Source organism: Cornus florida, unplaced genomic scaffold (assembly GCF_030987335.1).
Source record: "Cornus florida cultivar Cherokee Brave unplaced genomic scaffold, ASM3098733v1 CherokeeBrave_3.0.0_Hap2_Chr01, whole genome shotgun sequence".
Taxonomy (NCBI): domain Eukaryota; kingdom Viridiplantae; phylum Streptophyta; class Magnoliopsida; order Cornales; family Cornaceae; genus Cornus; species Cornus florida.
Genome location: NW_026775571.1, coordinates 98,916,104 through 98,988,192, shown reverse-complemented (window position 1 = coordinate 98,988,192; position 72,089 = coordinate 98,916,104). Strand labels below are relative to the sequence as shown.

General features: G+C 36.9%; 3 protein-coding genes across 5 annotated transcripts; 2 read left to right on the top strand and 1 right to left on the bottom strand.

Annotated features, from left to right (window-relative positions):
* Positions 1-24,101: 24,101 nt before the first annotated feature.
* LOC132308776 (uncharacterized) lies at positions 24,102-49,373 on the top strand. 2 transcript variants are annotated; one of them, XM_059807003.1, is made up of 9 exons: positions 24,102-24,979; positions 28,250-33,581; positions 33,847-33,992; positions 34,344-34,379; positions 34,960-35,150; positions 35,414-35,522; positions 47,447-47,479; positions 47,684-48,208; positions 48,473-49,373. In XM_059807003.1, the coding sequence occupies exons 3-8, from the start codon at positions 33,905-33,907 to the stop codon at positions 47,878-47,880; spliced, it is 654 nt and encodes a 217-aa protein (XP_059662986.1). In that variant the 5' UTR covers positions 24,102-24,979; positions 28,250-33,581; positions 33,847-33,904; the 3' UTR covers positions 47,881-48,208; positions 48,473-49,373. The 2 variants fall into 2 exon arrangements, with proteins under 2 accessions (XP_059662986.1, XP_059662978.1); XM_059806995.1 differs by lacking the exons at positions 24,102-24,979; positions 28,250-33,581 and having other exon boundaries at positions 33,884-33,992; positions 34,344-35,150.
* LOC132278624 (ankyrin repeat-containing protein ITN1-like) lies at positions 48,074-48,831 on the top strand. The gene is made up of 2 exons (XM_059780467.1): positions 48,074-48,208; positions 48,589-48,831. Exons 1-2 carry the CDS (start codon positions 48,074-48,076, stop codon positions 48,829-48,831), a joined length of 378 nt encoding a protein of 125 aa, XP_059636450.1.
* A 794-nt stretch (positions 49,374-50,167) lies between the features above and the next one.
* Positions 50,168-60,201, bottom strand: LOC132308763 (uncharacterized). 2 transcript variants are annotated; one of them, XM_059806983.1, is made up of 6 exons: positions 60,085-60,177; positions 58,392-58,477; positions 56,370-56,812; positions 56,112-56,255; positions 55,799-55,993; positions 50,168-50,525 (listed from the first exon to the last, which is right to left on the bottom strand). In XM_059806983.1, exons 3-5 carry the CDS (start codon positions 56,796-56,798, stop codon positions 55,808-55,810), a joined length of 759 nt encoding a protein of 252 aa, XP_059662966.1. In that variant the 5' UTR covers positions 56,799-56,812; positions 58,392-58,477; positions 60,085-60,177; the 3' UTR covers positions 50,168-50,525; positions 55,799-55,807. The 2 variants fall into 2 exon arrangements, with proteins under 2 accessions (XP_059662966.1, XP_059662958.1); XM_059806975.1 differs by lacking the exon at positions 58,392-58,477 and having other exon boundaries at positions 60,085-60,201.
* Between the last annotated feature and the right edge of the window lie 11,888 nt (positions 60,202-72,089).

Sequence of the window (72,089 nt, the reverse complement as noted above, 5' to 3'; positions counted from 1 at the left end):
CTTGGTGAGGATCCGGAGCAAAAGGAGACTGATTTGGAGCAAAAAGAAGCTGATGCTGAAAAGCTGCCAAGTGAGATCGATCGTGAGATCGATCGCAGAAAAAGTGAGATCGATCAAAGTTGGATCGATCGAAAAAGTTGGATCGATCGAACATGTGCTGGCAGTGAGCTGTCTTATTCCCGTGTGCGCCCAAAAGTCCACCTATCACATGGTATGAGATTAGATATTTTAGGGGCTATATTCTTGACTTAGTGACTAAGAAAAGGACCTTCTATATAAAGGGAAGTGACCCATTTGTAAAGGAACTTTTTCTCATTTTTTTACATTGTAATTTTTATTTCTCTCTCTAGAAAAGTTAGAGATTAGGGTTCGAAGAAAAGAGGAAAGTGGAGGCACATCTCAAGAACCCATTTCTAGACCCACTCTCTCTCCATCTCTAGATCTTCAAAGAAGAAAAAGAAGAAGAGGAAGAAGAAGATGGAGCAATGTTTGGAGCTTACCCTTGAGGATTTCATAACCACATCCACCTCCTCCATAATTGGCTAGATCTACACTTAGGGCTTGGATGAGCCCTAAGTCTTGTGTAATATAAACCCTTGTATTTTTATTTTTCGGGATTTATATATATTGTTGTGATTATTGTTCTAGCCTTGTGAATTTCATGAATCTTGGTATATTTCTATGATTTCTATAATTTAATTCTTCCTATTAATTCTCTAGTTTATTTACATGTCTATGTGTGATTAAATTAGGAATTATGTCTCACATGATTCATATGATTTAATTCTTCCTATTGATTCTCTATTTTAATTACATGTTGTCTTATGTGTGATTATTTGAGAATTGATCTCTACACTAGTTTTTCTATATTAATTGCATGTCTATGTGTGGTTGATTGAGAATCTAGTGATGGCTAGATATGGGTTTTTCATTGATTGGGGTTTTCAATTAATTTGATGGTTTATACTTATGTTTGATGGGTTGTTCTACAATTTAATTCATGTTTGTAGGTAGGTAGACAATCTATACTTGATTTGATATTCCATGGCTTATTATTGCAAATTCCATGATTCTCTAGATTGATGTGTGCTACAATTGTGACTAATTTAATGGGTCATGCTTAAAATTGATAGGTTGTGCTACACTTAGTTTAAGTAGACAATTCATTCTTTAATTTAATGGTCCATGCTTAATATTGCAATTGGTAGTCGCATTTTGTTCACAACAATGTATTTCCCATTAATGGAAAGCAAGTGGTTAATTACATGAGCTTAGTGGTGATTCCAACACCCTAAGTCCTCTCTTAATTAATTGTTTTCTAGATTAACCAACCCAACCAATCTTTCTTTGCAATCATTCGATACATTAGAGTCGAAGTTAAATTCCAACACGTATAATCCCTTCGGACAATCCCAACTCACTCTTGCTACGTTAGTGTGATACACCTCGATTCTAGAGCCACGGATGATCAAGTCCTGACACAGATCTGAGAGATACCAAGCAATCAATATTTAAACAAGTAAGAGTACAAAAAAAAATTAAAAGATAAAATAATACGCTAAAAGGAATTCTAAATGTAAAACCTCCAATGATAAACTTTAATAATATTTAAACTTCCCAATTCGTACAACTCGGGGAATCCAACTAGTGGACCCCTAATAATCCCAATTGATAAAACTTTATAGAACCAAAAACCAAAGCTAAAAACAGAAAAAAAATCCTATTTAGTCGGAAGAGTGAGTGACTGTATCTGCATCATCACGATCAAGCTCTAAGCCTGGTACTATTGAACACCCGAAAAATAAGGGTGGGTCAGGCCCGCATGCAAGTTCCATACTACTACAATCCATACATAAACCCGATACGCAGATACATTCTAGATAGCTCGGCAATAACAAAAATAGTCCATATGGATATATATACACATTATAGGATGATCACTAACCTATAGTCATCACACCTGAGTAGAAGGTAACATGCAAAACGCATGAAGCGTAGTCATGCACACCTAGCCTACCAGGGAACGTCATTAGGTCCAGTTATCCATCCAAGGCGATATACGCACCCTAACCGTGATCAGGAGACTCAAGCTCGTATCACCGCACCATAAGTATATATTTAAATCCTTCCTAATACAGAAAAGTAAAGCAACCATCCGTTATGTCATTCAACTGTTTTAGTTGACATGACATGCATCCATATATGAGTTAACTATTTTAGTTAATCCATTCCGTATGTATAAAGGAGTAGGACTTAGCTTTATGTTTCTAATCCATCCCAATATGCCACCGTCCCATACCGTTGCATATAATGCAAATGATCCACAAATGATGCACATTCATTAGAACATCAAATATATCCAGTGTCCGACATAATAGCAATCAAATATAGACAAGATTTTATTATGTATACAGTACATAATTAAAATCACGAAACATCTGTTTAAATTGCTAAAGTAATGATAAACAATTTAAACTATCCCTTTCTATATAATTGATAGAATTTAATATCATAACTCAGCAATTAAAAATCCAACATATAAATCCATGTAATTGACAGAACATAGTTTAATAGTTCAACAATTAAAAACCAAACAATAATCAAGGTAATTGCAGAACAGAGTTTAATAGTTCAACAATTAAAATCCAGAATATGCCCAGATCAAGTATGATAAATAAATGACCCTATTGAGTATCCAAAACAAGATTTATAATCATGCTATAATCCGTTAAATTGCCAAATTAAAATTAAGCAATTAATTTCTTTCCATCCGTTACCAGTATGCAAGGGTGTTTAAACTTCCCTACTGACACATCCGTTAGCATAAAGACTTTAATTATGCATATCAATTGGACCGATTTAATCTCCATAACAAAATTAAACTATTTGACCTCAAGTTTTTATTTAACTTAGAACAGTTTAATACACATCCATTGACTAACTTTTTAGTTAATTGAATCCCATACTTAGCATATCTAGGTATATTATGCAATCCAATAAGTTATTAGGCTAATTTATATACTCTGATATTAATAAAATAAACCCAAACGTGTTCTATAGGAACAACACAACATTGGACCAAAGAGTTCACAAAGTTCCTAAACCAGTTGATGTAAAGTTTCTAGGTGTCAACCGGTTTACCTAAACCGGTTGATGTATAGGTTCTAGGTGTCAACCGGTTTACCCAAACCGGTTGATGTATACTTTCCAAGTGTCAACCGGTTTACACAAACCGGTTGATGTATAATTTTCAAGTGTCGATTGGTTTACCTAAACCAGTCGATGTAAAATTCCAGATGTCAACCGGTTTCTCCAAACCGGTTGACATCTAGCCCATAGACGTCAACTTGAAGCCTCGTTGTCTGTCTCTTCTCTGACTCTGATGACTCTGTTCTCCTCCGTTAAGGTTACTAATGGTATAGTTTTACATCCCAATCAACCTTAAACATTATTTTGGTTCTTTATACATAATTTAAATAAGTTAAAATCATGAATCATGCAGTAAACTTTAAACAAAAATTAAACATATACACATATAATTAACATACTGCAATTCAAATTTTAGTATGTACACATGGTTGATTTTAATAACGTAAATTTCCTGGAGTTTCCCTAGGAATGCACAGAACACAAGTTTACAGGAAGAAGATAGAATGAAACTTTCCTTTAAGTTTCGGTTTGAAACTTTTCAACACCGTCTCTAATTCCTCTGATGAACTAACGACTACCGGCAACCCTCCTACTGTTCCAGTTCTATCTCACCATCAACCTCGTCCTTTCTCCGTGGTACACCTTCAATCCATAGCTGAAAGCCTAATTGGTTCTCCCAATTTTCCTCTGTGTTTTGCCTTACAAAACCATTCCATGTGCCTCTGTTTTTTCCCCTTAAGACTATTACGTGAATAGGGTTTTCAACCCTAGCAGACCATACTATTCTATATATATATAGGTTTTTACAAAAACCTAATTCTAATTCTAAGTCGGCTACAAACGTGAATATACGAAACCCTAACCTTAACTAAATATACGACCATATAAAAATAGATACCAAATAAGTCATATAAAAACACAAATTATCTAAGACACCGATTAATCACATAGGTAAATTAAATCACAATTACACATCTAAAAAACACAACCAATAAACAATTACGGTTAAATAATTATTTTAAAGAAATACCCCAATAGAATTAAACATTTAATTTAAATAAACAAAATTAATCAATTAAGGAACAAAACACATAAGTCACATTATTAAATAAAAATGCAACAAAAATCAAAATTAAAATTCCCATTTTATCCTTTTGAAAACTAGGGGTATTACATTCTTCCCCTCTAACAAAAGGAATTCCGTCCTCGAAATTCACGAAACTTTGAATTAATGTCTTTTTAAAATTCATTTCCGTTTTCGGGTGGCACAGCTCCTTTATGAGCTCCACCAAATTCCAACACATCCAATAATATACAAGGTTTCCATGTTTAAGAAATACCATAAATATACAACTCCTAGGTTGTATCTATCAATGATCCAATTTTACCCAATTTTTAGTGAAGGGTAACAATCCCTATTCCTCCAAGTTCCATAAAACTGAAGTATAAAATTTCTATGCATCCAGCGCTAACTATTTGGTAACGCTAAATAATAGGCTACTGCCTAAACCGATAAACAAAACCATGAGAAGTCAATTGTATATTGAGAACGAACCTTCCTCCAAAACCATTGTTTGCAACACGGACGGCATCCCAAACAACCATTTACAAAATCCGACTGCCGCCTTCCAACCACGTGCAAGCCTCTACAAAAGAGAGTACTTCTCTCCGATGTATCCTTAAATAAAGTCAAGGTCTTATTATAGAACCTCGCTTCCATGCCAGACTAACCAGTGAGAGATCTACACTACTTAGTATCCAAAATCCCAAACATTATCGCACCAACCTCCTTATGCCAACAATAGCACAGATAATAAATATAAAGCGAAATAACACTTTCTATTACCCATGCAAATCTAGGATATATATCCTAAGCATATCCTCCATAATCAAAGATAATGTCTCGATCAAACCTCCTGTCTAGAAATGCAAAGCAAAATTATGGCTCCCACATTTCAGAAAATTCCTTTAATATAACACTTTGTATCTACTATAATGATTAACCACATGCTATAACTCCATTATTAGTGCAATATAGAACTGATAAAAAACTCCCCAAGTAAAGACTGTTAGAAGTAATGTCCACTAGCGAACTTACGCTATCCACCACTTGTAATCCATAAGGAATTAAAATTCCAATCAATGTTGATAATTGCTACCAACCATCCCTTCTTGATTAGTCATACTTCCATTTTGATATAGGAAGTGGCTAAAACTGCCAATGATAACCTGTGATACATTTAGAGACCGTTATGTACATGTCCCTATCCGTATCTGCTCACCAAAGCTAACCTTGTAAGCCGTGATGCAACTCATAACCATTTGACTGTCCTATAAAATTTTACTAATTTTACATCTCAGTCACTCCGACTTTCCCGACCTTATTAAGATAAACCATTCGTCCTTCTTCAGTACCCTAAACTCAACTAAGTAAGATACTCCCTCCTACGGGGTCAGCTCAAATATTCTAAGTTGACCACCTCCATTCCCATGGTAATAGCAAGTGTTAATCATTTCCACATGCGAACCTAAGCAGGCCTTTACCCGTCATCCTAATGGTTTTCGAACCATCACTCTGATACCAATTTTGTAACGACCTATACCCGGAGGTCTGAACCGATAGCCGGGTCCTTACTCGAACCCGAGGTCATCTACGTCAAACTCGACATTTCCAGAGTCAAGACATCTCCTTAAGGACCATTATTAAACTTTCCCAAAGGTTTAAAACAAATCACAAGAATTGAGAGAAGAACAATAAGAAAGGAAGATCAAAACAACCAGAACCAGGTGCACTTCGGTCAACCGAAGTGGAGCTTCGGTCGGCCGAAGCATGCCTCCCAGAACTGGTCGACCGAATCCTTATTTCGGTCAACCGAAAAATGAGATCCCGAGAGCTTGAAGCCGGTTCGGTCAACCGAACCCCATTTCGGTTGACCAAAAGAGAGATCCTGAAAGAAGTGAGGTGAATCGGTCGACCGATGCACCATTTCGGTCGACCGAAATGACTATGCCGAGCCTGAAATATAATGCTGGGAGACTGTACTTTGGAAACGAAGGGGAAAAACTGAAATGGAGACCCTATCGTGATTCAAACTCGAAATAAACCACCAAAAATGAGTTACTTGACAAATATGAACTAGAGTATCAACACCTATTCACTTTATAATGTCATTTGAGTCATTTACATACAGTTATCCATAATGATTACATTAATTCCTCTTATACCAAAAGTAAGTTAAAACTCATACTTGAGTTACAAGGCCATGAATATTAACTTATTTACATTTCCAAAATAGAACTTTTACAAGGTAGGGCCTAATACAAAAGTAACCGAATGATCTTCTGGCAACTCTTAAGCTTGCGGGGGATTGTCATCCGCCAAATTCTTTCCAAGACCTGAAAAATGTTAAGTATATGGGGTGAGAAAATTACTCAGTAGGTGGTACCTAAGACACACCTCTTGTGTCCCGGTAAACCCAAACAAAGAATAGAATAATAAGGAATCGGGGTCATACTAAGTCGGGAAAGTACAACATCACATCCAAGCTCAACATGAACAATATAGTGCAATGGAATGTAATGCGTGTCAATGTCGCTCCCCATTTTCATAAACCATCCATCTTTCACCTTTCAAACTGTTAATGCAACCCCCTTTGGTACCCCCTCAGCGCCGAGAGAAGGATTGGCTACTGTCCCTGACCATTGGTACCTCCGCAGCGTCATTATGGGGCCCAGATAGTTCAATCACGCTAGGACAATCTCCCTAGTTCCCTCTAGGTTACATTAACATACCAGCCATTTGGTGATTCTGCGGCGACCGAGTTTTCTCAAAACTCCATTTATCAAAACTTGTTTCCCAAAATTCCCCTTTTTCATTTTCAAACATTTTTCCCCGTTTCATGCCCAATGACATGCATGATCAATACATACTTTCTCAATGCCATGATAAATGGATGATTTATATTCTACACAATCAACATATTTCCATTTAACAATTTCTAACACCATAGGTATGGAAGATTATCATGTAAACATGTTTTCCACATAGTAAGCTTCAACAAGTTAGCAACCACATAAGCATATAAAATCAACATTTAAGCATGAATTTCACACAAACCCATATATACACATAACCATGAATTCCATATACTAAACCAAAATCATTTTAGGAGTAATCAACATAATTAAGCATGTTAAGCATCAATTAACAAAGATTGTTTCACTAGGGAGCAAGAAACACATGGATTAGAAACCCCTACCTCTTAGTTGTGCAAAACCCTCAAAGTGTGTCAAGAATTTCAAAATCCCTAGGGAGACCCAAAGCTGAAATTGTTGGTACTCACGTGTAGAGCTCGTCGTGCTCTCCGTTTCGCCTCAAACGGCACTCAAAAACACCATGAATTGAAGATGGAATCAAAGCTTGAAGTTTGCTTCCAAAAGAAAAAAAAAAAATGAAAAGAAATGAGAGAGAGGAAGAAAATCAACTAGGAGAGAGAAAGTGAAGAAGAAAAGTGGTCTCTAGACCACTTAAACATTGGTGGTGGGTCCCACACCTTCCTTTGACTTTTTTTTTTTTTTCCTTTATTTGAAATTCTATACCACAATTAAATATACATTGCACCACCACACAATTACTACATATCTCACATAAATTATAATGCACAAAATATAATTGTACCCAACTAAAATCCCGTACGCAAAACGTGAAAAGACAAAAATGCCCCCGAGGCAACAAAATTTTTGAAAAAAAAAATGGTGAAAATTAAAAACATCCCAATCTACCCTCCTTAAATAGATTTCGTCCTCGAAATCTACCCCCTTTAAAGAAAAAGGCACAACCACACACCTTCCCCAGAAACACTTCACAAAACTCAGGGCAAAAGACTCAACAAATTTATTGCCTTTGACATCGGCGCCAACAGGCAATCACATTTTTGCCGCCAGAAAACCTAATGATCACCACCCTATGAGGGTACTCCTTACTCACAACCTTATATACAAAACCCGCCGAATTCAATACTCGACTTAAAACCAATACTGGTCCTCTCTATACGGCTATACAAGGCTCAAAAGAAAAATGGTCACAAGACCCCTGAACATGACAAACATCCTACCTCAACCCGTTCTTTTATAGGACAAACCAGAGCCCAACGAGGATCAGACTTAATCTCAGATCAACACATCTCTGTTAAACCAATACTTGTCACTCAACATATGGCTATACAACTACATAATCATTTAACGACCACCAATCACACCAACCGGTAATTATCATACGGATCAACCTCAAGATAACTAAACGATGAATCTCGCAACAATCATACAATCATGAGTCACCAAAACAATAAAATGTACTACCATGTATTCTGAACACAAATCCTCAAAACAAGATTCTCAAAAATCAATGATTATACCACTAACCCGTTATCAAACACCCAATACCACCTAACACCTTTCGTCACCCAAGATAAATCATGTAAGTCCACATTGTCACACCAACACAACGTACAGTACCATACTCTCACAATCACTAACAAGTTGGAATGATCATAGACCTTTGACCCGATATCGTGTTAAAGAAAGATTGATTCAGGAGAATTGGTTGGCCAAGCCATTCTCATCCGCAATCCAACCTCGACACAGACATCATTCATGTCCTCAGGTCCAAACCTCAAACACAGTCTCATACAGTCCACAAAACAACCATGAGATCCACTCTCTAACCAATCCATCACTCTACGTAATCTCGACCGCCATACAGTCACATACCAGCTCTAAAAATCCCAATCGCACTTTAATCACACAACCATTACCAAGCTGGAAACAAAACGACACCAAACGTCATAATCACCAACCAGTATAAAAGATCTCTAATCTCCTCATAACACCCATACCAGGTAAACGACTCCAAGTCATCATTCATTTTAATTCTTACCTCTCCAAAACGTTCGATACGACCATCTTATGCTTGAAACCTCAAAACTAAGGTCAATCACTCCCACAGTTCTTCAACGAAATCCCACAATCACACTTTAGCTGCAAAGCATTCAAACAATACCAACACTTGTCCTCAAGACATTACTAGAATCAATCACTTCTAAAAACATCCAAATACATGAGTCATATCATATCACCTAATTATCCTCAAACTACAATTCACGACACATTTCCTAGCCATCACCGCTAGTACCAATATCAGAAACACAATCCCCATTCAGCAACTCGTGCCTCATATCCTACTAGTCAAAACCATTCTCAAAACAAACACTACCAAAAACCAAAGACTCCATCTCCCTCCGTGGGAGTGAGTCGACTTCCTTCAATCAGGACCTTAATCGATGAACTCAAACAGCGTAACAGATTGTTTATAAACCCGTCTATCCCCGGACGCGTATAACTCCAAGACAGAGACAAGACTCACAACAAACGACGTCCTTGCCAGGACTAGAACAAATGGAAAGTGTAATAAACCCCGCTCTCATAAGAGACTGACAATTCACACCTTAACACACCCGACACCCAGTCACACGTTACTTATCAATTGTCCAACCGTGAACACCTAATCTTACCTGAGATGAAATAAACCTTTTACCCATAAGGAGAAGAACCAACTGGAAACACGTACGGGACTACGAACGTAATTCTAGGTGACTTCGCCACTTAAGGACCGTCAAACATAAACACGAAACCCCACATACGCTACATCGTGACACTTATGCCAATCAAAACCAACCAGATAAGAGCACTAATATTCACAACACTCGATCGCTAGAAACAATCATAGCACTTTGGACACCGCGTCCTGTCCCATCTAAAAACCGTCACTCCCAAACGACAACCTCCTAAAATGACATTTTACCACCCATTCCACCTTTACCCTTCAAAATGACATTACCTCGAACACCGAGCACACAAAACCATGACCTCAGTCACACAGTCCACTAACTCCATAAAAGAAGAATGCTTACCCAGTAAAACTGCTCTCATTGGCTCTAAAAATTAAGCCATCCACAATTGTCCGAACTGGAGCACAATTCCCATCACCTACCTAACAACATACAACAATACTCATGATCTCTAATCCGCCTTCGGATCATACCAGAAACCATCATTCTTACCCATACTAAACATCATACCATAATATCTCCACTACCACTCATTCAAAACAACTGTTCAAACATCTACTAAGCGACTACCAGACTACTAAGCCACCACTAAGCGACTTTTCCTCAAACATCCTTAAGACAATACCATCATAACAAAAGAATAAACATTATTCTCGATACTTCCCACAATGATCACTACCTACTACTAGAAAAGAACTTCAAAACCAACGAATCCTTAAACAAAAACGAGTATAAAACTCAAAATACTCAACACCCAATTGTCACCTTAATATCATCAATGATGCCATCAATCATTAACGCTTAACCAACTACCTAATCCACTTCTTCTAAGGCATTCTACGTGCTTAAACAAGAAAACTTCATGTTCTAGGTCCAACATCATTGCCATTACCATCACTATCTCCATTACCCGTTAGACTGAACACTTACCAAAAGAAAACATTAATAAAATGCAATTACATACCTTTGACTACATGAGGTCCCTCTGGTGACTCAACAAGAGAAACAACCGGATAGACTATACGACCCTGAGTCTCCCATTCCTGTGACTCTCCAAGCTGAACACCAATCCACGATACTAAAGGTCGAGACGGTCCTTGCCCGAAACCTACCTCGCCAACTGGAATTCCACCTCTTTTGGGACAATCCTTCTTCCTATGGTCAGGCTAACCACATATAAAACAAACTCTAGAACTAGGCCGATCCCAAGGGCACTCTGCTGTCAAATGACTTGTCTGCTTGCACCTATAGCAAACATTCTCAACCTGAGGGGATGTCTCCAGCGGTGACGTAAAAACCACGGAAGAATGAGAAGAATCACCTTTTAACACCTTTCATACATGACTCTCGGACAACATCTTTACTTCCTTAACCTGATTCCACAAATCCCTATCTCTTGATCCGTCCCTAACCCATGTTCTCTCTGACTGTGCCATCGACCTCTGGGTCTCTATGACTACTGCACGTACAAAGTTTGTCATAGCCTCAACCAAATTCTTATCCAAAAGGTCCCAATCAATGAGCTCGTCCTGCTCCCCATCATTATCTGCTTCTCTACGTCTCTTCGGAGGCATGACTCTAAAAATGGAAAGAAAAAGGTCAAATACAACACAATCATGCGACCCTGACTCAAAGCTTTGAGCACTCACACACAATAATGGCACCTAGCCATGAATATGAACCCGTTCTACAGTCGTGCTCTAAGCACCGCACAAAATGCAACTAAAAAGATCAGGATGACTACACGTCAAATAGCTCAATCCACGAGCTAAAAGCCCACGCTATTAGTTCGACAAGAACCGACACCCAAACAACTTTGGAGCACCTGAGCTCCTCACCTACTCAAGTTAAACTTACACAACCGTCAATACCGTGTCAAATACCCCAACGTACTAGCAATCACTCCAATGCTTAACCGCATAACTACACAAGGATATGGACATACACGCATGCAAAATAGATGAACCCACAATACTATACGAAACACATTTGCATATACTATGTTCGTTACTTATCACATTAGTACTTAAAACAATACTGCACAAATTATGCCTATCACTTGCCATTACCATAACCCTCGTACTTATCATCATAACAAGATCAGCAGGTTTTTAATCCTCATCATGGTAACAATATGCATCACTTTTAAACACATAAACATGTGATCACATAAGCAATTAAGCAGATAAGCAAGTAAGCAAATAAGCATACTTCTTAATCAGTTAAACACGTAGCACATAATCATGCAATTTAACTTTCCCATGCGAACCTAAGTAGGCCTTTACCCGTCGTCCTAATGGTTTTCGAACCATCGCTCTGATACCAATTTTGTAACGACCCATACCCGGAGGTTTGAACCGATAGCCGGGTCCTTACTCGAACCCAAGGTCATCTACGTCAAACTCAACATTTCTAGAGTTAAGACATCTCCTTGAGGACAATTATTAAACTTTCCCAAAGGTTCAAAACAAATCACAAGAATCGAGAGAAGAACAACAAAAAAGGAAGAGCAAAACAACCAGAACTAGGTGCACTTCGGTCAACCGAAGTGGAGCTTCGGTCGGCTGAAGCATGCCTCCCAGAACCGGTTGACCAAATCCTTATTTCGGTCAACCAAAAGATGAGATCCCGAGAGCATGAAATCGGTTCGGTCAACCGAAAGGGAGATCCTGAGAGCATCGAGGTGAATCGGTCGACCGATGCACCATTTCGATCGACCGAAATGACTATGCCGAGCCTAAAATCTAATGCTGGGAGACTGCACTTTGGAAACGAAGGGGAAAAATTGAAATGGAGACTCTATCGTGATTCAAACTCGAAATAAACCACCAAAAATGAGTTACTTAACGAATATGAACTAGAGTATCAACACTTATTCACTTTATAATGTTATTTGAGTCATTTACATACAGTTATGCATAACGATTACATTAATTCCTCTTATACCAAAAGTAAGTTAAAACTCATACTTGAGTTACAAGGCCATGAATATTAATTTAGTTACATTTCCAAAATAGAACTTTTACAAGGTATGGCCTAATACAAAAGTAACCGAATGATTTTCTGGTAACTCTTAAGCTTGCGGGGGATTGTCATCTGCCAAATTCTTTCCAAGACCTGAAAAATGTTAAGTATATGGGGTGAGAAAATTGCTCAGTAGGTGGCACCTAAGACACACCTCTTGTGTCCTCGTGAACCCAAACAAAGAATAGAATAATAAGGAATCATGGTCATACTAAGTCGGGAAAGTACAACATCACATCCAAGCTCAACATGAACAATATAGTGTAATGGATGTAATGCGTGTCAATGTCGCTCCCTATTTTCATAAACCATCTATCTGTCACCTTTCAAACTGTTAATCTAACCCCCTTTGATACCCCCTCAGCGCCGAGAGAAGGATTGGCTACTGTCCCTGACCATTGGTATCTCCGCAGCGTCATTATAAGGCCCAGATAGCTCAACCACGCTAAGACAAGCTCCCTAGTTCCCTCTAGGTTACATTAACCTACCGGCCCTTTGGTGACTCCGTGGCGACCGGGTTTTCTCAAAACTCCATTTATCAAAACTTGTTTCCCAAAATTCCCCTTTTTCATTTTCAAACATTTTTCCCCATTTCATGCCCAATGACATACATGATCAATACATACTTTCTCAATGCCATGATAAATGAATGATTTATATTCTACACAATCAACATATTTCCATTTAACAATTTCTAACACCATAGGCATGGAAGATTATCATATAAACATGTTTTCCACATAGTAAGCTTCAACAAGTTAGCAACCACATAAGCATATAAAATCAACATTTAAGCATGAATTTCACACAAACCCATATATACACATAATCATGAATTCCATATACTAAACCAAAATCATTTTAGGGGTAATCAACACAATTAAGCATGTTAAGCATCAATTAACAAAGATTGTTTCACTAGGAAGCAAGAAACACATGGATTAGAAACCCCTACCTCTTAGTTGTGCAAAACCCTCAAAGTGTGTCAAGAATTTCAAAATTCCTAAGGAGACCCAAAGCTAAAATTGTTGGTACTCACGTGTAGAGCTCGTCGTGCTCTCCGTTTCGCCTCAAACGGCATTCAAAAACACCAAGAATTGAAGATGGAATCAAAGTTTGAAGTTTGCTTCCAAAAGAAAAAGAAAAATGAAGAGAAATGAGAGAGGAAGAAAATCAACGGGGAGAGAGAAAGTGAAGAAGAAAATTGGTCTCTAGACCACTTAAACATTGGTGGTGGGTCCTACCACCTTTCTTTGACTTTTTTTTTTTTCCTTTATTTGAAATTCTACACCACAATTAAATATACATTGCACCACCACACAATTACTACATAGCTCACATAAATTATAATGCACAAAATGCAATTGGACCCAACTAAAATCCAGTACGCAAAACGTGAAAAGACGAAAATGCCTCTGAGGCGACAAAATTTCGGGAAAAAGAAAAATGGTGAAAATCGAAAACATCACAGTATCGATCACAACCTCTCGAAACGAATCCCATAAAATTAAAGTCTTCACCTATTGTGGAGCTAAGTCGAACGATCAAGATTAAACCCTCACTCGGGATCCTCAACATAGAGAGAGCTTAAAAAAAATTCTTTCGCCTGTTGACACGTAACATTCCTATATGGAGATACAAAACTTATAAACAAGAAAGTCCTTGCCAGGACCAACATAAGAAGAAGGAAAATCAAGTCCCTCTACCGCAACAGAACAGAACACATATCTATCGATACCTTGCATAAGTTATGCCAAGAAAGAGGAACTAAACAGAGACGAAACAACTCGATCCATAACTTGTACGCTCAACATCCATATGCAAACGAGGATAGTGCCCCTTCTAGAAGTACTAAGGCTAAACAATGAATCCTGTCCTGCTCAAAGAAGAACTTTATAGGTAAAAATCTATGCCTTTCATTCACAGAAACAACTATGTGACACTAAATAACCTCATCAATCACATTTTAGAGTAATGTGATAACCTTGTGGGCGGGTGTGCCGTGGGCGGGTGCAAGAGACACTGACAGGCTACCACACTGGTGAGTTACGGGTGTAAAAGTCCCACATCGCCTGGGTAGAGGAAAGGTGAAGTGCTTATATGTAAGTGTGTCATCTCCAACTGGTATGAGGCCTTTTGGGGTAAAGCCCAAGAGCAAAACCGTGCAGGCTAGGCCAAAGCGGACAATATCATACCATGTGGTAGAGTGGGTTGTTACAAATGGTATCAGAGCTTAACCCAGCCGGAAGTGTGCCGACGGGGACGTCGGGCCTCTAAGGGGGGTGGATTGTGATGACCTTGTGGGCGGGTGTGCCGTGGGCGGGTGCAAGAGACACTGACAGGCTACCACACTGGCGAGCTATAGGTGCACAAGTCCCATATCGCCTGGGTAGAGGAAAGGTGAAGTGCTTATATGTAAGTGTGTTATCTCCAATTGGTATGAGGCCTTTTGGGATGAAGCCTAAGAGCAAACCCGTGCGGGTTCATGCCCAAAGCGAACAATATCATACCATGTGGTGGAGTGAGTCGTTACAAATGGTATCAGAGCCTAACCTAGCCGGAAGTGTGCCGACGAGGACGTCGGGCCTCCAAGGGGGGTGGATTGTGATGAACTTATGGGCGGGTGTGCCATAGGCGGGTGCAAGAGACACTGACAGGCTACCACACTGGTGAGCTACGGGTGCACAGTCCCACATCGCCTGGGTAGAGGAAAGGTGAAATGTTTATATGTAAGTGTGTCATCTCCAACTGGTATGAGGCCTTTTGGGGTAAAGCCCAAGAGCAAAACCGTGCGGGCTTAGGCCCAAAGCGGACAATATCATACCATGTGGTAGAGTGGGTCGTTACAAATAACATGGGTGAAAACTTTTCTGTCATTAATTCATCATTAAAACCATTACATAAGAGCTCAACTGCTCACAAAATACATATCATTATCCAATAAAACTGTCTGGAATACTCATACAGTCTTACAATTACATCATTGCCTTAATCTATAACAGTTACAACTGGTACATCATTACAACTTGAAACTCATACAAAACTCTTTGATCTATATCCTGCCCCAAGGGCCCACACTAAGCATCATCAACATCATCCGGTCCGGAACCACACTATGGGATATGTCCACCATCCTGGCACAGATGAACCCGACACTGCACAAAGTGTACAGGCACCTGTCCAAACTCACGAATAGCCCCCGTTACCAGAACAACTGTGTGCAGGTACCTCCTGTCACACCCAAACTCGCAGGTATCCCCCACTACACAGTCACAGGTAACCCCCGTTACATAGTCACAGGTAACCCCCGTTACTGTACCAGACTCACAGGTATCCCCCGTTACGACATGACACGATGCACCGATAATAACATGACAAGATATACATATGATAATGCGACATAACTCCCAGGTAACTATACAACACAACTGGTAACCACCGTGCAACTCGATATGACTCACAGACAGCAATGTAACACGACTCATAGATGACAATGCATCAAAACTCACAGGTGACCATGTGACATGACATGACTCACAGGTATCCCCCGTTACAACACAACACGACTCACAGATATCCCCCGTTACAACACGACACGACTCCCAGATATCCCCCGTTACAACACGACACGACTCACAGGTATCCCCCGTTACGACACATGCCGGCTCACAAGTGTCCCCCGTTACAACCGACATGACTCACAGGTATCCCCCATTTCAACAGTCACAGGTAACCCCCATTACAAAACTCACAGGTAACCCCCGTTACATCTAGCACAACTGTGCACAGGCAACTGCCTAATCTCGCAGGTATCCCCCGTTACACAAGAATCAATCACAATAATATCTCATCTCCTCTATGGACAATCCCTCTTCATGTGGCCCGACTGACCACACTGAAAGCAAACTCTGGAACTAGGTATATTAAGAGGACACTCCGCCTTGCGGTGTCCTGGCTGCTTATAGTGGTAACACACTAAGCTTTTCCTAGAAGACTCTGAAAAAACACCAACAATAGGAGTAGCACTTGCCGTCTACTGCTCTTGAGTAAACAAGGAAACATCCATGTGCCTCTTCCTGTCCCGACTCCTGGAAGAAGTACCTATACTTGTACCTCGTTCCTGAGAACCCATGATACCACTCCTCTCTTGCCAATCCTTGGCTTCTGCTTCTACCATTAATGCTCTCGTGACCGCTTCTGAATATTCCTTTAATCCCAAAAGTGTCACCCTTGGCCTAATAGAACGATTTAGGCCATACACAAAACGCCATGTCTTCTCCTCCTCGTTCCCTAACACATTCGTAGTGAAACGTGAGAGAGAAGTGAACTTATTCTCATACTCTGTTATTGATATGTCACCTTGCTTGAGACTATTGAACTGCATCCTCAATTCTTGTCTCTTAGTCTGCAGGAAATATTTTTCAAAGAAAAAACTCTTGAATGCCTCCCAACTCATACTATCAATATCATGCACGTTAGTCATGGTCTTCCACCATGCTGCCGCGTTACTAACAAACTTTTATGTAACTAAGGTGATCTTTAACAGATCACCGGGCACTGCTATTGCCCTAAAATGCTTTTCAACTTCATCTAACCAATCGTCCGCTACCAATGGATCTGGACCTCCTTCAAATGTTACTTTCATGAGCTTATTAAATTGAAGCAGATACTCAAGATTCCGCTCCATCTCCGTCTCCTACGGCTAAATAGCAGGTTGCGGTACCACTTGAGGAACTGTGGTACTTGCAAATTTTTGAAAGGCTGAAACTACAGCCTTTGCCACCATAACTTCGTCCTCCGGTACTTGTGGATTATCATCCACCTCTCTTCCGCGGTCCTGTCCCATCAAAACCCTTTCTGGTTGGGATGGCCCTTCACCTGTTCGCTGTCTAACTTCATCTGGATCCATCACTTCACGTAGTCTTTAAACACGGTTCTACAATGACAACCAAACGATCAAACAAGGATACATAAAGTAGTTCAATCCACGAGCTACGGTGCTCACACTATTCCTTCAATAGGAAATAAACATTCAGAAACATAAAAGTAATCAAGCACCTCACTTACGTGGATCAAAACCTTCCACAACCCAACATACAACACTGTCTCGAACACCCAAACCCGTTAACAATGAAACCAACAAATCACGCATACATCTACTCCTTAGTAGATGAATGACCACAACATATACCTAAACGTGCAACTACGTCCTAAAATAGGATTCATAACTATCATGCTCAACTACTTGTAATTGGAACTTGTATAACATGCTTTTAATAATACTAAACATTTAACATTTAAACACGTAGTCAACTAAGCATGCTTTCATCAACAGTAATAGTCAACAATTAACTACATAACGAATCAAGCAAGTATCAAGTAAACTTAATCATATAATCAGTTAAACATAACCATTTAACGTCATACAATTAGGCATGCTTTAAACAAATATAACCATTTCATTAATCATACAAATAATTTCACGTAAACATTTGACAAATAGGCATGTTTTTACATTAATCTATCAACAACTTAATAACAATAAACACCTTATCATTTAGCATGCTTTATTTTATTCATGAGTTTGTAAATTATAAAATTAACTCGTATACAAACATATAATAATTAATCATACTTTTGAACTAAACAAACTAAACAAGCAACAACAGCATAAGTGTGCAATTACGTCAAATCCAACTCTAACCCCACTCAGTCAACCCTACCCGTCGTCCTTAGGTTTTCGAACTTAAAGCTCTGATACCAAATTTGTAACGACCTAAATCCACAGGGTCTAGATCATTAAACGGGTCCTTACATGCCCCAAAATCATCCAAGGGTATTATGATCCTTTCACGTTAAATTTATATATAAAAGTCCAACAAGGACGAGATAGTCATTTGTCACAATTCTACTGTTTTGAGACTCCAGGGGTATAATAGTCATTTACTTATATCACATAATAAATAAGATAAAGTCTGGGCAATATAGTCATTTTCGTGGTTAAAATATAATTATTGAGTTTTATTGGGTCATAAAATAAATACTCGTAACTTTAAATAAAAGCATAATTAGGGAAACTAAACAAAAAATGTATGGAACAGGAACCGGTTGACGTATAAGACTTCATACTTTAACTGGTTTGGGTCACGCACAGTGATTGGCTCACTGCCAAGATATCGGTCGACGTGTGGGATATTCACGTCGACTGGTTTGGGAAGTGTATAGTGAAAAACTCACTGCCAGGATACCGGTCGACGTGTGGGAAGCTACACGTCGACTGGTTCAGGTCATCCGGTCGACGTATGGGAATTTCACGTCGACCGGTTCTGGGTTATCCATACTCGAAATTTTCACTGTCCCATATACATCAACTTTGGTAACCAATCACCTAACACACCACACCCACGTACATATTTAAATACATTTCAACATCTAATACATTAACAACAACAACAATGTTAACACAATTTACAACACGTTACATAAAATACACTAATGATTTAATGTGATAAAAACCTAATTACATTCCCCCAATGGCCATATACAAAATGAACTTAAATACACCCCATGTTGCAAAATAATACATTTTGAGTCAATACTTTACAAAATTAGGCCCAAATACAAAAGATAGCAAAAAGAGACACTTTCCTACTCCAAGCTAAGGCTGTGGTGGATTGTAGTCTGCCATTCATAACTATATTTGGGAAACTCGTCCTCAATCACGTCGTGGTCATGCCCTGAAAAATGATAATAAGTAGAGAAGTGAGCATAAGGCTCAGTAGAGAATGCCTAAGTGGCATCTCCTCAAGCAAGGTAAGTAATTACATGCCTTACAAACAATGAATAAGAAAACGAGTCGAAGATCATGCAAGGGTTCATATGCAACACTTCCAATTTCCATAACCATCGATCATTTATATTCATATGCAATGAATTATATAAAATGCTCAATGCACCCATCCACCACATCCATGCCCTCACATACCCCTCCATCACCTCCACACCACCCTCATACCCAAGAACAACATTATGCCATGCACATGGAAATGTCCAAATTCAATTATGTAATTATTATCGTGCTTTCATAATACAATTGATATTTCTAGGGCCTCAACAAGATAATTTGACAATTTATGCATATTACAACATTCAAATATTCTCTAGCATGTACATAATAAAAAACATCATAACAACCACATGAGGGGAAATAAATAAATCATTTTATAAAAGCTCAACAACATGTCACTTGCAATTTAAATACAAGATAAACACACAAACACTTAAAACACCTCAATTCACGAATCCATGTACAAACCAAAAACCCTAAAATTAAATCATGCATTTAAACTTCAAATTGACAAGTTAGAGAGGGGGAAAAACATCCAATTAGCTACCACAACTAAGGAATTTGACAATTAGACAAGCTCTACCTCAAATAGAAGAAAAGCCACAATTTCAAATTTCTCCAAACCCTAGCAATATTGGCCTCAATTTGAAGTTCATGCCAAGCTCTCTAACTTCCTTCCTTCCTCTTTTTCAAAAGTTAACTCAAACCTTTCCAAAATTAAAATCAAATGGTGGGAGACATTTAGTGAATATAGGTGGATATAGAGAGAGAAGAGAATGGTTAGAGAGAAAGAGCATAGTGCCGAAAACGGTGAAGGAGGAAAAGTGATGGTAAGATAAAAATCTCAACATTTGGTCATTGGCTTGCCATGTGCCAACTTTTGGTTGATCTCTAGTTTTGTGCAAAGTTACAATATTGCCCTCCTTCAAACCATACATTGCCTCATTTGCCCCATTAATATCAAACTCCAATCAATAAATATAGATGTATACATATATGTGAGAAAAGTCCATTATGCCCTTTTCTTAAAATGACAAAATTGGGAGAAGTTCCCGAGTCCGGAAATCGTCCCGACATCTAAAAATTCTAAAAATAATGTTGTTACTTCTAATTGACTTAAAATGATTAAAATTACACTTCTAAAACCCTTGACCCAAGAAAATGACCAAAATGTTCCTTGGGGCTTGCGTGGCACACAAAACAAGGTAAGAATTAAAATAATCCAAAAAATCAAATAAATTCTAGAAATAGAGAATAAGGAAAATCAATAATACTACATTTGTATAGACTGTGAAGTGTTTAAAAATTTGATGTATTGATATATGTACTATTTTTGCCTGGAGAAATTTTTTTTGAATACCCAATCGATTTTGAAAATCTTGATCGTTAAACACTGTTGGACATGGTACTAATTAGGTCTGGACATCCTTCTTTAGAACATACTGTATCTAATGAGTGAGATCCAACTACTTCCTGGTTTTTCACCCCCCACACAGAAGATTTGATTATATTGGCAAATAAAGGCCAAAACATGTATATGATTCCTTCCCACATGTTTCGAGAATAGGCAATAGCTTAGATGTCACTTTATTCCGAAAGTTCAAGATCAAAATCATTCTCAGTTCGAATGGCGGAAAAGCCCCTCTAATCGAATAAGTGTGACTGTCCAGCAGTAAGTTCACCACCTGTCTCTCCAACTTCTTTCTATTTCTGGTACACCAAAGAGGTAGCATAGAGTTGACCAAAATCAAGTTCTTGGTGCTACAAGCAGGCTCATCCGTTGATAAAGGGTCAAAGAACTTCGATGAATGATTAGTGTTATTGAAAATTTTATGTTAAATCTTTTCAATTTTAGATATTGAAATTCAGCATCCTCCTACATTGACAAAATCCAGTTCAAATCGCTATAGCTGGAACCCACGGCCGAGACTTTTTCTACAACCCATTGGAGTTGTCGGAACAGATGGGTCTGACAGATGGATAAAAAGAAATAATTGATGTTCTCTTTTTTTTGTTTCGAGTGAGTTTTACAAAGAGTAGATAGACAAGGGGTGGGTTGTGGTAGCGATGTTGGTAGAAAGAGAGAGTAGAAAAAATAAAAATAAATAAAAAATGAAAAACTGTTTACAAATAGGGCAATTCTTGTTAAATATATTCATAAGGAGAATTTTTTGCAAGTGAGTAATAGTCAAAGGGAATTTTTTGCAATTGTTTTTATAAAAAATAAAGGTTAAATGCTTTGACACCCCTCGAGTTTGTCTTTATCGCTTACTGATTAAACTAAATAAAAGAAGCCTACGAGCATTTCCAACGGTTGTGTATATTTTTTTGTGTAAATCTGATGTGTCATGATGGATTTACACAAAAATTTTGAATTATTTAATTTGAGCTCCAACAGTTATTTTATATCATTTGTGTAAAAATATATCTCCCAATAATAATTAGCCATGTGTCATACCAGGACCCCACATAACTTTTACAAACTTACTTAATATATGGTTGATTTTTTAATGAAATGAAAAAAAGGGATGAGAAAGGAAATATGTTGATCTGACAGTGTAAAAAGGTTGTGTAAAATACACAATCGTTTTACACATCGGTGATGTGGCGATATATCTTAAAAGACTGTTGGAGATGAAAAAAATTGACACATCATAGGTGGCAATTTATATTTTAGGGAATTTTAACGCTGGAGATGCTCTAAACCTTCCCTTAGGTTTGGTTAACTTTTCCCTCATACCCGTTTTCATTAATTAACGATTAAAAAAGTTAAAAGTCAACTAATAAAAAATATACAATGCTAAAATTACCCTTGATCAGTGAAGATGAGATGTATGAGACCATCACCCATAAATGAGAATCAATTAAGCCATAGATGACGTGGACCTTGACTTTTTTGGTTTGATTTTCCATTAAGTTTGATGTTTAATTGAGACATATATTAAATTTAATGTGAAATTATATTAATATATTGTTAGATGTTTAATTGAGGCATGTTGGTAAAGTTAATTATATCCTTCATGCTGACTAATGTTTTAGTGTTTCTAATCAATTCAATTAATAAAAGGAAGGAAGATAGAAGAAAATGAAAAAATAAGAAAAAATAAATAGAGAAAAAAGATGACATCATATTATGAATATTATATAAAGTATATTAAGTAATCATATTATAGTCATCTTGTATTGTTGGCAAATTGTATATCATGATTCAAAATCAATTTAATAAAATATATATTCATAATATTAATCAATTTTATAATAATTTCATTTGATTGATTTAAAGAAAAAATCAGAAACAAAACAAGATTAGGAACACTAGATATTGTTTTCCGAATTTTTCATGAAATGCCCAATCATGGATATATTCCAGATTAGTACACATTTGTTACGTGCATTTTTTTTATTCATGACTTATGCCTAAATTAAAATAATATATTTAAGTTAATTTAAGCTGATATTTGTGTCCAAATTAAAATGACTTAAATTGGGGAATGGTAGTTTTGACATTATATATTTTTAATTATTTGACTTTTCTAACCATCAAGGAGGAGGTGTCAGGGCACAGTTAACCAAACCTGAGGGGAGGGTTTTTTTTATTTTTATTTTTTATTATTTATTTTTTTTCAACGCTAGTTTAATATGTGATCAATATAAGCAAACCTAAATAGTTTAATATGTGATCAATAAAGGCAAGCCTGAATGGGTGTCGGAGCATTTAACCTAAAAAATAAAAACTTAAAATATTCAACCTCTACTCATAGATTAGAGTGCAATATTGATAGCTCAAAATTATACTTTCATTCCAACTCTCTACTAAACTAATTTGATCAATAAAGACAAACCTGAATGGGTGTCGGAACATTTAACCTAAAAAATAAAATGACAAAATTATCTAATGAAAAATAATTACTTAAAATATTCAACCTCTACTCATAAATTAGAATGTAATATTGAAAGCTCAAAATTATACTTTCATTCCAACTCTCTACTAAACTAAATTTGGTAATTACTGTGTCCAGTCAAATACCAGATCGAGTATTTTCAAATTGAAAATTCAATATTTACTAATAATGTCCATATTTAATTATAGAATTAAATACTTTGACACCTCTTCGAATTTACTTTTATTGTTCACATGTTAAGTTAGTGAAAAAAAAAGCACAAACCCCGAGACTTGGTTGACTTGCCCTAACTCCCATTTTTTTAGTTTATTTTTTTATCTTTCAAAAAAAAAAAAAAAAAAGTCAAATAATTTAGAAAATTAAATACCAAGACACCCTTCTTGTGTCTTAAATTATAATATGGATCAAACCGACTCTAAATGACTTAATCCAATTAAAATTTATAACCCATCTTATGCCCTCTCCCTTACCATATCCTTTTTCTGACACCATTGCGGACCCCTTTTTCGGTTGGCAACCGAACAAAAAGTTTATTTTTATTTTTCCAGAAAATTATAATATTTAGAATCAAACAAAAGTTACTATAAAGAAACCAAACAAGAAATTACATTTTCAAAGAAAGAAAAAAAAAACACAAGATTCAAAATTGAAGACTCAGAACCTTGCTCAGTTCTGATTTTTCTTATTCTCAACAACTAAACAGAAAATAACTATAATTAAATCGTAATAAAATATTCCGTAAACACAACAATAAAGTCCAATATTTCAGATCGAAATCATCCAACACTTGTGAATCGTTAAAATGTTTATCAAATACATAAAAAAAAAGATTTAAAAAAAAAAAAAAAAAACCTGAAATTAAACACCAAAGTCCTTCTCTCTCTCTCTAAAATCTCAATTTCTCTCTCTAAACCGCCATGGTTGTCGAATGAGGGGGACATTGTCGGAGCTTTATCAGAACTCCAAGAATGATTGTTTCATGTTGAAAACATGGTGAACTTTGAATAATGATGGTCGTGGCAGTTGTTGTGATCGGACGGTGGAGGTGAGTTTGGGAATTTGGGGTTTGTCATGGATTGTCGAATTTGTTCCGCGAGTGGAGACTCATGGTTGAAACGGGCCATCGGTGGTGGAGGAGATCAATAACTGGGTCAGAGAGGTGGTTTCAGCCATTAGAGCGAGCAAGATTGTTAGGAGCAATGAACACCCCTCTCCTATGTCTACTAAAAAGTTAAGTCAATACCTTTAGATGAAGAGAGTCACTTTCAAAAATTTTCCATTCTACAATTTACAAACTCCAGTGAAAAGCAAGAAGATAAAAGTTAGTAGCTTTTTCAGCCAGCAACTTGGGGCCTAATTCGTCTCTGGAAAACAACATTTTCAAGTGTTCATGGAAGACAAAATTTTTAATTCCAGCGGAGGAGAAAAAGGTTTTATCTCTGTGATCACTGACTTTTCATATTTTCATTTTTAACTTGTTTTTTTCTATGATATACCCATTCTCTTTTATTAGTTAATCTCTCTTCAATGAATGATCTAAATCTTCAAAATAAAATATTATTGTATACTTTTCATTTATGTTGCATTTGGTGCTTTGGATTTGAAATTATAGGAAAAAGTAGTACAAATTTTAAACTAAATTTACTCCAATCTCAAATCTAAACCACCTGTTCGATTCGATACTCTCAAACATATTATTATTGCATTTGATATGTGGAACTCTTGTGACTTTGTCTCCAAACCCCTATGCCAAGTTTTGGAGGTTGGTAGAGAAGAAAGGAAAAAAAATGTGAAAATCATTTATATATACCCTTTAGAAAAGGGTGAAGACCCTCAATTCCCTTGTTGAATTGATTCAATATAATTATCAATTGATTTTGTGAGCTTAGCTGAAAATAGTTCAAGATGTCAATACAAACACAAGTTTCGTTCATCAATTTTTAATTATTTCAAGCAATAATTTTTTAGGTTTGTGAAAATCATTCATTTGAAATTCTTAATTGGAATGAGCAATACGTTGGAGAACACACATTTGAACTTGTTTTGCTTCCTTTTTTGGTTTCCGAAATCCCAAACGGATTTTGGATCGTTTCTACCAACTAAATGAATGCAAAGCCCATTCTGATGCTCCTCCTTTGATCTGACTATTCTTTTTGTATAAGAGTAATGATAGTTAAACTGAAGCCATATACCGAATTGTAAGGCAGAATGATGTGACAGTCCAGCTGGCAGAAAATGTGATTTTTGTACTAATATGCTTATTCACGTTTACTGTTCACTATCCCTAATTTTAGAAACCTCTCTGCCGTTCCCAATTTGTAGCTTTTTTTTTTTTTTTTTCCCTCCTATTCAACCCGATCTGCAACAATTCCAAATGTTTTGGCTTTTTTACGACTTGAAACTATTGAGCACCTCTGGTAAATCATATATATATATCTATATATATATATATATATATATATATCAATCTCCCTTATATGTATATGTTGCTGTAATATATATATATATATATATATATATATATATATATATATATTTTAAGAGTTTAACACCAATGTCAATCCATTGAATAGAGATTGATTCAGACGACTAGTGATTAAAAAATTCCATCTAAAATTTGCATCAACATATACATATACAGGGAGATTGATATATATATATATATATATATATTTGATTTACCAAAGGTACTCTACAAATCGTCAAAAGTTGCAAATCGTCAAATGCTTGTTGTAAATAGCCAAAACATTTAGACTTGTTGCAGATCGCATCGAATCGGAAGAGAAACTTCGTTTGAGAAATTGGGGACGACAGAGAGGTTTCTAAAATTAGAGATAGTGAAAATAAACGTGAACAAGTAGATTAGTAAAAAATCATGTTCTCTCCAGCTGGACTGCCACACAGTGTAACTATCATTACTCTTTGCATAATTGTGTTACTTAAATACACATAGTATTTCTCTTCAATTTGTATAAAAATTTGCTTAATATGAAAAATTCATTGATATAATAAAGGGAAATGATCAATCAATATTAAGTTTTTAAAAATTCATTGAAGACTCTTTATTGTGATTATGGTGTTCTCTAAAAATATCTTTTACTGATATATACAGCTGACTCTCAGCTCTCCACCAGGTAACTTTTTGTAATCTAATTGTGCCAGAACAATATGCAAATACACTCTATCATGGCATATTATTCTGACTTTGCTTGCACTCATTAACAAATATTATGCATCAAACTCATGACACATGTTTTGGAGCTATTCATATTGTCAAATATCTCTCTTGGTTCTATTTCATGTTCACGATATTATCATTTTTATATTCTCCTTCGAGCAAATGAAATACGCTAATTAAAAGTTTACTTCTTCATAATAATTTAAAAGGTATATATCAACTTCCATTAATGATAATGTGGAAAGATAACCAAGCATTTAACTTAGGTGGTTGACGGTTCAGTTTGACAGTTCCGATTGGGAAACTAGTTTTTGTGAAAATGGAGTAGAGTGAACCGAGTCTGAAAGTGAAATTCTTGGTCTCATGATTACTTTCTTGGCATCGGAACTCTTTATTTTTTATAGATCAAGTTTCTTTTCCCCATTGTTATTTAATTAAGAAAAGTAGATGCCACTTTATTTTTGTTACATAAAGTTTCTTTTCCACTTTGTTATTTGATTAAGCAAAGTAGATACCATTTTATTTACTGTTAACAAAGCATAAGATAAAAAAACGCCCAACAAATTAATATTAAAGTACATTGCAGAAGCAAATCAGACGCTACTTTCACTGTTGTTGAACAAAAAATAAGTACCTTGATAAGAAAAAACAGATTCAACCAAAATTGCACTTGCTGATATGGCCCAATTCCACTTCGAAACTAAAAACCTATGCATTTTGAACCAAAGTGCTTGGTGTCTTAAGAATTGTTAGGCCTTAACCTTTGTGTGTGGTGTCTGCCTATTTATACGCACGCATGCGCGCCCACACTCACTTGATATAGACTTCCTCCCTTTTGAAGCTCTCTCTATCTCTCTAATGGCTCGTATAACCGATGATGCAGAAAATAACTACAATAAGGAGCTGCATGATGCTCTAATGGGAGTAGAAAGCAGCAAGGTGATCCAACTTTGTCAACAAAAAAAATACACATGGCCACTTACTCCAAGCTAGCTAACTTGGTACTAAGTTTACTTCACTTGTTGCCTGAAAGTCATTATTGCAAAATGACCCTTCAAAACAACATTGGAAACACAATGGTTCACGAGCCAACCACTTCCAACAAAATTTTCTCGTCCCAAGGCACGGGGCGGGGATGGATTTGCCAATAATCAGACGGGGCGGTCACGGGTTTAGGCAAACCCACTCCATACCTGCCCCCGTTGCCGTCCCTAAGAACAATCTGATATATGCTATTTGATCATGTAACTATTTAATTCACTATTTATAATCTATCCAAGAAGCTTATGATTTTTCTTGTTATATATATCTATATATGATAAGTTAGCCTAGCCAGATAATTTTTCATACATACCTGTATTATATATTGTGGGATCACTGGGATGACACAAAAAATACTTGGAATAAGATATTGAGAGTTGCTAATCCTCTCTCTCTTTTTTTTTTATTTATTTTTATTTATTTTTTATTTTTTTCCTTTTCTGTGCTTTCACACAACTTTTTGCTACGAAATATAAAACAGATTTTGCCCTTTTGATTGTGAAAAATATGAATACATAGCTGGTGCACAAGATGGAGATGAGATGACTGATCTTCAGCTTCTTGCTTGCAATCCATCAGCATTTCTAAGTTCCATCAAGGGACTCATCTGCTCTTGTAAGATCCTTCCTTCTTAACTGACTTTGCCATATATAATTTATTTCTTTTCATATGAGGTTCATTCCATTGCTAAGACTGTGATGAAAGCAATCTAAACCTTGACTTTTCTTCTTTGTTCTTTCATCATCTTGAGCAATAATATCATTTTTATACTTACATTTCAACTATGACAATAGATGACCTTTTCTTATTATTCAATCACACTTTACAGAGATCATGTATGGTGCATGCCATGTTGTTGCAATCTACAAATGCCATATATTTGAATACTCTTTGTTCTGATTTGTCAATTTCTATTCCTTTTTATTTCTCCGCTGATAAGTTACATCCTAAATATCACCAAAAAAAGAAATTTGGGTTCTTACCGCGGTTGCTGATTATCATGACACAAGAAAGGTAAAGGGATTTATAGCAAAGTCAACACCCTTGTTTCTCTTTATTTGTTTTCAGGCCACGTTGTTGGGAACTAAAAAGTCCATATATTTGATTTTTATTAGGACTTGTCAATTTTATTTATTTATTTTTGTTGATAAGTTATGTGCTAAATATTACCAAAATAAATTTGTTTTTTTAAAATAAAATAAAAAAATCTGGTGTTGCTGATACCACTGTGATAGAATAAGGTAAAGGGTTGTTATGGATATTTAATACCCTTGGCCATGTTGTTTTAATCTAAAAAATGTCATATATTTCATTTGTTTTTGTTCTGATTTGTCGATTTCTTTTCCTTTTTTATTTTATTTTATTTTATAAGTTACAAAAGTATTGTCTTTTCAGGTTTAGCTGATCAGAAGCATGTAAAGAGATGTATGGTGAAGTTGACACCATTGTTTCTCTTATATTTGATTTTGGAAGCCCTTTCATTCTTTCATATTTGTCATTTCATGCTTTTTGTCATGCATTATTGTCAATAATTATTTTAGTTTTGATTTCAAGAGAGTACTTCTTCTAGGCTCTGGATAGAGAAATACTTGTGTATATGATGGTTCAACATAGTCAAACATATTTCTCTTATAGTTCTATGAATTCATTCTCCATATATGAATGCAACTTTTATTGATTTTAGCGTTTTGTAAAACAGAATCATATTACCGGATACCCTTATATGATGCAATTAGGATGAAGGAACAGAAGTATGAATCTGCTTTGAGACTTGCCAAGTTCTTGATAAAAAAATGGTACCTCATGGAAGGCCACTGAATCTGCGTCTGGCTGGGGTAAGCAGTAAGCTTAATACCCACAAATATGGCCAAGAAGAAGAGGAAGTATAAATGACCCCAATGAGTCACGCAATGAACACTGTAAACACAAAGATGTTCTGACTAGGAAAAGATGATCCATAAATAAGCTCTATACTGCCCACCAGATAGAGAATATCACCTTAATATTACTCATGTGAAAAAGAGTGTGCTTTTGAATAAAGAGAAATAATCAGGAAAATCAGGGGTGATTTCTCTGTCAAAAACTCCCAAGTCTCTCTTGTGTGTTGAGGAGAATAGAAGAGTTTTTATAAACAAAATAGTCCAAAAATAAGTAGGAAAATCATTGTAAGAATTCTATTGGACGTCCCAGTGCAACCGGTTGGACTTTGCAGGAGGGTGAAATACCGAGATCACCCCAACTGTTTCGGGAACCAGTTTGGAATTTGGTTGGACTTCTCTTAAAAAAACAATTGTAACTCCAAAACACAATTTTCGGAGTCCTATTCCAATCCAACTAGATGTGCATAGTGTTCTCACACTCAAACCTATTCTAATTGATGTTCTCATCCAGATCTACCTCGAACCCTACTATGTCTGTATAGTATCCTCAGACTCATACCTGTTCTAATTGATGTTCTCATCCAAATCAACCACCAACCCTACTAGGTGTGCATAGCATCCTCAAACTCATACATTTTCTAATTGATGTTCTCATCCAGACTAGTAGTATTGATGCACATTTTGTTCTGCTATAATGATCAAGACGCAAAATCAAAGAATAAAATTATAGCTTGATCCTTCTAAGTTTTGACATCAATATTTACCGACCCTAAACTAAGTTTCTCACAAGTTTCACTAGTAAAAACATCTTGAATAGGGTAACTGAAAAGTGTATGATAATGTTCATTATTAATTTGTCAATCAGCTATGTTTTTCTTTAATTGGGTATTGTTCTATTCCATGTTATTGGGTATTGTTCTATTCCATGTTATTGGGTATTGTTCTGTTCCATGTTATTGAGTTAGTCAAGTCTGAAATGCATGACTAGATGAGACCAACATTTTGTGGGTAGCAGTATTTTACTTGGTAGGATTAAAAATATACATTATTACTTGTATGTAATAGCACATTGTTTGTTGGTAATGAACTGAAGAAAATTATTTGCTGTACCAAGGGTTGTAGCATGTAGCTTAGTGGTACTTCCTTACCTTTCAAAATATATGGTCGAGGATTCAAGTCTTCATAAGAACAAAGAAAGTGTGCGAGTTTCTTGTCAAGGTAAATAAATTAATTAATAAAACTTTGTTTGTTGTACCTAGAGAGAATAGATTGGTTTTAGAAGCTTATGTACCGCTAATTATTCTTTTCTATTAGAGCCTAAAATGGAGCAATTCCATGTAAATTTGAGATTAAATCATGTTGTAGTGTTAAATTCTATTTGTGAGTCTGAATCCAAGTTGGGTTTTATGAACATATTTATGGATAATCCAAACAAACCTTAATATAGTGAAAGGGGATATGTTTTGATCACCTATCATCGAACCAGATTTATTTCTGCCCTGAAATTCAAGATAGAACCAGATTTATTTCTGCCCCATTTTAAAATTAAATTTTTATTTATAATCTAAATACAATTGAACGAATTTCGAATTGGATTGCATAACGAACCAGATCAACTTGTAACTTTTTCATTCGACAGTATCGGGGACTACTTGCCACTTGGTTCATGGCAAAACAAAATTTTTAAGTATTCTTAGAAGAGAAATCTCTGAATACCTGCAGAGAAGAGAACAGGGAGATAAAAAAAGTTCTTATGTAATACCATTTGGAGTATGAACTCAAGTAAATAATTTGTATTTCAGAATCTAAAGACTTGGCCAAGCATTCTGAATGGTTTTAGAATTGTATGTACATACATATATTTGAACTAGTATATGTCTACTTCAGAATATTAGCTTTTATACGTGGTCAGTGTGACTGCACATGCATGCTTAACTGAGAAGCTATAGATGATGAGCAGTTGATGAGATAGATCTTGTGATTCACATGAATCAGAACTAGGTACTTTTATTTATTTATTTTATTTTTATTTTTATCATTCATTCTACATTCTACAAAACTTACTGAAAATAAAGAACGAACACATATAAAAATAATTCAAGAAGCAATAATTAGTTATATGGGAGTCTCGGATGGTTTGCAAATTCTGGATACTCACAATCATCTGCAAATCACATGCGTTATTTAAACCCAGGATTCACATATGGTGAGACTGGATCTAGAGACCTAAGGGGAGTATCTCCAAAGACCTTACCAGCAGAAATGCCTGTGCAGGCCCTTTGTTTCAGCAGAAAACTACATACTCTTTATTTTGATTATAGTGATCTCTGAAAATTTGAAAATAACTTTTACTGATATAGACAGCCATCTCTCAGCTCTTCACCTGGTTACTATATCTAATCTCTGCTCTTGTTCGTTGAGGTACCTAACCAAATCAATAATGCATTTCATTAACTTTATCATGGCATTGTCTTTTTGACCTTGTGTGCACTTGTTAACAAATATTATGCATCGAAGGCATGGAATATGTTTGGGAGCTTTCATTTTACACTATAATTCTCTTGGTTCTGTTGTTTTTATTCATGATGCACATCAAATTTACGTTCTCCTTTGAGCTAATGAAATCCTATTTAAAAGTTACCTTCCTCGTAATTTAATAGGTATATATCGGCATCCATTAATGAATGATGTAATTGAAGCGTAACTATATGTTCTATGGAAAGGAAAACGAGCATGTAGCTTTGTTGGTTTTTGTTTCAGTCCCAATTGATAAACTAGTTTTTGTGAATCTTCATCGGAAAATGAAATTCTTGGCCTCTACAATTATTTTCTTGTCATCACTACTCTTTATCTTTAATAAATCAAGCTTCTTTTCCACTTTGTTATTTGAGTAAGCAAGTAGATACCACTTTATTTACTGTAAGCAAAGCACAATTCAGGCCTTTCTTTTTTCGAATGGTCAATTCATGACTTTATAAGATAAGAAATGCCCTACTAATGCACTATTAAAGTGCAGTGCACAAGCAAAACAGAAGCTACTTCCTCAACTGTTGAACAAAGAATTAGTACCATGATAAGAAAAACAGATACAAGCAAAATTTATCTTGTTGATATGGCCCAGTTCCATTTGGAAACTAAAGTGCTTGATGTCTTGAAAAGTAGCCAAGAGAATTTATGTGGCTGGACCCATTTTTAGGGAATAAAGGCAAGGATTATGATTACGATAACGATGGGTCATAAAAAGTAGTAAGGCCCTAGTGATTTGGAGGTCACTAACCTGAGTGACATTTCTCCTACATGGTGTCTGCCTATTTAAATGCATGTGCGCGCACGCACTCACTCCATACAGGGCTCACTCCTTCTGAATTCCTCTCTCTCTCTCTCTCTCACACACACACACACACATGGCTGTCAAAGACACAAAACATACCTGTAATAAGTAGCTGTACAATGCTCTGATGCAACGAGACTCGCACAAGGTGATACAACTTTGTCAACAGATTCCAGAGGGGCCATTGCACATATTAACCATACACAATGACACTGTCCTTCACATGGCTACTTACTCCAAACAAGAGAACTTAGTACTCGGTTTACTCAAATTGGTGCCTGAAAGTCATCTTGACAAAATGACCCGTCAAAATGATGCTGGACACACTATACTCCACGAGGCAGCTACTTCCAACAGAATTGTCCCGGCTGCAATGGAAATGTTTCGCAAATCACCAAAGTTGCTAGCTGTGCGCAACAAGTTTGGAGATACAGCTCTGTTCCGTGCAGCCCGGTACGGCAAAACTGAGATGTTCAAGTGTTTAGATGGCGAACCCAGCAAAAACTTTGAAGGTGATGGCAGAGAACAAGCCCTATATGCCTTTCATCGAAGAGACGATAAAACAACTATACTTCACATATCCATCCTTACTGAGCATTTTGGTGAGTAACCATGAGCAGAACACAGCTGACATAAAATATTTGTTCTATCATGATTAATAGTATTATCCACTGAGCTGTTCCTGTTATATATCTAAATAGTTAGCATAGCTTAATAAAATTGTCATACTTACCACCATATTATATATTGTGGAATGCCACATGGAACACTAGCATTAAAGTTTACTGCAACTTGTTAGATTCTTATTCTTGAATTTTTTTTTTGTCAACTTTTATTCAATTTTTTATTAAAAAATATATATAACAGATTTGGCCCTTTTGCGATAAAGTACCACTATTTAGTTGGTGAACGAGATGGAGATGGAATGACTTCTCTGCAACTTCTTTCATGCAATCCATCAGCATTCAGAAGCGGGAGTAAAGTCAGTTCCCTCAAGCGACTCATCTACTCTTGTATGGTTTTTTCCTTTTAACTTAAGCTCCATGGACTTTTCCTTCTTTTCGTATGATCTTCATTTGCTTGCTTGCGGAGAAAGTGATGAAAGCAATCTAAACTTGGGACCTTTCTTTTTTGTCTTTCACTTCATCTTCTTGATAACCAATGGAGCCCTAATATCTTTTTATACTTCCATTTCAACATTGCCAATAAAAGATTCCTTTAGTTATTCCACTACACTTTACAAACTGATCTATAATTCCATGTTTATGTTTGTTCTGATTTGTTGTTCTCTTTTCTTTTCTTTCATTTTTTCTCTCTGATAAGGTAAATCCTAAATATCAGGAAAAAAAATTGGGTGTTTGCAGGTGTTGTAACCGAAGATACTAATGGGAAAGAAGAAGGTAAAGGGCTGTATGGTAAAGTTTACAGCATTGTTTCTCTTCTATTTGATTTGGAACCCTTTCATCCTCGCCTAATTGTAATTTCATGCTTTTTCTCATGCATTATCATCCTAATATGATAATTATTTTGGTTTCTTGGAAGAGTCTTTTTGATAGGATTCCTTCTCTCATGATGATTTTATGGTTCAGCATAGACAAACATGTATTTCTTGTAGTTTTACCGTTTCAATCTTTATACATGTATACAACTTTGACTGCCCTTATGGGAAACAATTAGGAAGCAAAAACTGAGGTATGAGTCTGCTTTTGAGACTTGCCAAGTTCTTGATAGAAAAAGATACCTCATGGGAGGCCACTGAATCTGCAATTGGTCGGAGTAAAACTAAGACCCACAAATATGGGGTAGAGGAAGTACAAATGACCCAGACTAGTCGTGCGAGCACTGTAGACACTGCTGAAACTCCATTATTTTTGGCGACTAAGGCAGGCATTATAGAAATTGTTGAAGAGATACTCAAGATATATCCTCAAGCAGTTGAGCATATTGATGATGATGGGTGTAATATCTTATATGTTGCAGTAAAGCATTGCCAAATGCAAATTTTCGACCTTGTAGAGAAAATGGAAATCCCAATGATGAGGTTCATGAGGAAGATTGACAATGATGGGAACTCCATACTGCTTATGGTTGGGAGAAAAAGAACACATCGTGCAGCTGAGGACATGCGAAGCCCTGCTCTACTATTGCAAGAGGATTTGCTCTTGTTTGAGGTACGATCCTTACATTCCATATAAGCATCCACACAAACACATACTATTTCATAGCATATAAGCATGGCCATTATGGGCTTCAAGCCAGTGGATCAAAGACTGTTGTTCCATTTCTGTATCCCTTAATGCTAGGGACTATTATCCAGCAGCTTGAAGCACTGTGCTTCATTTTTAATTGTGAAGGGACTTAAAAATAAGAATTCAGAAATTAAACCTGTGCTAAAACTAAAACAAAGTTCTTTGTGTGCTTCTACTGTGTGCAGCATGTGCAAAAACTCTCCAAAACCCATTTCACGAAGCACTTCAACTCTAAGGGGGAGACTGCTAAACAACAATTTGCCATTAATAAGGATAAACTACCAACCCTACTAGGTGTGCATAGCGTTCTCAAACTCATACCTGTTCTGATTGATGTTCTAATCCAAATCAATAGTATTGATGCACATTTTGTTCTGCTCCAATGATCAAGACACAAAATCAAAGAATAAAATTTAACTTGATCATTCTAAGTTTTGACATCGAAATTTACCGACCCTAAACTAAGTTTCTCACAAGTTTCACTGGTAAAACAACTTGAATAGGTTAACTGAAAAATGTATGATAATGTCCATTATTAATTTGTCAATCAGCCATGTTTTTCTTTACTTGGGTATTGTTCTATTCCGTGTTATTGAGTTTGTCAAGTCTGAAATGCAGGACTGGATGAGACCAACATTTTTTGGTAGCAGTATATTACTTAGTAGGATTAAATATATATATATATATCACTACCTGTATGTAGTAACACATTGTTTGCTGGTAATGAAGCGAAGAAAATTGTTTGTTGTACCAAGGGTTGTAGCATGTATCCTAGCGGTACTTCCTTACCTTTCAAAATGTATATATATACATATCACTACCTGTATGTAGTAACACATTGTTTGCTGATAATGAATCGAAGAAAATTGTTTGTTGTACCAAGGGTTGTAGCATGTATCCTAGCGGTACTTTCTTACCTTTCAAAATGGATGGTCGATGGTTCAAGTCTTTATAGGAGCAAAGTGAGTGTGCGAGTTTCTTGCCAAAGTAAATAAATAAATTGAAAAAAAAAAAAAAAAAACTTTGTTTGTTGTACCTTGGGAGAGTAGATTGGTTTTAGAAGCTTATGTGCTGCAAAGAATTGTTTTCTATTAGAGCCTAAAATGGAGCAATTCCATGTAAATTCGAGATTAAATCATGTTGTAGCGTGAAGGTGTATTTGTGAGTCTGAATCCAAGTTGGATTAGTGAACATATTTATAGATCATCGATTTCTTTTATCTATATTTACATTCAGTTCCAACCTGAAATTCGAGATAGAACCAGATTTATTTATGCCCTATTTTAAAATTAATTTTTGGGATAATTTCACTGACACCCCCAGTAGTTTGGCCAAATATCAGTCTAAAACATGTTTCGAAAATAACTATCACTTAGGTCCATTTTCCGTTGCAGCCTCCGTTAAAAACATGTGAAAAGACAACTTTGCCCCTATTTTTTTAATAACATTTATTTCAAAATATCAGATTAGTTAAAAGACAATTATATCCCGACAATTGGGTAGATGGAACTGTTGGCCGTCGTGGTGGTGGTGGTGGTGGTGGTGGTGGGTGGTGGTTCCAAAAGTTAAGGCTTTTTTGGTGGTGGGTGGTGTGTCGCAGAAGAGAGAGAAAGTGTATAGAGAGATTGGTGGTTGGTGGTCGGTGATGATGGGGTGATGGTGGTGGTGGTGCCGCCGACGACTGTGGGAAACTTCAGGCGACAGAAGCGGCAACATGGTTTAGGACGGCGATGGCGAGGACGAGTGCTTGTCGCCGGGAGAGAGAGAGCGAGCTAAGCTTTCTTTTGTTCGCCGGCCGCCGTCTGAAGACCCTTGCTCGCCGGCCACAGCCGAGCTCGGTGGACTGAATCGGTAGTGAGAACTATATATATACTGATTATCTGGGTTTGAGAGAACCGGCGAGGGTCGACTGGAGGAGGATTCGCGGGACTTGGTAGTGAGTGGATTAGCGGGAGAGATGACAACTCCAATTCGGCAGTGAAGAGCTCGGCTCGGCGGTGGAGTAGCGGCAACGGCGAGCTTGGAGATGGAGAGCGAAGACGGCTGTGAGAATGTTGATGGCGCTGGCAAGACAGATCCGGTGGCGGCAGATCCAGCGGAGATGAGCTCTGCAAAGAGGGAGATGACTGGGTCTTGGAGATCCGGCGAGACAGATCCGGGTCTTGGAGGTAGTCGGAGAGGTCGAGGAAAAGGTCCGATGATGAGGATTGGAGGATCCGAGCGACTTTGCAGATGAGGTCGCGGCAAGGGAGACATCGGTTTGGAAGGTGGGAGAGTCGACTTTGACGGCGAATGAGCGGCCGTTGTCGGATTCGACGACGACTCCGCTGCTGTATTTGGTGGTGTTGTGCTTATGTGTGTGTGTGTGTGTATATATATATATGTATATATATATGTCTGTGTGTGTATATAGGAGTATATATATGTCTGCCTGTATATATAATATAATTTGTAAATTTACAAATTTTTGAGGGGCCATATTGTCTTTTAATACTGATATTTTGTAAAAAAATAAATTAAAAAAATGAGGGTATACCAAAGTTAGGGTCAAACTAAAGTCAAAGGGTAAAAATGTCTTTTTACATGTAAAAAGTGGTCTGACACATCTGTAAACTAACTTTTGGGGTGTGAGTGAAAAACGGAGCAAACGTTTGTAATATGAGTGATAGTTATTTTCGAAAGATGTTTTAGACTGATATTTGGTCAAACTACTGGGGGTGTCAGTGAAATTATCCCTAAATTTTTTATTTATAATCTAAATACAGTTGAACGAATTTCAAATTGGATTGCATAACGAACCAGATCAACTTGTAAGTTTTTCATTCAACAATATGGGGGACTACTTGACACTAGGTTCACAGCAAAACAAAAATTTTGAAGTATTCATAGAAGACAATCTCTGAATACCAGCAGAGAAGAAAACGGGGAGATAAAAAAGTTTTATGTAATACTGTTTGGTGCAGGTTAAAAAAAAATATACCGTTTGGTGCATGAACTCAAGTAACTAATTTGTATTTCAGAATCTAACGACTTCGCCAAGAATTCTGAATGGTATTAGAATTGTATGTACATACATATATTTGAACTTGTATATGTCTACTTCAGAATATTAGCTTTTATACATGGTCAGTGTGATTGCACGTGCATGCTTAACTGAGAAGCTATAGATGATGAGCAGTTGATAAAATAGAACTTGTGATTCACATGAGTCAGAACTAGGTACACTTTTTATTTATTTTTATCATTCTACATTCTACAAAACGTACTGAAAATAAAGAACGGACACATATCAAAATAATTCAAGAAGCAAAAATCAATTATATGGGAGTCCCGGATGATTTGCAAATTCTAGATACTCGCAATCGCCCGCAAATCACATGCGTTATTTAAACCCAGGATTCACATTGGTGAGACTGGAACTTGAGACCTAAGGGGTACCTCCAAAGACCATACCAGCAGAAATGCCCGTGCAAGCCCTTTCCTTTGTTTTAGCGGAAAACAGTATTTTTTATTGTGGCTGATGACTCTTTATTTTGATTATTGTGATCTCTGAAGATAGCTTTTGCTGATATATACAACCATCTCTCGGCTCTCCACCTGGTTACTTTATCATGGCATATTCTTTTTGACCTTGTTTGCACTTGTTAACAAATATTATGCATCGAAGTCATGGATTATGTTGGGAGCTTTCATTTTACACTATAATTCTCTTGGTTTTATTGTTTTTATTCATGATGCACATCAAATTTATGTTCTCCTTTGAGCAAATGAAATACTGTTTAAAAGTTACCTTCCTCATAATTTAATAGGCATATATCGGCATCCATTAATGAATGATGTAATTAAAGTTTAACTATATATTCTATGGAAAGAGAAACGAGCATGTAGCTTTGCTAGTTTAGGTTTCAGTCCCAATTGATAAACTTGTTTTTGTGAATAGCTCTTCATAGAAAATGAAATTCTTGGCCTCTACTTTTATTTTCTTGGCATCACTACTCTTCATCTTTAGATAAATCAAGCTTCTTTTCCACTTTGTTATTTGATGAAGCAAAGTACATACCACTTATTTACTGTAAGCTAACACAATTCAAGCCTTTCTTTTTTCGAACGGTCAATTCATGCCTTTATAAGATAAGAAATGCCTGACTAATGCCCTGTTAAAGTGCAGTGCACAAGCCAAGCAGAAGCTACTTTCTCAACTGTTGAACAAAGAATAAGTACCTTGATAAGAAAAACAGACATGCAAACTTTCTCTTGCTGATATGGCCCAGTTCCATTTGGTAACTAAAGGGCTTGATGTCTTGAAAAGTAGCAAAGAGAATCTATGTGGCCGACCCCGTTGATACGATGATGATGATGATAATGATGTGCCATAAAAAGTAGCAAGGCCCTAGTGATTTGGAGGTCACTGACCTAAGTGACATTTCTCCTGTGTGGTGTCTGCCTATTTAAATGTGTGCGCGTGCGCGCGCGCACACACACACTCACTCCATATAGGCCTTTCTCCTTTTGAAGCCCTCTCTCTCCCTCTCTCTCACACACACACACATGGTTGTCATAGACACAAAACATGCCCGTAATAAGGAGCTGTACAGTGCTCTGATGCAAGGAGACGGGGACAAGGTGATCCAACTTTGTCAACAAATTCCAGAGGGACCTTTGCACATATTAACCATACACAATGACACAGTCCTTCACATGGCTACTTACTCCAAACAAAAGGACTTGGTACTCAGGTTACTCGAATTGGTGCCTGAAAGCCATCTTGACAAAATGACTCGTCAAAATGATGTTGGACACTATGCTCCACGAGGTAGCCACTTCCAACAAAATTGTCCCGGCTGCGAAGAAAATGTTGCTAGCTATGCGCAATGAGTTTGGAGAAACAGCTGTTTTCTGTGCAGCCCGGTATGGCAAAACTGATGTTCGAGTTTTTAGATGGTGAACTCAGCAAAAACTTTGAAGGTGATGGCAGAGAAGAATCCTTATATGCCTTTCATCGAAGAGATGATAAAACAACTATACTTCATATATCCATCCTCACTGAGCAGTTTGGTGAGTACCCATGAGCAGAACACAACTGACATAAAATATTTGTTCTATCATGATTAATAATATTATCTAATGAACTGTTCTTGTTACATATCTAAATAATTAACGTAGCTTCAGTAAAATTTTCATACTTACCACCATATTATATTTCGTAGAATGCCACATGGAACACTAGCATTAAGGTAAACTTCAACTTGTTAGATTCTTTTTTTTTTTATAAGTAAGAATTTTATTAAAAAAAAAAAAAAAAAAAAAAAAAAAAAAAAAAAAACGCTCAAAGGGGAGCGAAACCCAAGAAAACAAGAAGAAAAGGCCACAAAAAGCCTCAAGCCTTCAAAGAGGCCAAAAAAATAACAATCTCCTCAACAAAACGATAATCTCTCCCTGAGACCCAACAAAAGAGGGTAGAAATAATAGAGAACTTAAGCATAGAAATGGGCTTCTCCTTGCCATCAAAGTATCTCCTATTCCTCTCAAGCCAAATGCACCACCAAACACATAGAGGGGTAGCCCTCCAAGCATCCCGGATAAGAGCCCCAACTGAGAAACCTCTCCAAGCCTCTATCAACCCTCTAGAAGAACATGGCATAACCCAGGGGACCCCAAATTACCCAATCATCATATCCCAACAATCTCTGGCCATACAGCAATGCAACAGAAGGTGATCGACTGTCTCCTCATCTCGACGACACAAGAAACAGCGATTGATAACCACTTGCTTTCTCCTCCTCAAATTATTCTGGGTTAAAATCCTACCCAAGACAGACGTCCAAGCAAAGAAGGCCACCTTAAGGGGAGCCTTGGAGCGCCAAATAGCATTCTAAGGGAAAGAGCCACCCTCCCTAACAGAAAGACACCTGAAAAAGGATCTCACCTCGAAACGACCCTGAGAATGAGGACTCCAAAGCCAACAATCCGTCTCCTCATGAGAGATCACCTGCCTATACAGCAACTCCAAAAAACGAGTGACTTCCTCAATTTCCCAATCTTGAAAATGCCTCCTAAACTAAACATCCCAAGTCAGTCTTCCGTTATCAAGGTGATAATAGTCAACCACCAAGGCCTGCCTGTCAGAAGCAATCCTGTGAAGCCGAGGAAAAGCGAGAGCAAGGGGAAGCTCCCCACACTAGAGGTCCTCCCAAAATCTGATCCTCTTACCATCCCTTATCCGAAAGCGAACATGATTACGAAACACGTCCCAACCCTTTCGAATGCAGGCCCAAACCCCCACACCTCTAGGACCACGCACCTCGAGAGAACACCCACCACTGATTTCCCCAAACTTACAGGCAATAACTTTCCTCCAAAGCCAACGCCTCTCAACCCCAAAACGCCAAAGCCATTTCCCAAGAAGAGCCCTATTGAAGGGCAACAACCTTCGAATCCCTAAACCTCCGTTCCGAAAAGGACGGCACACTTGCTCCCAACGAACCAAATGATATTTGAACTCCTCTCCTCTCTCTCCCCAAAGAAAATTCCCCTGCAAACTCTCAATTCTCTTTGCCATCGAAGCAGGAATCTGAAATAGGGAGATAAAATAGGTGAGGAGGCAAGAGAGAGTACTCTTGATCAGAGTAACCCGCCCCCATTTGGAGAGGTACTGCTTCTTCCAACCCACCAGCCTCTTCTCAAATTTATCCACCACCGGATCCCAACTCCCCACACATCTCAAAGGAGCACCCAGAGGCAAACCTAAGTAAGAAGTAGGAAAAGAGCAGGTGCGACATCCGAGGATCTGAGCAAACATCTCAATATCAAGAACATCCCCTACCGGCACTAAAACACTCTTTCCAACATTCACTTTGAGTCCAGAAACAACTTGGAACCAAATCAAAACGTATCTTAAATGTCTCAGCTGGGACGCATTAGCATCACAAAGAACCAAAATATCATCCGCAAACATCAAGTGAGAAATCTCCAACTGATTGGTAACATCTCTACCCACCTGAAAGCCTCTCAAGAAACCCAAATCAACAGCCTTTTTCAACAACCTGCTAAGAGCCTCCATCACAAACAGAAAAAGGAAAGGAGAAAGCGGATCCCCCTGTCTCAAGCCCCTCGAGCTAGAGAAAAACCCCATTGGAGCTCCATTCACAATAACAGAAAAACGCGCACTAGAGATACAAAAAAGAATCCATCTCCTCCATCGCTCCCCAAACCCTATCCTCTCCATCAAGTAAATGAGGAAACTCCAACTCACATGGTCGTAAGCCTTCTCAATGTCCAGTGACACATTCACTGGCAATAAGAACAGAATCCAAAATCTGACGGCCTCCCACAAAAGCATTATGAGAATCAAAGATAACGCCATCCATAACCTTCCTCAGTCTAGTGGCTAAGACTTTGGCAAGCAGCTTGTAAAAACAACCCACCAAACTAATGTGACGAAAATCCCTAACATCTATAGCACCTCCCTTTTCGGAATAAGGGCAATGAAAGTGGCATTCAAACTCTTTTCAAAAGAGCCATGAGTATGGAAAGCGTGAAAAGAGCCCATCACCTCATCTCGGACCACCTCCTAACACTCCAAAAGGAAACGCATGGAAAAGCCATCTGGACCTGGGGCTTTATCCCCGTTACAGCTTTTCAAAGCAGACAAGACTTCCTTTTTAGAGAACGGCACCTCAAGTAAAGAGCTTTCCTCACCCAAAATCGAGTCAAAATGAAGCCCAGCTAGTAAAGGTCTCCACCTAACCGGTTCAGAGAACGAATCTGAAAAGAAATCAACAAAACCCTTACAAATCTCTTCTTCCTTGCAACACATAACCCCATCCACCTGAATCCTCCCAATGTGATTGCCTCTTTTGTGAGCATTGGCAAGTCTATGAAAAAATTTCGTGTTGTTGTCACCTTTCTTGAGCCATAAAGCTTTAGACTTTTGCCTCCAAGGAATTTCCTCCATCACAGCAATCTCAGCAAACTCCGCCTGACACTCCACCCTCCTAAGTTTCAAGGAATCTGTCATAAAACCCTGACCCTCCAATCTATCAATATCTGCAATCTCAGAGAAAGCCCGATTCTTCCTCCATGTAAGATTACCAAAAACCTCTTTGTTCCAGACTTTGAGATCATTCTTCAAAAGCTGCAGCTTATCTGCTAGGGAATGACTACGGGTTCCAGCAACATCGTACCCCACCCACCAAGAACAGACACGATCCAGAAAACCCTTAGCCCGAAGCCACATATTCTCAAACCTGAAAGGGGATCTTCTACTGCGCAACCCACCACAGTCCAACATCAAAGGAACATGGTCAGACAAAGGACGAGCTAAAGTGGTCTGGATAACATCCGAAAAGTGCTCCTCCTAATCACTCGACACAAGGAATCTGTCAAGTCTAGAGAAGGTAGGAGGAGAACAACCACTAGACCAAGTGAAGGGCCCACCCACCAAAGGAAGATCAATCAAACCAAAAACATCAATGAACTCCGAAAAAGACTCCATCTCAACCGTCCACCTACCACCTGATGATCTCTCAAACGGGGAACGAACAACATTAAAATCCCCGCCAATACACCAAGGCAAGGACCATCTCCTATGAACCTCTCCCAGCTTCGCCCAAAGCAAATGACGAACACTGTCCTCTGTAGGGCCATAGATGCCAGAAAAAACCCAACGAAAACCATCCTCCAACACAGAGAAAATGCAGGAAATAGAGAAAAGCCCAACTTGAGAGTCCATCATGGAGACCCACCGGTTATCCCACATCACAAGAACACCACCCGCAGAGCCAATAGCACCCAAAGCAAACCACTCCACAAATCTACCTCCCCATAAACTATGCACCAACAAATCCGTCATCGACTCAATCTTTGTTTCTTGCAAACACACTACATGCCCACCCCCTTTTCGAATCACTGCCTTCACCACTTTCCTTCTAGCCTGGTCATTGAGACCTCGGACATTCCATGATAGAATTTGTAGCTTCATAAGGAAACAACAGTGCGAACAGACTCCTCCCTCCCTTTACCACCCTTCTCCCTAGAACCCCTATTCCTTTTTTAATAAGTGACAAGTGTCGTTGGGCTCAGCACTCCCCTCTCCTCCACCTCCATCATTCCCAAAAGGCTCCCCCTACTCTCCCTACCTCCCAGTCGATCTAAATGCTGAGAAGACAGAACCTCCAAAAACATGTTCGTCGCCTCCTCAATTCGACCATCAAAAGAAACACCCAGCAAAGAGCCAATCTCAGTTCCTTTCTCCCTCACCCAATTCTCCTCCCTGTCCGCCCTTACTGGATCAAAACCAACCCCATCCTCAAAATTCTCATCCGGATGAACTGCTGCCAAAGGGGCAAAGAAATCAAAATTCGTTTCATTGCCACTGTCCCGACCCCAAATCTTAAAAAAAAAAAAAAAAAAAAAAAAAAAAAAAAAAAAAAAAAAAAAAAAAAAACAATCCCCATCCTCGAAGACTGACGAGGGAGGTGGGTGACCAGCCAGCATGATCCCATTATCCTCCGCAGCCAAAGACCCACTCGTCCCACACTGAAAACCCTTTAATGCTAAATGAGTCCACAACTCACTCAACAACACAGTCGCCGAAGCATCATTCAAACAAATTTTCAAATCACGTTCCACACAAACTGTGACACTCTCATCCTTCTGAACCACAGACCGAGATGGACCCAATCCGTCAACCTGACAAACCCCAAGAGCCTCCTTTTGCCCATTCGCCAATCCATCCTTTAAATCAGAGGACAAGTTGTTGGATAGAGAAGATCCCGGCCTCAACAAACCCTCCGAGCAACTCCTCGGAAAATTAGAAGAAAAAGAAAGGGAAGAAGAGGAAGGAACCACATGCGAAGGACAAATCGATGAACCCATCTTACCTGGGAGAGAGTCTGAACGAGGAATCCACTTTTGCTTCTCCTTTCGAGTCCATTTTCTTCACATGGCCGGAAGGAGAATCCTCTTCTTAACTCTCAGTCGGTGCCCCTGAGATTGAGACTTCAAATGCCGTTCGTCTTTGGAGTTTGATGGGCCAGACAAATGAGATGAATCAGCAACAGAAAGTGGTCCAAACCGGTTGGCTACTTCCAATCCAGAGCCCAAAACAGGTCCAGGATCAGTAGGCTCAGCACTTGGCCCACAACCCAAAACATTTGAGTGAACATCAGAGCAAAAAGGGGCATCCACATCTTTAACAGTCCCACAAAACGTAGACCCTTGGGTCTTATTGAAATTAGGCCCAGAAAACGACTTCACAGGACAAGAGACTTGATCCCTCACAACAATAGCCCCACCCGCTGGCCCAATCACGGGCCTGGAAATAAGCCCACCTCCACCTGAGCCCAAATTAGCTTTTTTCGCCCCAAAGCCAGAATTCAAATTGGATACAGCTATATCCCACTTAAAACGGTTGCCAATTCTACGCTAGCCACGTGTGTGGTCACCATTTCTTCCCTATCGACGCGCCCGATGCGCGTGAGGCCCAACTAGATTCAACCTTCGTTCCCAACTCTGCAAAAACATTTGCCGCCGTTGCAAATCCCGGCGACCCAAATTCCGACCACCAACCTTCGAGGAAGAAAGACTTTCCTTCATACGCTAAGAAAAGATCCTTCTAAAACAAGCAGAATTTTGATCCCACAGGTCATCACGCCACTCCTTCCATCTCTGAAACACCGCCTTCCCTTTTTCACCCATGGAAACCCACCTCATCCACTCCTCTTCTTTCAGCAAGTGAGAACCGTCGCCCCCTTCCAGGCTGTCTGTCGTCGGGACGAGTTGTGGAAGAGTCTCCTCCCAAACGGCAACCTTATAGCAAAATTGGTCATCATGAACAAAAATGAAAGGCGAGCATGTGCAACCATCCAACACGGTAATCCGAACCCTTTCAGTTTCAACAGATTCATTTGCATCCACCCAAATAAACCCCCCACACAAATCCCCAACCGTCACAAAAAGAACATGATTCCAAAGGTGAAGAGGAAGGTCGAACAATGAAACTTTCTTCAACCCTTTCTCCTTTAACACCTCCGAGCAACCCACTCTAAAATTCCATGAATCCACCCAGAGAGTGGCCTTCCCCCAGACACGGCGACCCTCCTTGAGAACTCTCTCAGCCTCCACCTTAGATGGAAATCGAAAGAGGAGCAAAGAATCCGGTAAATGTGAAACAACCACCGCCGGTGAAACCTTCCAAACCCTAGAAGCCCAAGCTGCAATCTGGTCTCTATTCCCCACTTCTTTATCGAATTTTCCTACCAAGCAAGTCTTTAGGTCCTCCCTTCTCTTACCAACTGAATCATCATCCGAAAAGATCGATTCACCTCTGTGAGTGGAAGCAGATTTCGCGAAACCACCCTGAAACAACTGCAGCAAACGAGCGACTTCCAAGAACGAACGCATGACATGAGAGAACAAGGAAATAAACAAGAAAGGAAACAGAGGATTTCACCGGAGTAGATGACTCCGGTGACTGGTCAGAGCAGTAGGCTCAGGCCGCGTCTCCGTCACAGAAAAGTTCTCTCCGCACCCTTATCTATATATTCAGCAGTGTTGCTTCAACTTGTTAGATTCTAATTCGTATATATATTTTTTGTCCGCTTTTATTCAATTTTTTGCTACAAAATATATATATATATATAACAATTTTAGCCCTTTTGATTGCGAAAAAGTACCAATATTTAGTTGGTGAACGAGATGGAGATGGAATGACTGCTTTGCAATTTCTTGCATGCAATCCTTCAGCATTCAGAAGCGGGAGTAAAGTCAGTTCTCTCAAGCGGCTCATCTACTCTTGTATGATTTTTTGCTTTGAACTTATTTTGTATGATTTTTTTCCCTGTAACTTAAGCTCCATGGACTTGAGCTATACTTTCCTTCTTTTCGTATGAGCTTCATTTGGTTGCTTGCAAAGACCAAGTGATGAAAGCAATCTAAACTTGGGACATTCCTTCTTTTTCTTTCCCTTCATCTTCTTGGCAACCAATGGAGCACTAATATCTTTTTATACTTCCATTTCAACATTGCCAATAAAAGATTCCTTTAGTTATTTCACCAAACTTTACAGAACTGATCTATGATCCCATGTTGTTGCAATCTAGAAACCCCATATATATGAGTTATGTTTGTTGTAATTTGTTAAACTCTTTTATTTTCTGTTCTTTTTTCTTTCTGATAAGCTAAGTCCTAAATATGACAAAAAAATTGGGTGTTTTCAGGTGTTGTAACCGAAGATGGTACTGTGAAAGAAGGTAAAGGGCTATATAGTAAAATTTAGCACCATTGTTTCTCTTATTTTTTATTTGGAATGTCATTTCATGATTTTTTCTCATGCATTATCTTCATAATATTATAGTTATTTTGTTTCTTGGAAGAGTTCTTTTTGATAGAATTCCTTGTGTTGCACCCCCCCCCCCCCGCGCGAATGGGGGTACTGACTTTCATTTCTTGAACAGAATCATGTTATCGGGTGCCCTTGTGGGAATCAATTAGGAATCAAAAACTGAGGTATAAGTCTGCTTTGAGACTTGCTAAGTTCTTGATAGAAAAAGATACCTCATGGGAGGCCACTGAATCTGCAATTGGTCGGAGGAAGACTAAGACCCACAAATATGGAGGGTTCTCTGCTGTTACCAAAAGCCAAGGAGAGTAGAGGAAGTACAAATGACCCAAACTAGTCATGGGAGCACTGTAGACACTGCTGAAACTCCATAATTTCTAGCGACCAAAGGCAGACATTATAGAAATTTTTGATTGATGATGATCGGTGTAATATCTTACACATTGCAGTCAAGCATCGCCAAATTCATATTTTCAATCTTGTAGAGAAAATGAAAATCCCAATGATGAGGCTCATTAGGAAGATTGACGACGATGGGAACTCCATACTGCATATGGTTGGGAGAAAAAGAAAACATCGTGCTGCTGAGGACATGCGAAGCCCTGCTCTGCTATTGCAAGAGGATTTGCTCTTGTTTGAGGTACGATCCTTCACTCCACATAAGCATCCACACAAGCACATATTATTCCCTAGCATATAAGGATGGCCATTATGGAGGCTTCAAGCCAGTGGAGCAAAGGCTGTTGTGCCATTTCTGTATCCTTTAATGCTAGGGACTATGATCCAACAGCTTGAAGCACTGTGCTTCATTTTTAATTGTGAAGGGACTACAAAATAAGAATTCAGAAATTAAACCTGTGCTGAAACTAAAACAAAGTTATTTGTGTGTTTCTACTGCGTGCAGCTTGTGCAAAAACTGTGACACCCATTTCACCAAGCACTTCAACTCTTAAGGGGGAGACTACTAAACAAGTATTTATCATTAATAAGGATAAACTTCGTACAGATGCCAAAGAATAGCTAAAGCGCACTGCAGAAAATTGCTCCATTGTTGCTGTGCTGATTGCCACTGTTGCCTTTGCCGCGGCCTACACAGTACCAGGAGGCCCAAACCAAAGTACTGGTTCTCCAATTATTCTCAACCAACCTTTCTTCGAGATATTCACCATTACTGACGTACTCTCCCTTGCATTCGCTTTGACATCAGTGGTTACATCTCTCTCCATCCTCACATCTGCTTTTCGATTGAAGGACTTCAAATAGTCTCTTCCTCAAAAACTGATGCTAGGAGTTACATTCCTGATTTTCTCTATTTCAATGATGATGTTGGCTTTTGGAGCAACAAGCATCCTAATGATATGTAATAAGCAGCATTGGACAAGAATCGCCTTATACTCAGTTGCTTTCCTTCCCGTCACCATCTTTGCTCTCTCATACTTGCCTTTCTACATGTCACTCGTGACTACTTTCAAGTACTCACTTATGAAAATAGGTTCGGCTTTCCCTCGGTTTAAAATATTTCCGTCTAACCACATCAAATCTCAGGCCAGGAGTTCCACCAGTTCTACCTACCCTTCTGCAACTCTAACCACTGATTCCCTTGTTTGAACTGCCAAATATGGAACCTAATTTGAGTGCATCTTTAAAAGACCTTCTCATCCTTTATTATTCTTTATTGTCCAAGGTTAGATCCATTCAGCGATTTCTATACTTTGTTCTATCTAGATTTTTAAGTACTTTAATAAACATGATTAATATGTTGTGTTGAGTCATGAGTGATAACTTGTGTACTGTATGGTTCTAAATTTTTAAATTGGTTATTATAAAGTATTCTGGTTTTATCATATCATCTACAGGTATTGACCTGTTTAACGGACTTAACAGAAAAACAACTAAGAAGGTTTTCAGGTTCAATTATTTGAGTAAACATTGTCTTTAACCTGTGAAACCTTGGTAAAACCATTTGAGTAAAGGTGGGATTCTGATAACAAAAGCATGTCGGTGTCGATGAGAGTTTCATTTGAATATGGCGTTGGAAGGTGTATGTTTGGAAACACCAAATCGGTGTTTTGAATTTGAAATCGAAGAAAGTTTAGTTAAAATTTTGTCCGAATTAATTTTCTTCAATCCCAATTCTGTCAATTTGTTGCCGCCAAACATATTAAGTTGTCAATCACCTATGCTTTTCATTTATTGGGTACCCGATGGAATATCAGCCAAATAAACAAATCTAAAGGCCCTTTTTTATAAGTTAAATATAGGATAAGCACTTTCATTTTTCCAAAAAACTATTATCCCAAATTTTCTTATATACTTTACTTCTGCTATTCTATTTTTTTTTTTAAAAAAAAACAAGAAACCTTATTAATCACACCCTTGGATTTGGCATTATAAAAGTAATATGATCATTTTGAACACACCCACAAAATCCACCTCAGCCTCCAAATTAACCTTTATAGTTTGTGTGTAATACAATCGGGCATATCCTGAACTAGTAAAAGTACTTGGCTTGAAATGGTTCTTCTTGAAACTGCACACTATATCTGGAAATGCACATTTATATAAAGCTGCTATTATATAATGTGTGAACCTGATACCATGAAACGAACCAGAGCACATCTCTCATTTTTAATCGATCTATATATTCTATTGAAAAATAAAATAAAATAAAAAATCAAATGACAAATCTGGTGCAGCTGTGATCGTCTAACTGTAGAGAACATTAATTCAGTGAAAATAGAGATTACATATAATATTTGATTATGGCTATAAGCTTGGTAACTAACTATTCCTTCCTGCACCCTTTGATTAATTGGAGACCACCTCAAATAACTTCTCTAATAAAACAACTGTGATATCACTTAAAAAAATGTAGAGGGGAACAATTCTTGCTTCCGATTGAACTCTGAATGTATGAAACTAGAGCAATCTGCCATCCACACTGAAAAAACCTGCAACTGAAATCAGCGTATCATTAAAATTTGTTGCAATTAAGGGCATTCCGGCGTTAATCGAAAAAATAAAAAAACAATTTTATCCTTACTAAAACGACTACATTTTGACACTTATAAATTTAATTTAATTTTTTTTATGATGAAAAAGTTATAATTTTAAGGACCAATTAAAATAGGACAACTCACTTACCAACCCCTCTCCTACCATACCAATCTTATGGTTTCTCTCTCTCTAACCTCTTTCATTTTCCGTTTGTAAACAAACCAATCTGATGGTTTCTCTCTCTAAGCCCTTTCATTCCCTGTTTGTACACAAACCAATCTGATCCGTTTCTCTCTCTCTCTCTCTACAAACATCAATCCCACCAAAACCCAATCTCTCCCATACATACACACACATATATATATAGAGGCGCACAGAGAGGGAGATGCATGAGTCTGGGATATACGTTGAGCGTTACAATCATTCATATTCTCAATCAATGGAAAGAGACGTGACTGATGAAGCAGCAGTCTTGATGACAACAGAAGATCCCCTTGTGGTGAATGTGAAGCCACGGGCAGAACACCTGGGCAGAACAATCAATTGAATGAATCTTTTTGAGTATGGTATGGGTACTCGCTTTGCCCTTATAGGCTTAGCCTTTGTGTCGCTAGAACGACTGATGACCATGCTCTCGATTTGGGTTCGCCAAAACAAGTAATTGGGTCTCAATCTGAAATTAAATTCGGCCGCGATTGTGAAGACTGAAAGGTGGTGTGTCGCCGGCGAAGTTAGGGTTCCGACGAGGAGTGTGTGCGTCGGCCGACAGGAGTAGTGTGGTACTGTTTGGGTTTCACTCTCTCTAATTGGGGCTTCAAATACTCTGTTTCATTCAAACCCGCTTCTGAATTTGTTGATCCATCTCTATATTTATGTGACCCATCACTGTTGCTGAATCAACTGTTTCTTCTCCTCTGAAAATTCTTCTATACTCCGGACAAATTGTGATGGATAAATTAGTGTCTAAATATCTATTTATTTATTATTTTTTGGGAAAAAGAAACTCTCCTGGGCAGGGTTCCTTAGGGACCCACCCTAAGTTACAAACATGTGCCACGCGCACTGACTGCGCGTGTTGGCTCCTCAACACGCGCAGCAGTCAATCGAGAGGAATAAATGGCTTGGGAAGAGTCGAACACCGGCCATTTTAAACCTGTCTCCAAGTTCTAACCATCACAGCTATGCTTCTAACCATCACAGCTATGCCTCCGATGCCAATTAGTGTCTAAATATAGATGTGTGTGTGTATATATTATTTAGGTCGGCAATATATTATTTATTAATTTATTTTACCAAGAAGATGAACACTATATATGTATGCGTCTGTATAGAAATAAGGGGTAAGGCTATAAGGGCATGTTTGGGTGCAAAAGTTAGTTAAAGAGAGGTTGGGGTGCAAGGACAATGGAGTCAGTATGGTCATATCGTGGGTTTAACGTAGGATCGGAGGGAGTCATTTGCAACAAAAATGTATGGTTCAGAATATTTTTGTAATTTTTGTAGTTCAGTAAGTTTGTTGCGCATTTATTGATAATTTTGGGAAGTTTTTTTTTTGCATTTAATCCAAATAAATATGACAAATTTAAAATAGTTTATTACTTAAAAGTTGATTGGATAAAGCATAGTATCCATAGGTAGCCATGTAGTCATCCTATAAAATTTACTCTACATAAAATACACCACTGTGGGCAACAAAGAACCCATCCATGCCGCTGTTCCGAGCTTTATTGACTGTCGATTTCTCTGCAAACTCCATGGTTGCACAGAGAGAGGTTAGAGAGAGAAGGTGGAGAGGGGCAAGAGAAAGTGAGAGGGGAGAGGATACTAAAACAAAAAGTTAGTAGACTCTTATTGTCTTATATGGAAGGAAATACTACCAACATAATTTTTTTTTCTTATAATAGTGATACAAATTTGTTCCCTATACAGATGTGCACCAACTTTTACTGATTTCAACTTTCGAAAGAAAAAATGCTTTTACTGATTTCAACTTTCGAAAGAAAAAATACTTTTCCTGATTTCAATTTCCTGTAAAGTAGAATCATGCAGATGCCGTTTAATTTCATGAAACAATTAGAAGAAATATTGGTATAAAAAAAAAAGGACACCTCATGAAGACCACTGAATCTTCTATATAGTTTAGGATAAGCTAAAGTCTACAAATATGACCCCTCTGTACAAATGCCCCCAACAAGTCATGCAATTAACTGCTATAAATAAGTATATAAGTCATGCAATTTAGACTATATACATATCAACATATTTAAAATTTTACATATATACACACACACAAACACTCTATAATTGCATTTCTTAGTGACATTGTTTTCCCTCCTTAACATATATCATATGTGGTTATGTCATATGTTTGGAAGTTATTTGCATAGAGTATAATTAGTAGTAGGGATTATTACGCATACATGTAGTTTTGGACTTTTATTTACTTATTTTATGAAGTCAAAATCATGATATTTTGAAAAAAAAAAAATAGAATTTATTAAAATGCCCAAGTAAACAAGAAAAAGCATTGTTAATTAGCCTAAATTGTACTACTTATATATATATATATATATATATATATATATATATATATATATATATATATGTAAATACTACTCTGAGTCTCTGACACATAGAGGTACTTCTTATTTCGTTTCTTTTCTTTTTTCTTTTTTCTTTTTGTACATAGCTCATTTTGATAATATGATCTACATAAAAAAAAAAATAGTACATGTGTGTACAAGAGTGGTACTTACGCACACAAAAGTGATACTTATGTGCACAAAAATAATATCTTTATGCACAAAAATAGTATATAAAAATACTAGAGAGTAATTTCGACTGATGAACAATATTTTTCCATATCCACGATAACTTTATTTTTTCAAAACATCTCATTAGAACTCCATAAAATGATAAATAAATTCCATATATACAGAATAATCCTTTATTAGTATCATTAGGCAGTGTTTTTAGCAGCTCATTACATGACTTGTTGGGGTATTTGTAGAGACTTCCTTTACTTATTTATCATATTTGTGGTCTTCACTGAAACCCTCTCAGTTAATGGTTTGACCGGAGCTCACCGGTTTTTGAGATTGAGCTCTATTATTGCAATCTGGAACACACCGGTATTTGGTCTGAGATTTGCCGGAATCAATGGAGTAATTAGCTAGGAGCTTCTCCCCATCTTCAATGTAACTCCGGTCGAAATGGATCAGTCTGAAGCTCTGAACTCTCACCCCTTCTAGGTAACTGAAGCTCTGTATCTTCGCTGGTGGTTTATAGGTGAGTTTCTTTGATTTGGTTGCTGCAACTTTCTAGGTCTCACCTGTTTTTCACAAATGAAGATTCTTCGGCTGTTTGGGTAGCTGAATCACAGTGCTTCTCCGGTTGATTTGTCACTAACTAAAGTTTTCTGATTTCCGAGTATGCTCAAATTATTGGTAGCTTGATGTATTTAATGAATTGTTCTAGACTTGATATTGCATATGCAGTTTGTAGGTTGAGTAGGTACACTTAGAATCCTAACAAGGATCACTGGACAGCTCTAATTCGAGTACTCAAATTTTTGAGAGGTACTCATGACTATAGGTTAATGTATAGTGGATTTCCCGCGGTACTAGAGGGGTATAACGATGCTAACTGGATCTCTGATTCAGATGAGATGAAATCTACAAGTGGATATGTATTTACTCTTGGTGGGGGTACAGTGTCTTAGAAATTTTCCAAACAGACATGCATAGCTCAGTCTACTATGGAATCCGAGTTTATAGCCTTGGAAAAGGCTGGATCTGAGGCTGAGTGGCTTAGAAACCTCTTAGCAGATATCCCTATATGGATCAGACCGGCTTCGTCCGTGTCTATGCATTGTGATTGCCAGGCTGCAATTGCCAGAGCAAAGAATAAAATATACAATGGGAAAAACAGGCATATACGCCTAAGACATAAAATTGTGAGGCAACTGCTTGAGATTGGGGTGATATCCCTAGATTTTGTGAGGTCAGAGATGAATTTGGCAGATCCTCTGACAAAACCACTAGGCAGAAAACTAGTGAGTGATACATCGAGGGGGATGGGACTTATGCCTAAGACAAAGATTAACAGTGATGGTAACCCAACCTATGTGAATGGAGATCCCAGGAAGTAGGTTCATATGGGTAAAAACAAGTTACTGGTTGATCAGACAGAGTGCAATATCAACTTTATTTTTGAGAATCCCTCCCTATGGTGTAGATAGTGCAAAACTGTAACGTAAGAGGTTGAATTAAAATTTCTTAATGAATTCTATATCCCTTATGGGTGGTGTGTGTAGTTGCAGTACACACTTGATGGATTCACCTATATGAGTGTGGAGGTGGGGCCGCCTCCTATGAGAGCTTAGGCAGGCTCTCTAGAGCACTCATGAAATCCAGGTAGGGCGCAAGGCCTATTTGTGCCAACCCGTTATGAACAGCTTCAATATAGAGATAACAATGTGAGAGGTTAGTTGTTTGGTTTACAATAGTAAATCTTGGTTCATAGAAACATAGTTTCACCAATTTTTCTATGAATCACGGCTTACTTCCCTAGGGCTGGTTCGTAGTCCAAAAGACACCAGTTCCGACGCATTGGGTTCTCATGGTCCTCTGGTTACTCCTCTAGTTTCTCTCTTGGTTACTTCTATATTTTGAATATGTGGGGGATTGTTGTACATTAATGTATTTCAAAATATGTATATATTTTCTAACGTTCCTATATCCACATCAGCCTATTATTATGCCACTACATATATTAACTTATCCTAATATCTGCAACGTCACATTAACGTGTCATCGTACAAAGCATCAGATAAGTTCTCAAACAGAGAGATTATTTTCAATTCAAATACATTTTAGGTGCATCTGGAAGTATTTAAAGAATATGACTTTATTCTCCATAGTTGATAAGAGGCACAATTGTCCATAAGAACACCTATTACTCAGAAACCAGATAGGAGCAGAAACAACGCAAACAAATATACAAACTAGTCTACTAGACATAAATATCGTCATTATTTTTTCTAAACAGACTACTATTAACTAAATCTTATGTATGGGTACTAGTGACTAAATCTTATGTACAACCAATTTTATGTACAGCCGATTCATTGCTGAATAGTGTGTTACCAAAACATTAACATCGAGTCTCAAAATTTAGTAAATCAAAGTCAAATAATATCAATATTGCAATCTAATTAATGAATAAATTTTACCTTAATGAATTATGTAGGAGGTTTAGGCCTACAGGACACAACCTCAGTCTTCTTAATTCCATCGAACACCTCAGCTTGAAAGATTTTAGACCCACCATCATTAGCATCCTTGGCCTCAAAAGTAATATAATAGATAAAACCAGCAGCAACCTGTTGATTTGCCTTCTGAACCTTCACAAAGTCATAATTTACCTTCTACAAGAGATTTTACAATGGAAAATAAGGGTCAGGAAAAGAAAATATGTATATAATATATTCACCTTAAAGATGAAATGGAAATGAAAAATAATTTTTTTAAAAAAATAACACGTACATAATCTCTATTGTACTGCCGAATTGCTTTTTTTGAAAGCTTTTTGATAAGCTTTGGTAGGCCTTCGCTCTCGTTGGGCCAGGAAATTGGGCTAATTAAACCCAAATAAGAACGTAAAAGCGGATAGTTATCCACATCAAAGCCCTATAAAAATGCTCACAGATTATTAGCCAAATAATATATATATATATATATATATAAATTTTTCTACATAATACGGAAGTATATTGACAGAATGCATTGTAGAAGGATATGTACATTGCTGTCCTCAGCTTGTTTTCGGTATTGCCAAAACAATTCATCCATCTTCTCTTCATCGTCTGAATCAGTCTCTTGAATGGTCTCTCTCTGTGCAGGGACTTCTGGTATCTTTAAAGTAATGTTTGCATTAGAGAGCATAAGCGCGAACTCCCGCTCATCATCAGAGTCCATGTCCCCGGACATCATTTTTTGCGTAAGAGGATCATCTGGATCGCAATAGCATTCCCCCCCGCAATAGCAATTCCCCCCGCTATCGTCATCGGAATCATCATTAGATTCATCGTCAGATTCATCACCAAGTTCAGGATCATACCCTTTTTTCTCACCATCAACAGGCTTATCGGTTTTCTGTTTCTTTTCTGGTGGTGGTTTAGAAGAGATTTCTGGAAATTCTGGTGGTTGAGAAGAAACATGAGCAGAAGCCATGTTCGGAGGTTAAACTGGAAGATGGAAAACAAAACCCAAAACACCACTAGACCATTAGGTCACGACCGGGTCAAAATTACAAAACAAGATATGTGAATAACAAAATTAAATTGCTTAGTAGTAAGATATGTTAAATATTACTTTTCATAATATATTAAATGTCAAACACCCCCACTGCTTTGTTTGGAAGGAAGGAAGGAAAGGAAGAGATTTGGAGCAGCTTTATTTGGAAGGAAGAAAGCAAAGAAGGAAATTCTTTCCCTCTAACGAGAGGAGATAAGGAGAGAAAAAATAATAAAAGAGACATCATCCAAATATAAAGGAAAAAAAATTTGTCTATTATAATTATACAACTTTTAAATTATAATATTATGTTGGAGAGAAAAATTTATATTAGAGACATCATCCAAATATAAGGGAAAACAAATTTGTCTATTATATAAGTTTTACATTACAATAGTATTCAAAATTATACAACTTTTAAATTATAATATTATGTTTTATAAATTATAATATTATAGTTATGGACAAGTATAGTAAAAAATAATTTAAAAATATATTTTAATTTAAAAATAAATCTTTGAATGAAAATACCTCAATTAAGGTACCTATTATGTCACTAGACCTTTTTAATGTAAAGTTAAAAATATATTTTTTCTTCTTTCCTAATAAAGACAATAAATTGTGAACTCATTTACTTCTATATTTCATTCAATAAGCAAAATAGTCACCTCATAAGTCACAAAAAGATGTTGGGCGAGTGGGGCATGCCAAACCCACCATGCGTTCATTATATAATTCCAATGTTCCAATTCTACACCGTCCAACATAGCCAGCTTTGTTTGGTTTTTTTTGGAAAAAAAGATAGTTTTTTCCGTAATTATTTAAAAATAACTTTCTATTAACAAAGTTTTCGTGGACAAATTTCACCTCATAAGTCACAAAAAGATGTTGGGCGAGTGGGGCATGCCAAACCCACCATGCATTCATTATATAATTCCAATGTTCCAATTCTACACCGTACAACATCGCCAATTTGTTTGGTTTTTTTTGGAAAAAAAGAAAGTTTTTTCGTAATTATTTAAAAATAACTTTCTATTACAAAGTTTTCGTGGACAAATTTCACTTTATTGTGTTCACCCAATTAATCGATTAATATGTTGGTGGATGCGGGAGTTTGTGCATTTGTATATTATTGCGTGTGAAAAATGTTTTTTTGCTAAAGGTCATAATCAGGGCTGGCCTTGAGATTCCAAATACAAATACAAATACAAGGGAAAACAAATTTGTCTATTATAATTATACAAATTCTAAACTATAATATTATGTTGTAGAGAAAATTTTATATTAGAGACATCGTCCAAATATAAGGGAAAACAAATTTGTCTATTATATAAGTTTTACATTACAATAGTATTATAAATTATACAAATTTTAAATTATAATATTATGTTTTATAAATTATAATATTATAGCTATGGACAAGTATAGTAAAAAATAATTTAAAAATATATATTTTTTTCTTTTCTAATAAACATGATAAATTGTGAACTTATTTATTTTTATGTTTCATTCAATAAGCAAAATAGTCACCTCATAAGTCAGAAAAAGGATGTTGGGCGAGTGGGGCGTGCCAAACCCACCATGCATTCATAATTCCAATGTTCCGATTCTACACCCTAAAAAAAAAAAAAAGAAGAAGAAGAAAAAAAATTTTCGTAATTATTTTAAAATAACTTTCTATTAACAAAGTTCTTGTGGACAAATTTCAACAAATTTTCACTTTATTTTGTTCACCCAATTAATCGATTAATATGTTTGTGGATGCGGGGGTTTGTGCACCTGTATATTATTGCGTGTGAAAAATATTTTTTTGCTAAAGGTCATTCAGGGCTGGCCCTAATATTTCAAATATTTTGAGAGGCCCTAAGTAAACTTTCAAACGTGAGACTCTTAAGTTTCACACACGCAAAAGTGCATAAGACAACTAACTAATAACTATAAATTTATCACTACCAACAAATAATTGTGCGCCTATACAGTATGCATAAGACAACTAACTAAAAAGTATAAATCTATCACCACCAATAAATAATTGTGCGTTTGTGCAGTGTGCTTAAGACAACTAACTAATAACTATAAATTTTTATCACCACCAATAAATAATTGTGTGCCAGTGCAATTTGCATAAGACAACTAACTAATAACTATAAATCTATCATCACCAATAAATAATTGTGTGCATGTGCAGTGTGCATAAGACAGCTAACTAATAATAATAAATTTATCAATTAAAGAGTGCAAAATTTTCACAAGCACAAAATGAAAAATGAAGAGAACAGTTTACTAGAGAACAGAAAACTGCAGCTTCTTTTACATTCATTGTTTATATAGCTACTAAAATTTGATGATTACAAATGACAAAAATATGTGGAGATGAGGTGACTATATATATATAGGAGCCTGACCTTGTAGTACTGAAGAAGTAGTGGGACTTTTAGGTTATATGTGGCATCCACTATCATATATAGTTTTGTCTTTCCCTCTTTATATTAATTACACTACACTTTGTGTTTTTTTTTTTTTTTGGCAGCCAATTACCCGCAGTGATTGATTTATCATTGCTACAGAAGACCTGTGCAAATTAATAGAAAAAACCATTAACTTTTGTTTTGTTAAAGCCTGCTCTTGATTTCCATGTGTTTGTACATTCTGATGGCAAGTGCTTTGACAGTATAATTAACTGAAATTCTAGCTGAACCAACTTCATATAACATCAATAATGGTGGTATGTATCTTCATATAAAAATAAAAATAAAATAAAAAACCCTTAATTTGGCACTTTTAAGTATGAGCATAATTTAGAGATCGAAAAAGTTAATTATTACCTCAACCCACTAGAAGGGATCCTTAATAAATTATGAGGAAAAGGGGTATGGTTGCTGCTGTTGTGAGATTGGAGTGGACTTAGGGAGAGGAAAAAAGAAAGTACCTGCCATATATTACGGACTCGATCGCCATGAAAGACACATGTAGAAAGGCACACATTTATTAAAATACTAAGAGAGCCATAATTTATTCATTCAGATTTTGATAGCCATCACACAGAGTGACACACACACAACCCTAGTTTGGAAGCTACCACTATTGGAACAAAGGTAAAGGCCCGAATCAAACGAACCAAAGTTAGAACAAATCAAATGATGAGATGAACGAAAGAAAGAAACATATATAAAAGATCGATTCATACAAAAGGAGAGAGAATAGAGAGAGAGGATGAACATACCTAGTCACCTGAGGCGATAGCGGAGGCCGCGCCCTGTGGAGTGTCGAACCAGATTGTGTCGTCTGAAACCTGCCCTAACTTAATTTTTTTATTTTTTCCATACCCTATGGCCCTCAAAATTTGAAGCCTCTAAAATTTGAGGCCCAAGGCGACCAGGACTTCTCGTCCTAACTTGTCCCAAGACTTGTCCTAACTTTATATTTAGCCCTCAAAAATTTGAGGGGCCAGGGCCGGCCCTGGGTCATTGTATACATTGTAGAATAATAAAATTTTAATATCATAAGTCCTAAAAAAAAATATTTGAGTTATGAGTAACATTATTTATGATATGTTAAGCAATACATTATGCTAGTAATAATTGAAATATAAAATTACAATATATATATATATATATATATATATATATATATTTAAAGAATTATGACTTGAGAAATCTATATATTAATTCTAGATTCTTAAAGAGATATTGTTTAAATTTTTGTGCATGGAATGATTACTTAGAATAATTATGAAGTATCTATATAATTTGTTACCATATATTTATATGTCTATGCATTGTACATACACACATATTTAATATTTTTATATTTAAATAATGAAACAAAAATTATCAATATAAAGTGAACATCAACGTGACAAGGATTTGTTATCATTTTTTTATTCTCTTAGTATTGCACATTTCTAATATTTTGTATTCCATGTTAAGTATAATTTGTCATCCAAGACAAAGTAGCATCTAGCTGTTCATAATTCAATAAATGAGAAATTCTTGTAAATTTGAGGATTTGTTTGGGGAATCTTCTGGCCATTTGAAGTTGTTTCTCAAAAAGATATGTTAAGGCCCTATTTGGGGGAGTTTCTTGATGCCAAGAAGTCATTTACTAAGAAAGTCCTTGAAGATGAACTTTAGATAAAAGAAATTTAAATCAGAAAATATGTTTGGTATATTAATTTTTAAAATCCTTTTGAATTAAAGAAATAATTTCAACCACATAATTTAATATTTTTAAAGTGACAGCGTTATCCTCACATTTCCTGAACAAGAACACCATGTATTAGAGAACCAATTATGAGATAAAAAGTATATACAGGCTATACAACATTACCACTTATAAGATACAAGTATTTATATATACACACACACACATACATAATTAATCATTATTCTTTAGATTTGGACAACTTCATAATTATTCATCTCCATGTTAATCTCAGAATGAATTTTAATTTGGTGCAAGTCCATCTTAAACAAAAAGATGACTTCAAAGCTACTTCTCACGGGTCACGGGTCACACCAGAGTCATATAAATACACCATTTTCTTTACCATGTAACACACATAAATAAATAAATAAATAAATAAATAAATAAATAAATATATATATATATATATATATATATATATATATTGACTCCCCCATTTCTAAGTCATTTTTTTACATTCTATATCAAAGAGGCTAAAAAAGGGAAAACCAAGCAAAACACACGCACACACCCAACAAAAAAGAATAATAATATATTAAATATAAACTTCATTCTTTAATATATTAAATATATTAAAAAAGAATCCCATGCACATGCACAAAGGTACTGCACCACCAATCGGTTAGTGATGCCAACAAAGAAAACTTAACGCCTAAATCTGACTAAGGTTGCATTATATTAATTTTTTAGAACCTCCACCAATCGGCTGGAGGTGGTAGCGGTCACCGTCAATTTTAACGCTATCGCAAAGAAACTGGGATATAAGAGAGAGGAAGGACGGAGGAGGAGGGACTACCGAAGTAGCGCGTTGTACAGAAAAACAAAGGTTGTAATTGAATAAACAATAAAGGTTAATACAGGCAATGTAATCAGTATTTAAGGATAAAATAGTAATCTTATAATATTCCAATATATTCCAACAACCCATGTTTAGCATGTTTTGAGAAGCCTATATTGGAAGCAGGTATTTGTAGCTTTCGTCCAACGGGTTTAGATGACTTCCACTTTTGTTAAAAGCCCGTTTCATTAAAGCCGCCAAACACCTTTTTTTATTTATTTAAGAATGCCTTTTTGAGCTTGGAAGCCCGTTTTGAAGCCCTCTACATCTTTTTAATTTTGAATTCTTTTTATTGGCAATATATTTTTTTTAATTCAGTCTATTATTTTTTCAATTACCGTATTATCCTACACTTCTAACCTATCAATCCTTCCATGAATTAGACCAAACATAACTTTTTATTTTCATTGACCCAAATCATATTCGCAATTGACATTAAAGTCAGAGCTCCGGTGATCGAAATCTAATTACTCAAAACTTGTTGCAAAGGTTACAAACAATCTTATATCTCAACTATTGCCGCTATGATTCGCTATATGGCCACATTGAAATAGCCTGATTCAAAAAAATTTAAAGATTCGTTGCAGTTATCGTAGAAGGTGTTGCCTGTCTTGGTCAGAGATAACAATCTTAACAAACTAAAAGACAAAAACAAAAAATTAAAATAAAAAAATAATTTTGGATGGGTTTTGATTCATCACAATATGAATTATGAAAAATTTAACGAAAGAGAGGTTCAGTGAGGAAGCAAATACTACAGAGGGAACGCAAGAGAGAACATGGAGAGAGCAATACGGGTAAATAAATGAATGCTCAAGGTTGATATGGGTAAATATAGGGTTAAGTGAAAAAATCCCCCTCTACTATTGATATAGTGCAAAAAAGTTCTTGTGTGGTATAAAACTCCCTTATACTTTCAATTTGGTGCAATTAACCCCCACTTCAAGGACATTAATACCCTCTTGTCAATAAAATAAAATAATATTAAAAAAACCATGCAATATAAAATTACTATTTTAGACATTCCCTCTGATTCACGGTGTCCAGAGCACATACTGAGGAAAAGAGAGAAAATGAAACAACATGTGCAGTAAGATCACTGATGAGCACCGAAAAGTGCGCATTTAAACTCGTTAAGCTTAAGCATTCTAGTACTTTTATCTATCTTACTTTGCCATTTTAGACTTATTACGAGTTATTTATATTTTCAGGCACTAATCCCAAAATTGAGCTAACTCAGCCAAATAAGAGTTTAATTGAAGCAATCCTGAGATAAACCAAAGGAGGGAGCAAAGTGGAGAAAGAAAGGAGCAAAAAAGAATCAAAGTTGTGCAGCTGAAAAGTTCGATCGATCCAACTTAGAGTTCGATCGATCGAACATCTATGATCGATCACAGTACTTCTCGATAGATCCAACCTTGGCCTTTGCTGAAATTCCAAGTTCGATCGATCCAACATCACCTTCGATCGATCGAACCCTATTTTGTCCTATTCAAATGATTGATCTTATCCACAGCTGTACACCTACCAACCACTTTTGTCCTTTTCTGTAATACCCCTAATTTTCAAAAGGATAGTCTCGGTATTTTGTTTAATTGTTTTCTGTTTATTAATTATTTTTGGTTCATTAATTGTTTTGAATTATGTTTTAATATGTTTTAATTGGTTTTTTTTATTTATTTGATTTCCTTGCCTTATTTGTGTTCTTTGAATTAATTGGTTGGTTTATTTGTTTTCTTTGGGTTTAATTAATTTATTTGATTTATTTACATTAATTATGTGTTTAATTGTAATGGTGTTATATTTAATTCTTTATTGTAAATTTAAATTGGTAAGCGTCTTGATTTAATAAGTAGGGTTTTACTTTTAATCAGTTTGTAAGCCGTCGTAGGTTTCTCAGTATGTTGGATGGGCCGGTTAGGTTTTCAGTTGGGGCTTAGGGTTTAGTAAAATCCTATAAATATATGTTAGATGTTTGGTTAGGGTTTGAGAAACATAACAAAACCTATACGACTATGGAGACAAAGGAAGAACAGAGAGGGTTCACATTGGTTTTCATCGGAACTTTAGAGACGGCGTAGAGATTTTTGGACAAAGATCTCAAAGGCAAGTTCTAACCTTACTCTCTCCCTTATACTCGTGTTCTTTGCATACTCAATAGTTCCAGGATGAATTACATGTTTAAAAAAAAAATAAAAATGTTAGCTGTTTCATGTTCAGAGTTTCACTGAAACTGAATTTGTTTTAAAAATTGTAAACTGTTTAAACTTTGAACTTTCTTGTTTAATTCTTGGTTTAATCCATATTAGTAGCATAATAAGGACTGAATTAAGGGTTGGAATCTTCTAGGATTAAGTTAAACTCTCTGAAAACCTATACTGTGAAGTATCGGAGGCGTAAACGGCGACCGGAGAGGAGAACACGAAGAAGAGGAGGGAGAGAGCCGGCTCTCCTTGGACTGGAGGCGGCTCTAATGGTCTAGGAGCCAGCTCCAGGGCCATTGGAGGCGGCTCCAATATTCTGGAGCCGGCTCCAGGTTGTTTATTCGTGGGTTTTTGGTTATGTTAGTTGTTTTTCCAATTTTCAGTGATTAGGCTTCCTAGTGATTGTTTTAATATGTTTTAGTGGAGAATAAATACTGTAATGGATGGTTTAGGAGTGGTCTAGAGTAAACATAAATATGCAACGATCAGATTAACATAGAATTGGACACAAAGCATTAATCATTAGGATTACATGGAGTTAATTACGAATGTCTTGTAGACTTGTGTGGGTTTGGAGTTTCTAACTTCCAGATTATAATGTAAAATTTCTTGTGAGAGTTTGTGCACTTCTAATTGCAAATTCTTAGAGTATACCTACATACAAGGAATCTGTATTTTTGCTAAAGATTAATTGATGATTAAACTTAACATTTAATTCGTCAATTTTGTTGAATAGGAGCTTAACAGTATGATAAATTGTCTAGATTTATTATGCATGCCATGGAAATAAATATTATAACATTTGTTTAAGCTCTGTTAATTATGGATACCGGGAATAAACTTATATTTACAGACACAGTCCTGTGGGTGATCAGGTAACGGCTTATTGTTGGATTAATTAAGCATGTTTTTCTAGTATACTTTAATGTGCTTAGTTTGGAACTGTGGGTTTTGACACTGATACTGTTAGTACTTAATCAGTGGTTGGATTTATTAAAGCATGATGGTTAATCTATTCTAACATGGTTAGGTTGGAATTGTTGGTTTTGACATTTATAAATTATTTAAATGCGTGGAATAGAGTAATTAATATTGATATTTATATTTCCAATGTTAATCAATTTGTTGGGACTATTCAAGAACGGTTGTTACTGCATTCTGATATGCTTGATATGGACTCGTTAATATTGTTATGTATTTGTATATGCTTTATCAACTATCGGACATATTTGATTGTATGTACCGGTATGGGACGGTGACATACTAGGTTTGGATTAGCTCAAATTGCTAAGTCCTACCTATTTTGGAGTAAGGGCACGGGTTATAAAATACAATCCTCCTTATATATATAAGTCGGTACGGTTGAATACGCCGAGTGACTTACTGGATTTCTTGTGGATGGTTAGAAACGGAGTTTAGATATATTTTTATGTTACCGTGTCATGAGCTTGAGTCTCAGTGTCGACGGTTAGGGTGCGTATATGCAGTTGGATGTGTAGCTGACTGTGAAGGTTGAGGTATACCCTGTTTAGGTTTAGGTACTCATGCCCACTCAGGTGCGTATTGTGTGATGCCTTCTATCCAGGTTGAGACCCCCTTCATGGCCTAGCGAGAGTCCAGTAGTGTGGATATATTTATGTACGGATTATTAGTTATTGTTGAACTATTTAGTATGTACATGCGTATCGAGTCTCTGCTTGGATTGTAGTAGGATAGAACTTGTTCGTGGGCCTGACCCACTCCTATTTTTCAGGTGTACGTCAGTTCCAGACTTGAGCTTATTCGTGCTGAGCAGAGACGATCTTCCATTCTATCGACGATGTAAGGTTTCTTTCCAGATCTTGGATTTGGATTTTATCTTTCATTTTACTTTCATTCAGTGTGAGATTTTTATTAGGGGTCCACTAGAGATGGATTCCTGAGTTGTTCAAATTATGGATATTTGGTTTATCAAATTTAAGTATTTAATTATTTAAGGATTATCTTTTAGTTCTCTTTTCAGCTTTAAACTTTCATTTCTTAATTCATTTTGTATTCCGTGTTCGTTATAAAATATTAATTGTTTGATATTCCCTCGGGTTTGGGCCTGGGCCTGATCAACCCGTGTCTCAGATCCGAGGGGTATCACATTTTCCCCATAAATATCTTCGAAATATCTCAGCCTTGTCCTTATCCGGAGGAGTCAGACCACTTCAATCGATCCAAGATGCAGTTCGATCGATCGAACCCATCTTCGATCGATCCAAGTTAAGGTTCGATCGATCGAACTTCCTCTAGCGAGAAAAAGTTAAAGTCCAGCTTATTTATTCCGTCCTTCATCCAATCATTGGAGAATATGCCTTGCATGACCACAGCTCATCATAGGGTGTATTTAACCTACCTATATAAGGAATATGATACACTTTTTGAAAGAGGTTCTAGAGTCTCTTGTCACACATTGAAAATCATCTTGGAGGCTATTCTTGGAGAAGAAGAAGGGAGGAAGCTAGAGCAACCATTGGAGGAGATCTTCACCAACAAGGAGCAGCCATGGAGTTAGCCCTTGAGGGTTGGATCATCACTACCATGAGTGGCTAGACATCTTCTTGGGGCTAGAGTTAGCCCCAAACATGCTTTATTTACCTAATCTTGTGTAATTTTGAGGGATTTGTGTTGTAATGCATATTTTGATTCTTGAACTTATGAAGATCTTGATTATTCATTGAGTTCTATGGATTGATACTTCTAATTGATCATTTTCTCTATCTATATGTCTATGTATGCTAGAGTAGATGCTCACCTCTAGATTTAATGTTATTGATGCATGTCTATGTGTATTAATGCCTTTAATCTTGAGATTGCCAAAATATGAAGTTCTTAATGTAATGCTCTTGTTATGTCTCTAGATGGTTCATACTTATTCTTTGATGGATTGTGCTTCTCTTTTAAGTAGTGTAGTGTTAGTTAGGGAAACAATTCATGCTTGTTCTTTGATATTCCATGCTTTTGAATGCAAGAGGCATATGCTCTAATATTGTGGTGTAATGGAATTTTGAGCTTAATGAAGGATTAATGACTAGTTATGATATGTTGTATCTTTCACATGTGTTTAGACAATTTATTCCTCTCCTAATAGATATTTTGTACCTCTCACATGATGTTTAGATAATGCATGTTTAACTAAGTCATCCTTATGGATTGCTTGGACTATGAGCTTAATGAAAGGTTCAATGACTTGAATTGTTATTTTGTTATCTTCACATGATGTTTAGACAATATATTCCTCTACCAATAGATGTATTGTGGCCTCACACATGTTGATTGAGATAATTTGCACTTGTTGAGTCACCCTTACCAATTGAATGTCTTTTACACACACAACATTGTTGCAACACATTCATTTCCCTCATTAGTCACTTGATTATGGTTTGGAATAGTATTGTTTGGTGGTGATCTCTACACCCCAAGACCTTTTCTTCTTACTTACTTTCTATCTTATTGCATTGCTTTATTATAGTTTAGCTCATTTAGTATAATCAACCAATCAATCAACAATTGTGTGATCATTCGACCTACTAACCCTAATTACCACAGTTTCACAATTCGATACACCATCAAATCCCTTGGGACGATCCCTACTCGCCCTATCTATATTTTATATAGAGAAAGGTAGTAGTGGCTTTCTATAAATGTAAAACTTGGCCACCTCCTAAATTCTCACACAACTCTTCAAGCTTGACTTAGTATCGCGACCCTTGTAAAAGAGGACCCGGTCAGTTTTTGGCGCCGTTGCCGGGGATTTTAAATTGGCAACGTCGAATTGTGAAATTCAATTAGGATTAGTACTCTTTAATCGTGTCTTTACTTTCTTTTTATTTTCTGTTTTTGATTACTTATTAAGTTTGTTCTTCATTAACAAGGTGCATTGAGCAAGGAGCTAGCAAAGAACTTCAAAGCTAAGGAGCAAAGCAAGCAAAAAGAAAAAATGATAATGATAAAAATGAAGAGTTTTTGCTAAGCTAAGCTTTTAAATTTGGAGTTGAAGTGCTAAAGGACCATTGTGAGACCTTCTTACTCAATCTCCTTAGTTAAATCGGGGGCCCACGTGGTGGCATTGCATATCATTGAAAGCATGGGAGTATGGGAATTATTGTATATGGAGGATGTTGATGATATTTGACTTGTTGTGGAGGAGAAGTGTTTGTTTGATTGCTTTGTTGTGATTTGTAGTCTTTACTTGATCATTCACTCTAGGCATTCACATGGAAAACCTAGAGGGTAATCTTGGCTACCTAGACCCGCATTCCATGCAAAACCTCCCTCCCGATCAATACGGTCTCGGAGCTCAAGCTCCAATGCCTCCAATGGTACTTCGTGACTATTATGATCTCCATGCATACCATGCACCTTCTTGTATCATGTTGCCTAATTTCGAGACAAATCAATATGAAATCAAGCCTGAAACTATTCAATTGTGTCCACTTTTCTATGGTCTAAATGATGAGGAGCCTTATAAGCATCTAAATGAATTCTTTGAAATATGTTCCACCATTAGATACATGAATGTTCCGGAGGAAGTGATTAGACTACTCCTTTTCCCTTTCACACTCAAAAGCAAGGTAAAGCATTGGTTCAATACTTTGGAAGCAAATTCTATAACTTCTTGGATGCAAATGCAAAATGAATTTTTAAAAAAGTTTTATCCCATGAGTTTGACCAATGCTATGCGTACTTCAATTAGAACTTTTTCTCAAAAAGAAGGGGAATTATTACATGAGGCTTGGGAAAGATTGAATGACTTGCTAGGGAAATGCCCACATCATGGCATTCCAAAATGGCAAGTGGTTCAATCCTTCTATGAGAGCCTATCCGACATTCATAAAGACATTGTTGATACATTATGTGGAGGATCATATTTCGGGAAACATGAGGATGACATTTGGCAACTCTTTGAGAAGATGAGCGAAAACTCTTTACAAAAATTTTATACTTCTCAAATTGACCATGAAAGAAAAGAGAAGAAGAAAAATTCTCAAGTTTGTCAAATAGAGAGTTCAATGGGAATTGTAGCCGAGATTAAAACTCTTTCTCAAAAGTTTGACCAATTCTTGTTAAATCAAAAACCGGCTAACAATTTATATCCTCATCATCATACCTCTCAAATGTATGAGCCTTGTATGACATGTTCAAGTGTTTTGCACACTACTTTTGATTGTCCCCACGGACATGCTTATAATGAACACTATGAACAAGTCAATGCAACATTTGCTCATCCCTATTCCAATGCTTATGTTCCAAGGTGGAATGAACATCCAAATTCTTTTCAAGCTCAGAATTTTCAAAACAAGTACATTCCACCTCACAAGAGAAATGAAAGTTTTCAAGGGTTCACTCCTTCATATCATCAAAGAATGAATAATTCTTCACATCCTCAAATGTATGAATTCCAAACGGAGCATCATTCTCCTCATGCACTTCATAATAATTCTACATTTGAAGATAAGGTTTTAATGGCTTTGGATAGCCTAGAGAAGAACACAAATTTGTTGCATTCACACTCTCAATCTATATCAAAGCTAGAGTCCCAAATCGGGATCATAGCTAATGCATTGAATGCAAGGGAAGTGGGTAAGTTACCTAGTCAACCCGAGAGGAACCCAAAAGCTCAATTTTGTGTGGAGGCAAACTCTACATCGGAGAATGCCTCACAAGTTCAAACACAAGCAATCACTACTTTGAGAAGTGGTAAGCAAATTAACAATAAGGTTGAGTTGCCAAAGGAAGATAGTGAATCGGTGCAACCAAATGTTGTCACTCATCAAAATTCCAATTCCATACCTATCTCTTTGGATGAGAATGTTCCAAATCGGAATACTCAATCTTCATCATCTTCTCAAGTGCCAAAATGTCATGAGCCAAAAGCTCCTTTCCCTTATGCTTTGAGAGAAACCTCACCTCAAGAGAGGCAAGATGGGAAAATACTTGACATAATGGATGTTTTCAAGTAAGTGAACATAAATCTTCCCCTCTTAGATGCAATTAAGCAAATTCCGCCTTATGCCAAATTCTTAAAAGATCTTTGCACACAAAAGAGGAGGAACAAAAGACAAGGTCCTAAGAAAGTGTTCATCACGGAGCAAGTGAGCTCCATTCTTCAACAAAATACTCCACTCAAATGCAAAGACCCCGGTGCTCCAACCATTTCATGTGTAATTGGAAATCACGAGATCCGTAGAGCTCTTCTTGACTTAGGTTCAAGTGTTAACCTGATTCCTTATTCTGTGTATGTCCAATTGGGGTTAAATGAGTTAAAGCCAACCTCGGTGGTGCTTCAAATGGCCGATAGATCTATCAAAACACCTAGGGGTATGGTTGAGGACATCCTTGTCAAAGTAGATAAATTCTACTTTCCGGTTGATTTTGTAGTGTTAGACACTGAACCGGTTGCTAATTCCACTACCCAAATCCCAATCATCTTGGGAAGACCATTCCTTGCCACCGCCAATGCCACTATCAATTGTAGGTCCGGAATCATGGATCTTTCTTTTGGAAACATGATGGTCAAACTCAATGTTTTCAACGCAAGTCGACATCCCATAGATGAAGATGAGTGTTATGTTATTAATGTGTTAGATGAGGTTGTTGAGGAATCAATTCCCACAATGATCATGAAACAACCGCTTGAGGATGATCTCTCATCTCTTTTATCCAATGATCCTCTTGCCTCATGTCTTCTTGAAATGTATGAGAGTTGTGGGTTTGATAATGAAAATTCAATCAATGAAGTAAGCAATATAATGGAATCCGTAGCAAGTTTGAATTGTCCACCATGGAAAACTCCAATTGAGCCTCTTCCTTCACTTTCTAGTACTCCTCCGGTTCCATCTTTGGTATCTCCACCAACTCTTGAGCTAAAAATTTTGCCTTCTAATCTTAAGTATGCATTTCTAGGTCCTCACGACACTCTTCCGGTTATCATCTCTTCAAGCCTAGATGAGGACCAAGAAAATGCTCTACTTAATGTACTTAAAGAAAACAAAGAAGCTATAGGGTGGAGTGTGGCGGACCTTAAGGGAATTGATCCTTCCATTTGTATGCATCGTATACTCATGGAAGAGGATACAAAACCCTTTAGGGATGCCCAAAGGAGATTGAATCCTAACATGAAAGAGGTAGTTAAGAAAGAAGTAGTGAAGCTTTTGGATGCCGGAATCATCTACCCAATCTCCGATAGCAAATGGGTGAGTCCTACACAAGTAGTTCACAAAAAGTCGGGAATTACCGTGATTGAAAATGCTAAAGGTGAGGAAATCTCTAAGCGCACCGCCAACTCATGGCGTGTGTGCATTGATTACCGAAAATTGAATGCCGCCACTAGAAAGGATCATTTCCCTTTACCCTTCATTGATCAAATCTTAGAGAGATTGGCGAGGCAACAATACTATTGCTTCCTAGATGGATATTCCGGTTACAATCAAGTGGTCCTTGACCCATTAGACCAAGAGAAAACCACTTTTACATGTCCATTTGGCACATTTGCTTATAGACGGATGCCTTTTGGTTTGTGCAATGCTCCTGCTACATTCCAAAGGTGTATGATGTCTATCTTTTCGGATATGGTGGAAGAGTATCTTGAGGTCTTCATAGATGATTTTTCTGTTTTTGGGTCTTCCTTTGATGCTTGCCTCAAAAATTTGGACTTAGTGCTTAAAAGATACCGTGAAACAAACCTTGTTCTTAGTTGGGAAAAGAGCCATTTCATGGTTCAAAAGGGAATTGTTTTAGGTCACGTCATATCTAGAAGAGGAATTGAGGTAGATAAGGCGAAAGTTGAACTCATCTCTGAACTACCCCCACCTTCAACGGTGAGGGAAGTTCGCTCTTTTCTAGGTCATGCCGGCTTCTATCGCCGCTTCATCAAGGACTTTAGCAAAATCGCTAGACCTTTGTGCAATCTTCTTGCCAAGGATACTCCTTTCGTCTTTGATCAAGCATGCCTAG

What these genes read in the sequence shown, in the direction of transcription:
- LOC132308776 (XM_059806995.1), top strand. Translation starts at nt 34,674, where the DNA reads ATGAGTCTGCTTTTGAGACTTGCCAAGTTCTTGATAGAAAAAGATACC. An exon ending in AGGATTTGCTCTTGTTTGAG is followed by an intron (nt 35,151 to 35,413) that starts GTACGATCCTTA and finishes TACTGTGTGCAG; the next exon opens with CATGTGCAAAAACTCTCCAA. An exon ending in TAAACTACCAACCCTACTAG is followed by an intron (nt 35,523 to 47,446) that starts GTGTGCATAGCG and finishes GGGTGTTTTCAG; the next exon opens with GTGTTGTAACCGAAGATGGT.
- LOC132308763 (XM_059806975.1), bottom strand. Translation starts at nt 56,798, where the DNA reads ATGGCTTCTGCTCATGTTTCTTCTCAACCACCAGAATTTCCAGAAATC. An exon ending in AACAAGCTGAGGACAGCAAT is followed by an intron (nt 56,256 to 56,369) that starts GTACATATCCTT and finishes GCATTTTTATAG; the next exon opens with GGCTTTGATGTGGATAACTA. An exon ending in GGCAGTACAATAGAGATTAT is followed by an intron (nt 55,994 to 56,111) that starts GTACGTGTTATT and finishes AATCTCTTGTAG; the next exon opens with AAGGTAAATTATGACTTTGT.
- LOC132278624 (XM_059780467.1), top strand. Translation starts at nt 48,074, where the DNA reads ATGAGGCTCATTAGGAAGATTGACGACGATGGGAACTCCATACTGCAT. An exon ending in AGGATTTGCTCTTGTTTGAG is followed by an intron (nt 48,209 to 48,588) that starts GTACGATCCTTC and finishes GCCAAAGAATAG; the next exon opens with CTAAAGCGCACTGCAGAAAA.